Raw genomic sequence first — 71,552 nt, 5'->3', positions numbered from 1 at the left:
AATACTTAGATCTTGTTTAAGGCGTCTTAGTTCTAGGCTTTCTAGGCCCAGGATTGAAAGTCTAGTCTCGTAGGGTATTCTATTTCGAGTGGAGGAGTGAAGGGCTCTTCTCCTCTTCTTTCATCTTGAAGAGAATTGCCCCATGCCACTCAGATTCAGTACACCTTCCCGGATTCCTAGTTCCTGCAATTATGAAGGGAAATTTTACATAACTTCATCCTGTGAACCACTTGTGCCTATTTTTGAACTGGGGAGCCTTATTCATGATTACTATCCATAGCCACTTCCCAGTGGGGTTATTGCAAGACACTATTCAACACTATTCAAGCTTCCGTAATTTCAGAATGCAGCAGAGCAGGTACTTATGGATATTCCTCGTTATGCCCATGTGACACCTGTATTCTGGATCTGCACTGACTTCCTGCAGATTTTCAGTTACAATTTAAGATGCTGGTTCTCACCTACGATAGGACAGGGGTATTAGTTGTATCATCTTCTCCCAAGAATACCATCCCATTCCACACGCTCCAACGGAGAAGCCATACTCCAGGTCTTTTTTTCTGAAGCATTAACATGGGATCCAAGAAACATGCTCCTAACCTCTTCAATGTATTTATTTATTTATTGGATGTGTATGCTGCCACTCTCCATGGACTCAATGCTCTCTACATGGGGCTACCTTTGAAAAGTGTTCGGAAACTTCAGATCGTGCAGAATGCAGCTACGAGAGCAATCATGGGCTTCCCCAAATATGCCCATGTTACACCAACACTCCGCAGTCTGCATTGGTTGCCGATCAGTTTCCGGTTACAATTCAAAGTGTTGGTTATGACCTATAAAGCCCTTCATGGCACCGGACCAGATTATCTCAAGGACTGCCTTCTGCTGCACGAATCCCAGCAACCAGTTAGATCCCACAGAGTTGGCCTTCTCCGGGTCCCGTCGACTAAACAATGTCGTTTGGCGGGACCCAGGGGAAGAGCCTTCTCTGTGGTGGCCCCGGCCCCTTGGAACCAACTCCCCCCAGAGATTAGAATTGCCCCCACCCTCCTCGCCTTTTATACACTTCTTAAAACCCACCTCTGCCGTCAGGCATGGGGGAACTGAGATGTTCTTTCCCCCTAGGCCTTTACAATTTACACATGGTATGTCTGTATGTATGTTTGGTTTTATAATAAGTATTTTTTTTAGTTATTTTACTATTGAATTGCATTGTTACATGCTGTTTTTATCATTGTTGTTAGCCGCCCCGAGTCTATGGATAAATAAATAAATAAAATAAATAAATAAATATAGTTTGCCTGACCCTGAAAACCTTTAGAAAGGCAGTTAAGATTGAGCTCTTTCCTTGGGAATGTGTACCAGAAAGAAGGAAGTTCTCTATTAGTGAGTTGTATTTTAGTCCTGATTGCTCTTTAGTTACTTTAGTTTGCTTCAGTAGTATGTCTAGTTTTTGTTTTTATTTTAATGGTTTTATATGCTGCAAGAGACGTATCATTTGTGTTGGGCAGTCATATAAATGTACTGAATAAATAAATGCAATCTACTTTTACAAAACAGAAATCAAATTGATGGTTAGTTAACTGAATTGCTCTCAAACCCTAGTAACTGTGTAGATAAGCACAATGCTTGCAGTGATGTCCTGTGTCTGGTAATAATCAATGAGCATGTCTAAGAACATTCCAAGAACATTTTAGATACCATCTAGTTACCTTATCTGCTATCTTCATCTACTACTGTTTAGGAGTTGCCAGCATAGTTAAGCTTTGTTTTTAAACTGTAATTTGTGCATGTTTAGAAAAGCTTAAGAGATATCTGTATTGTTACGTATACTTTATGTGCGGCTTTCCAAATGCTTTTTTAAAAAAACCCTGTATTAAATGCTCCGCAATAAATATGATTATAATGAAATAAGAAAGTATGTTATTTTTTCTAGAATTAAAAACAACAGAAGGCAAATAGTTAAAGACTATTTGTGTAAGATATGAATAACACATTATAAAATATATATTAACTTAGTACAGCTATATTTATGCAATATAAACTAGAAATTGTTAAGCATGATGATTCACATAAGTTAAACTTATAAAGATTAAAAAGAAAAAAGTTTATTATCAATATTAAATATTTCTAAAATGATAAACATCCAGGTTTGACCAAAAGTATTTGTATTTTTGCTTTTTTCTAAATAATTCTAACTTAGAACATAGAATAATAGAATCGGAAGGGACCTCGAAGGTCTTCTAGTCCAACCCCATTGAAGAAATGACCTCATCCATTCCAGGCACATTGTTGTCCAATCTTGTCTCAAAAACAAGGGGTGAAGCACCCACAACTTCTGGACACTGATTGTTTTTCCCCATCAGGAAATGTTTTCGTAATTCTGGATCTGTCTTTAATAACCTTTCAACTGTTAAGTCTTGTCCTACCCTCAGGTGCTTTGGAGAATAGGTTGATCCCCTCTTTTCTGTGACAGCCCTCAGATACTGGGAGATTGCTGTCATGTCACCCTCTAGTCTTTGTCTTAATTAAATGTAAGTAAATATAAATGAATACCTGTGTACCCTAGATCAGTGTTTCCCAACCTTGGCAACTTGAAGAAATTTGGACTTCAACTCCCAGAATTCCCCAGCCAGCATTTTCTGGCTGGGGAATTCTGGGAGTTGAAGTCCAAATTTCTTCAAGTTGCCAAGGTTGGGAAACACTGCCCTAGATGAGTTCAAATCACCAGGACTGGATGAATTACACCCCAAGGTTCTGAAGGAACTGCCAGCACCCCTTAACTACATCTTTCAAAGATCCTGAAGCACCGGGGAACTCCTAGAGGAATGGAAAAGAGCTGATATAATTGCCATTTTCAAAAAGAGGGGGAAATAGAACCAAGAAACTACAGGACTATCACCCTGACTTCAATAACAGGGAAGATTCTGGAAAAGATAATCAAACAACAAATTAACAAACCAAAACCAAACACCTAAACCAAACAAAGCAATAACAAAAACCAAACACAAATTTGTCAAAAACAGATCGTGGCAGACTAATATTACCTTCTTTGACAAAGTGATAAAATTAGTGGACCAGAGGAATGCTGTCAATATAATTTACTTGGACTTCAATAAGGCATTTGATAAAGTAGACAGTAACTGAATGCTAAATAAAGTAGAAAAATGTGGGTTAAATATTCAGCTGTACAACGTAATAACCAATAGGAGCGCACCATTTATCCCACGTGAACCATGCCCCAATCAAGATAGTCCTGATGGTTCCTGGGACACAACACCTCTCCCCACCAGGCTTTCGTAGATGTAATCCTTCAGAGGTCTTTTCGTGGCCGGGAGGAACAACATAGCTCAGTGGGCCCTAGCAACTCCAGCTGGTTCAAGGGTTCAGCGGGCATCAACCTAAACAAACCCGTGGTGCTGGGAAGAACTGAAGAATGGGCCACTGTCAGTTGAGAGGCCAGAAGAACAGGAGACGGGGAAAGAGAAGGCTGACTGCGGTAGCAGATGTTGTGATTTATTTATTTATTATATTTGTATGCCACCCCTCTCCGTAGACTTGGGGCGGCTAACAACAATAATAAAACAGCATACGACAAATCTAATATTTAAAATAATTAAAAAACCCTTATTAAAAACCAAACATACACACAAACATACCATGCATAAATTGTATAGGCCTAGGGGGAAGGGAATATCTCAATTCCCCCATGCCTGACAACAAAGGTGGGTTTTAAGGAGCTTACGAAAGGCGAGGAGGGTGGGGGAAATTCTGATCTCTGGGGGGAGCTGGTTCCAGAGCGTTGTGGCCACCACAGAGAAGGCTCTTCCCTTGGGTCCAAGCAGAATCCCTGAAGGGGCATGGTTTACGTACCAGGCTGGACCACCTCCACCCTCAGTATGCCCCGGATCAAGTCATTGACCCACTCAGAGAGATCATGCAGTTGTCTCTGGAACTTTTTTATTTATGCAAAAAATTATGGGGAGTGGAAACTCACCATGGGAATCTGGCCAGACCACTGAAATTCAGCCCCCCCCCCCCCAAAAAAAAGAGGAATTTTTTTTAAAAAAAAAAGATGGTGCCATGCGACAGACTGGCAAAGACAGCACCAGAGCTGTCAGAACCAAATTGCACAATCCACAGGGCCCTACCAGAACAGAACTACAGGGTGCACCAGCAGAAACCCACCACTGGTATTACCACTTCACGTGTTCTTCATTTTATCCCTGTGTTTATGCAGTCTGGCTTTTTTCACAGCTGCTGCACACAGATGGTTCATATTTAAATAGGCAGAATCTTGCAAGAGGTGGCTCGCATGGACATGATTTTGGTGATTTTTTTTGCTTCTGCGCATTCGCGGAAGAAATTTGCTGAAATTGCACACGCATGAGTGTCCCCTTGCAAGATTTCAGCTCTTTTTGCTTCCTGTGTATGCACGGAAGCAAAATTGCACAAGGGGAGACGTGCGAGCACACATCATCATGATGTGCGTGCAGCACACCAGAAGGCAGGCAAGAGCACCCCATGCCTGGTTAATACCACTTTATAAGGCACACTTGGAATACTGCATTCAGTTTTGGTCGCCACAATGTAAAAAAGTTGTTTAGACTCTAGAAAGAGTGCAGAGAAGAGAAACAAAGATGATTGGGGGACTGGAGACTAAACCAAATGAAGAACGATTTCAGGAACTGGGTATATCTAGTTTAATGAAAAGAAGGACTACAGGAGACATGATAGCAGTGTTCCAATGTCGCAGGGGCAAATAAGAAGTGAAGCTATTCTCCAAAGCACCTGGGGGTAGGAGAAGAAGAACTAAGAAATTTCCTGACAGAGCAATTAATCAGTGGAACAGTTTGCCTCCATAAGTTGTGAATGCTCCAACACTGGAAGTTTTAAAGATGTTGGATAACCATTTGTCTGAAGTGGTGTAGGGTTTTCTGCCTAACCTAAGCAGGGGGTTGGACTAGACGACCTTCAATGTCCCTTCCAACTCTGTTATTCTATTCTATTTGTGCCTAGTTCCCACAATTGTTCATTGAAAAGTTTAGTCTTCAGACCCCTTATTCTCTTTGTCACTCTTTTCTGCATATTTCTAGTATCTCAGCATCTTTTTTCCCACTTGGGGAAAAGGAATCCTCAATCTGAGTACAGTATTGCATTGGCAGTTCTGTGTTAGCAAAAACTTCAGAAGAGAAGGATTTAGGGGTAGTGATTTCTGACAGTCTCAAAATGGGTGAGCAGTGTGGTCAGGCGGTAGGAAAGGCAAGTAGGATGCTTGGCTGCATAGCTAGAGGTATAACAAGCAGGAAGAGGGAGATTATGATCCCCTTATACAGAGCGCTGGTGAGACCACATTTGGAATACTGTGTTCAGTTCTGGAGACCTCACCTACAAAAAGATATTGAAAAAATTGAACGGGTCCAAAGACGGGCTACAAGAATGGTGGAAGGTCTTAAGCATAAAACGTATCAGGAAAGACTTAATGAACTCAATCTGTATACAGTAGTCTGAAAGACAGAAGGAAAAGGGGGGACATGATCGAAACATTTAAATATGTCAAGGGGTTAAATAGGGTACAGGAGGGAAGTGTTTTTAATAGGAAAGTGAACACAAGAACAAGGGGACACAATCTGAAGTTAGTTGGGGGAAAGATCAAAGGCAACATGAGAAAATATTATTTTACTGAAAGAGTAGTAGATCCTTGGAACAAATTTCCAGCAGACGTGGTTGGTAAATCCACAGTAACCGAATTTAAACATGCCTGGGATAAACATATATCCATTGTAAGATAAAATACAGGAAATAGTATAAGGGCAGACTAGATGGACCATGAGGTCTTTTTCTGCCATCAGTCTTCTATGTTTCTATATTTTTGTATGGTGACCAGATGAAGAATTCCAAATGGGGTCTAGGACACCTTGATGCAGCCACCTTACCATGGAAGTTTGCTGTAATGCAATTGAACACAGGACAACTCAAAGAGATAACTCTGCCCTAGACCCATTTCTTTAATATTAATTAGAGCAACCACCCACCTCTTCCTCCTTTCATAATTTCATTAAAATCATAGCACATGATCCTGGTCACTAGGAGACTTCATGCCACTTGGGAAAACTAGGCAGAACCTAGGAGAACTGGAGTTGGCTACACTGAAGTTGTCAACTGTGGTTGTATTGTCTGTGTAACTAAACCAGACCTGGATCCTTTTGGCCTGGTTTCCAAAGCTCTGCAAGGGAGGTGAAAGTTCTTGCCAGCACACTTCACCTCTTTGTCCAGCACTACCCTCTGTGAAAAGCAACTTAAATAGTTGTTGTTCTGGGCTGGATGCTTCAATGGGAAGAGCCCTGTGGCAATGTCTGTCTGGAGCAAGTTGCCTTGTTACTGTCCCTGCTTGCTCCTCCCCCAAACCAGGCCTGGGTTCCTCCTGGTTCGGACCAGATTGCCTGAACCGTTAGTGACCTGCTATAGATGTAACATTGGCACCCCAGATCTGGTACTGTTCGTGTTGGTCCATGTGTGCCTCCATCTTTTTTCTTCGTTTTCACTTTATTTTCCTGTGTTTGGAAAGCTTCTCCTCATTCTCTGCTTTGAAAAAAGCCCTCCCGCCTACCCCCGGGGTTAAAACTGGCCTTTATTTCTTTGCCCGAAGCACAGCTGTGTTTCGGGCTGAATCCATCTTCTGAGCATGCGTGGAAGTGAAATTGCATGAGGCAAAATGTTGTGATGCTAATCAGTGATGAAGTGGAACCCACCCATGCTCCCAATCCAGCTGCCACACTTCATCATAACATGCTGAAGAAGAAGTACTACTTCTACCCAAGTTCAGGAGCGATTGGGTTAATCTGAGTTATCGCATCTTCACAAGAAAATGAAATAAAATTTTATCTTTCAACTCAAATGAGCCAATATTAAAGCCAAGGGAAGAATTGGAATCAGGTGGTTGTTTGCCCTTGGTTTACCTATCAACAATTGAAAGAAAGGTTTAAACTGGATTAAAAAAACTGGATTTGACTTTGTTAAAAATGAATAGGAAATTTCATTATGTGGCAATGATGAAAATATTATTGCTCAGATCTATAAAATGTTATTGAAATTGAATTTGGAAAATGAACATGTAAAACATTGTATGATTCAATGGGCAAGGGACTTTGCTTGAACAATGGGAAAATATGTGGATGAAGGGTTTAAAACTCACATTCAATTATAATCTAAAAGACAAATTTTATAAGATGATATATTGTTGGTATTTAACACCAGATAAATTATCTGAGATGTAGAAAGGTATATCAAATGAATGTTGGAAGTATAAAAACAAAGAGGGGACTTTTGTTATCCTTGTAATATTTTCTTTGATATTGCAATTGGTGCCATTTAAAACAGTCATTTATTTTGAGTAATATTTTGAATGAAAGAACAAATGAATGTTGATCATTGAAGCTGATCCTAACCAAGATTGCTATAAATGTCTCAACCTTTCAAAATCTTTTGGGGTTTTTTGCCTATTATCTGCCACATGCTTATTAAGATATTTCACTAGATGGGTCATCTGCCAGTCAGATTCCTCCTGGAAGAAATTAATTTGTCCTTGAGTAAAATATCTTGCAATAATTTTACAAGCCATGGTAGCTCTCTGCTTATATTTCCTTTGGTTTCTTGCCATTATTATTTTGATATATTTCTTTTTTATCTCCACATGCTTAAGAAAATACTTCATTAAATGGGTTATCTGCCAATCAAACTGCAATTATTCAAGACAGCAAAGCTAGAGAAATGCAAGAAAAATGTCTAATTTCTATATTTATTTTTAAAATCATGTTTTCTTTCACTAATTGGTGCTCAAGACTGTATTCCTCTGCCTGTAACATTTATGATTTCTTATCAAGTAGGATATTATTTTTAGGCATGCCAATATCAATCAGAGAAAAAAGAAATCATCTGAATTCCTATATTGCCAGTGACTCTTCTGTAAGATCTGAGTAAACATAAGTTCCATTTAAGAAGCATTTTATTTTCCTCAAACTTTTATTTAAAAGTACTAAACAAAACTTGACAAAGATCTGTCACTGATATTACTTTGCCAGTGGGAGTAGAACTCTAGTGAAGACAACACTGGATTAGTCTGGCCCATTTAGGACTGAAAACCAGAGTGATCTTTAGTTCAGAAGCAAGGACTAATCCTTTAATCTGGAGTCCTGGGTGGTCTTCTTATAGCAGCTAGAGGATGTATATATATATATATATATTTGTACCGCCCCCAACATGCAGAATATGGAAAGAAGGCAAGTTCTGATTTTCAGACAATAAAATTTTGCATTGGAAAACAAAAACAAAACAAACAAAAACTGTTGCAAACAAATATGCCATCTCCATAAAGAGCATCAAGGGAAACCGTCATCATCATCTTCCGCCATTTCCTTGGCAAATTCTAGATCCTGCTGCTCACGCTCCCGGCGCTCCTGTGAAACAAAGGTCACAGTATGATCCAATGCCATTTATTTGCTACACAGCAAATCCAAATTTCGGTGCAATTTGTATTTAAGCTTTTAACAAGGTCCATTAGAAGATGCAACCTTTCAAAGTTGCTCATATGGCCGACATACTGCAGAGAGAATTGAATTTCAAATATATTTGAAATACAGTGATCCCCCGCTCGTTGCGAGGGTTCCGTTCCAGGACCCCCCGCAATGAGCGGGTTTTCGCGAAGTAGCGCTGCGGAAGTAAAAACACCATCTGCGCATGTGCAGATGGTGTTTTTAACTTCCGCAGCGCTAGCGAGGAGCCGAAGATTGGGGGGCGGCGCGGCCGCCGACATGGGGGGCTCGCTAGCACCCCCCGAACCCCCAACCCGGGTTTGGGGGGGTGCTAGCAAGCCCCCCATGTCGGCTGGGATGTTTTAAAACACCCCCGCGGCTTTCCAATGAGTCCCGAAGACAAACGCGGAAGTTTGCCGTTTGTCTTCGGGACTCATTGGAAAGCTCCGATCGTTTTAAAACAGTTGCGCCGTTCTCCGCTGACTCCTGGCGAACTTCCCCGCTTTAGGAGTCAGCGGAGAACAGCGCGCCTGCTTGGCTTCCCTCGCCGCTGCAGCCAACACGCGCTACGATCTTCCGGGCGAGCCAGGCTCAGTGACGGAAGGCAGCCGCTTGGCCCGGGATGCTGGGCCGAGAGGAGCCGGCCTTGATCCGCTGAGCCTGGCTGGGCCGGAAGATCGTAGCGCGCGTTGGCTGCAGCGGCGAGGGAAGTCAAGCCGGCAGCAATGTCTCCGCCGCTGCAGCCAACGCGCGCTGCGATCTTCAAGCCCGGCTCCTCTCGGCCCAGCATCCCGGGCCAAGATGCTGCCTTCCGTGACTGAGCCTGGCTCGCCCGGAAGATCGTAGCGCGCGTTGGCTGCAGCGGCGGAGACATTGCTGCCGGATTGACTTCCCTCGCCGCTGCAGCCAACGCGCGCTACGATCTTCCGGGCGAGCCAGGCTCAGTGACGGAAGGCAGCCGCTTGGCCCGGGATGCTGGGCCGAGAGGAGCCGGCCTTGATCCGCTGAGCCTGGCTGGGCCGGAAGATCGTAGCGCGCGTTGGCTGCAGCGGCGAGGGAAGTCAAGCCGGCAGCAATGTCTCCGCCGCTGCAGCCAACGCGCGCTACGATCTTCCGGGCGAGCCAGGCTCAGTCACGGAAGGCAGCTGCTTGGCCCGGGATGCTGGGCCGAGAGGAGCCGGGCTTGAAGATCGCAGCGCGCGTTGGCTGCGGTGGCGAGGGCTTGCGATGGAGGGTGGAGGAAGCGGCCATGGGAGGGCGAGTTGCCTCAGGGAGGAGGATCGGGCGGGACCAGGTGGGGGCTGGAATTTCTCCCCTGGGAAGAAGCGGCCAGGGCGAAGGGCGGGCGAGCGGGTGCTGGGGAGGGCTTCTCGCCCTCCCGCCAGCAAGACGGGGAGCGAACGGCGTGGGCGGGCGAAGGGCGGGCGAGCGGCAGCGAGGAGTTTGCGTGGGCGGTGGGGAAACTCCTTGATGCCAGCAAGAGGGGGAAGACCCAGGGAATCCGCCCAGCAGCTGATCTGCCGGGCACCATCTACGCATGCGTGCCCATAGAAAAAAAGGGCACGCATGCGTAGATGGTATTTTGACTTCCGGGTTCAAAATTCGCAAATTACCCTGTTCGCAATGGTTGGGGACGCAATAACCGGGGGATCACTGTATTTGACCAGAAATGGCTGATACATATACACACACACTTCTAAATAACTGTTTCTCAATCTTGGCCAACTGAAGATGTGTAGTCTTCAACTCCCAAAATTTGCCAGCCAGCCACGCAGGTTGAGAACTTCAGGGATCTTAAAATGATCAAGGATGGGAAATATTGATTTAGATCCATGATAGCAAACCTATGGCATGCATGCCAAGGAGGCTTGCAGAACACCCTCTGGGGGTATGCAACCTGTCGCCCAGCTCAATTCCATCATGCATGCACATGTGCCTCCTGCTAGCCAGCTATTTTTGAGTATTTGCCAGGTATGTGAGGGCTCCGGAGGTTTTCCTTGAGCTTCCAGGAGGGTCCATTTCAAGACTTCTGGAACTTTCAAGAAGTTCATTTTTTGTTATCTCCAGAGCTTGCAAAAGGGCAAAAATGGCCTCCTCTGGGAAACAGAGGCCCTTCGAAGGATGCATAGGGGAGCATGCTGGTTGTCCGTGCATGCGTGGGGGAAGAGGGAGTGTGGGGGTTGTTGTGCACACATTGCATTATGGGTGCCGGCACGCGTTTGCATGCTGCTGCATGCACACATGCTTTTGGCACACGACGAGAAAAAGGTTAGACATCACTACTCTAGATTATATCAGAATTAAACAGTAATCTTAAAAAAAGTTAGAAATCTCACAACTCAAGTTTAATATATTACAGCAAACCATTCTGTATTTAAATCTTACACAATTTCAGCAATTTTATGATAAGAAATCTAAGAAACCATTATGCAAAATCAATAGGACCTAGTTCATTAGGACTGCCAATCCTAATCTTATGCAAAACAATGCCCCAAATAAGGAGCTTTTCTGTGTGATTAACAGGAAACCTACCTCTGCAGACTCCAAATCCTTATTATAAGACTTGGGAGGGAATCTCATAGCCTAGAAATGGGGGACATGAAAAGAGCAAACATCAGTAAGGTACAGGTAAATTTCAAAAAGAAAGCTTACAGGAAGATTCCACATATTCCTCTTCAATAGCAGAGGCAAAGCCATAAAAGAACAATTCACAGAGAAAATGTTCTAAGACTTCCACTTGAAACAGGTGGTTAAATCTTACATATATCTCCTTACTTTGTCTTTAGTGACAGGAATTGAATTCCCTGCCATAATTTCTTCCCAGAATTTGAGAATTCCCTGCCTTCCCCACATCTGAAAAAAAAAATCCCTTAATACTTACATAGGTCTTTAGAGATCTTAAAGCACTTTAAGCATTGATGTTTGACAAACTACTGATAATATTAACTGGAGAATCAAATCTCCCTTCTTGTTCAGACATTATTAGACATTCAGAAGCCCCCTTGTGGAATTCTGATGCATATTTCATCTTTTATCTTATATAGCTTGCAGGCGGTTCCTTGACACCCTAAACTGCTTTTGCAGCAAAATAACCAAATTCTAAATGTTGTGGTTTTTTAAAAAAAATCTTTTGTGGTGTGGGGGCAGCCTGCTTCTGAGAGACTACCATCCCTGATGCTCCAAAAGTCCACCCCCAAATGTGTGAGAAAAATGTATGCTTCTCCTTTAGGTGATGCCATCACTGGATAACTAGGAGGCTGAAGTGTGTCCTTAAACACTGACCATCCTTGCCTTACCTTGACAGACATATTGTGAATGTCGAGGCAGAAAGAAATACGTTGGTGGAAGGCAAGTTGAGGCTCTCGGGTGGAATAAATGTCAGTCATCTCCTTTGACTGGACATATCCTTTCTCATGGTTAATGCTAGCTTCAATCACACCATCCCGAATAGCCTGGGAATCAAGGCATAATAATTGTTAGCAATAGCAACTTAGATGAGCAAGGCAAGGAATTATCAGAGAAAGCTTTTCACAGCTTGTTTGAGAAAATTTATGTGGTCTGCTAATGGAAAGGAAGAAATATTATTGAATTCTATGATATTAATGCCAAAAACATAATGCAATGCCAAGTATTAAAACTTAAAGCAATCAGCTGTGGATTTTGAATACTATTTTTTGGAATTTTCCAAATAACTAAAGCCAATTTCTCTTATCACAAAGATTGACTTTCAAGTACAATCCAATTGCTTAGGATGTCTGAAAGAAGGTTGTAAACTGTACAGTTCCTTACCTTGGCAACAATGAATTCAGCATCCTCTGGGCTATCTAATTGCAACTTCTGAGCTATATCAGCTAAGGAGATACGTGAATACGAAAGGCTGATCATGCGAACACCTGCATTAAGAGGTAAAAGAAAACCAATGTTTCTCTCTCCATGTATCTCTATCTCTATCTCCCCCAATAGTTAGATAGATATAGGAGCACAAATGTCAAAAAAGAAAAGACAAATGTTTTCTATTTAAAGGGGGCATTCATAAAAGCAGGAATTAGTTCAGTCCCAAGATCCTCTTCAGAAAGATAAGAAAGCAAAATGAGAAGATCATGTCATTAGCAGATGGATTTCCTAGGTAGAATTTTAACATCTATGTTAAGGAAAATGACAAGGAATTAGTGGTCTCTTACCTGTTTTAATCACATTATGTCTCAGCCGGATGATGAGGGTGTATGTTCCATCTGTTTGGAATTTATCACTAAACTGATCAAGAACCTGGTTGAACTTGGCCAGATTTCCTGTTCGAACAGCTGTCAAAAGAATACAAGAAAGGATTAAGTTGAAGAGCTGTATGAAACACGTGAAGGGTTTAGGAACCTGGATGTGTGTACACTTGTTCTTGATGTTCCTTTAGTCTGTGATTTAATACCTGACCTTTTATCTCAAGTTCACACACTGCATATAAGCAAAGTAATGAATATTTATAATTATGAGAAACCTCGAGAGAATAATCACATACATTTGATTGTAGCAGACAATCACAACAGTTTTTAAAATCGCAATTGGTTTGGCATAAACTTTAATAAACTTTAATAAATAAACATGGTGAGTAATAATCTAAATGGTTGCTAAGGGAATGGAAAATTGCAATTTAGGGGTTTAAAGTGTTAAGGGAAGGTTTGTGATACTGTTCATAGCCAAAAATAGTGTATTTACTTCCGCATCTCTACTTCACGCAAATTCGACTTTCGCGGGCGGTCTCGGAACGCATCCCCCGCAAAAAGTGAGGGAACACTGTATATAATACAATCAACACTTCATATATACTTCATCATTTTTTCCATAGTGTGTATAGAATCACTTACAGCAGCTGGAACAAGGCTTCCTCTCTTTTGGACTCTATTGCAGTCTGCTAATTTCCAATTGCCCGTAACAATGAAAAGCAAGTAATTTTAAGATCCAGAAACTAGACAAATGTACCATTAGTAACAATTGTGACTACTGGCCACTTAGCATGAATTTCTGTGATTCCGGAGGCATCTGAGCAAGTTTACCTACACCTGCTGTGAACTCCTCCACCAGGAACTCAAAAGTTTTATATTTTTCTGCTTACACTCCAATTTTTAAAAATGTACTCAACTAAAAGCCAAGAGCCCTAACATATTTTCAAAGAATTGTTAAATAAGACGTTCAATAATATTTACCCTGTGTCAAAAGGAAGTAGGGCATGAGAGATCTTTTCAGAGATGGCTGTCGAAACTGTAGTCTATCTGGAATCTCACCTAGTAGCAATTCCACCACAATCAGCAACTTATGAACCTAAATCAGGGATACAATAACACAGCAGTTGTCCAGTGATTAGCCACAGAATGCATGCATCCCCAAGCCCCAGCACCTATGGAGGAAAAAGCTCTCACTGTCTGTTTGAAGCCAACAGCTGTATGCTGAGGTGCTTTCCGCAGTGCATTTGTCATAGTCCTCCGAGCTTCAGAATATTCCAATTGGATGGCTTTGATACGGCCTGGAAGGGGAGGAAAAAACCTAGTGCTAAGAAAGATTAAGGCAAATGTTCCCAATAAGGCTACTTTGAGATGTTAATTTCTCTTCTTCCCTTTGTGATGTGAATTTGTATTGGATTACTAAACTAGAAAAAAGAAGTCAACAATATTTCCTCAAGGAAAAATATTCAATCAAATTTTTTGATTTGGTTTGGTTGGCCAGTGCAGCTGACAGCAGATTTGGACAGTGAGGAGACTAGTGTTGAGATTCGCCAGTGGCCTATGCAGCTGGTACCAGAGTCAGACAGCAAGGAGGCTGGAAAAGGCTTGGTGCCAGAGGCAGGGATTCAGCCACGGCCTTCAGAACCTCCAAAGGCTGCTAGGGAGTGAAGAAGGAGAGGAGCCTGTTCTCAATGCGCATGTGCGCAGAGCTGCCAAAAGGCAGGAATGGTCCCTGAGGAGCACTACTTGGGAGTAAGGCTTGTGGATAATTGGCACTCCCTCAGCCTATTTAAGTTATGAAAACAACTGAGGAATTTTCAGGAAGCAACTTCGTTCATTTCAAGACCTTGTTTTTGAAGTCAAACATCTGTTCTGCTCCTTTTTTAAACTGTCAAGTTGCCTGCAAATAGTTTCTGGGCGTTTTACCAAAAACATTAAGGTTTATGTGCATTATCTGCTATTATCTGAAAGACTCTATCAGACTTGTGTTCTTTTGCTTGGACTATTGCCAACTATTAAAAAAGACTAATTTAACAACCTTGAACAGAAAAGACTGGTCTATCTTTTATTTGGATAGATGCTGTATTGTGCTGTGTTTCTGTCAGGAAGCTGGATCAGAACAGCTTTGCTGTAATAATTCTAGGGAACATTTTAACACAATAAATTCTGCTTGAGTATAGCTTGAGGCAAATGAGGAGGCACTGTTATTATTATACATTTCAATAGCTGTACCTCTGAATTTTCATGCGAGATTATGGTGAAATCACACTGTCTCAAAGCATCCCATCAGCTTGCAAACACTTTTCTGCACAAAAACTGGAAACAGGTGCCTGAAACCGTGTGAAATTGTGCTGCCCAGTAGCTTCCAATCTTTGCACAAAAATTATTTGCAAGCAATATAATTTCGCTGCCCCAAAGCCTCCTGTCAATGTGCAAATTTTTCCAGGCCAAGACTGGAAGCCTTTGGGATAGACTCACCGAAGCTGCCCGCCACTTCTCAAGTGGTGGGCAGCTTCGGTGAATCAGAGAAGCCAAGCAGGGTGTGCTCATTCTACTCTCCCTCTGCCCTCACCGCTCTGCTTTGGAACACTGGGAACAAGCAAAGAAACTGCGGCAGAGAGGCTGGAGTGGAGACAGCTTGCTAGATCAGTGGAGATCTGGTACGGTAGGAGAGAAGCAATTCTGGAGAGCATGAGGTATCTCAGTGGATCGGTGGAGGCCATGGGTGATCTTAAGTAGGTGGCCTGTTCCATTACTAAGCCCCTGGTAGCCTTACGCACCATGAGGTATCATGCACTTAATAACCAATGCATTCAATTATCAAACGAATGGGCAAAAGCAGGGCATCTTCATGTTCATTTTACATGATTCACTCCAATGAATCAATTATGGCATCACATAATGGAGGACTCAAGACCACCTTATCTTGACAACGTTTCCTATTTTTATGTGCCAAAGAGATGTTTGGAATTTATTTTCTCATGTTTTTGTTTAATACTCATGTGTGTTCACTGGAGTTCAGAAGATTTTAATCCAACAACTGAACTGTTTTTTTTCCAGAAGAATAGACAAGTGCCTCTGTATAGCATATATAAAAAGCAACAAAGAAAAACTAAAAATTCTAATATATATATATAAGAAATTTTAGTTTTTCTTTGTTGCTTTTTATTCTTATTATTTCATTCAAGGCAAATTACTTACTTGGAAAAGATTTTTTAAAATAATTGAATCTGTTTAATTAAAGAAATTAACTCACAAGACACCATTATAGTAATTAGTCCAGAGAAACTACTGAGCAAATATAAATTCTTAGATTTTACAAAAAGAAATTGGAAAGTAAACACTCCAAAATCATTGTTCCCTTCACAGTTATGTACTCTTAAACCCAATATTGCTTGAAAGAAATCCAAAAGTAATATGGGTATCTCTATCAATAGCAGAAAAGTGTGGCACTTATAATCTATTAAACATCGTAACAATTATAGCTTTAAATAGTGTTTCTAATTCTTAGTTAAAAAAATAAGAGTGAGCATATATGGATGATGAAGGAGGGCATTCTATTCTTCAAGAAGAGAACAGAAAAATCTTAGTTTACGTAATTTGTTTTGTTTTTACTAATGATAAATTAATACCGTATTTTTCGCTCCATAAGACGCAGTTTTTTTCCTCCCAAAGTAGGATGAAAAATCAGCCACGTCTTATGGAGCGAAGATGCAGGCAGGGAGTGGGGGGGGAGGCGCTGGAGCAGAGGGGGGGGGCGGCGATATACTCATCTGGAGACCGCCGTCTCTGTCACCGCCTCTCCTCTTCCCAACCCCGAAGAGAGCCGCGCCTGGGCCGGGGGACGCCTCCACCGCGCAGGTTTAGGAGGCGGAGCAGCACCGGAGGAGCGTTGGCGGTTCCGAGCCTTTGGGAAGGCTACGGGAATCGTTTCAGGAGGCGGGGAGGTCTCGAAGCACCGTTCACCGTGTCTTCGCCTCCAAAAGTCGGCCGGGCTCCCGGGAGGCGGTGCGCAACTGTTTCCTCTTCGCTGCAGAGCCACACGGAGGCGAAGACACGGTGCCCGGCCACGCTCTGCCTCCCAGGAGCCCAGCCGATTTTTGGAGCCGTTTTGTTTTCAGCTGGGCTCCCGTGAGGCGGAGCGTGGCCGGGCACCGTGTCTTCGCCCCCGCGCGCTGCCTCTGCTCGGCCGAAAACAAAACGGCTCCAAAAGTCGGCCGGGCTCCCGGGAGGCGGTGCGCGACTGTTTCCTCTTCGCTGCAGAGCTGCCGGGCAGAGGCGAAGACAACGGCGCCCTCCACTCTCTCTCCCTCTCTCTCTCTCTGTTTTTCTCTCTGTTGCCGGCATGGTGAACGAGAGAGAAAGAGAGAGAGAAAGAAAGGAGGGGAGAAAGAATGAGAAAGAAAGCGAGAAAGTAAGCAAGAGAGAAAGACAGGGAAAGAAAGCAAGAGAAAGAGAAAGAGAGGGGGGAAGAAGGGGGAGGGAAAGACATAGAGGGAGGGAAGGAGGGAGAGAGAAAGAACAAAAAAGAGGGAGGAAGGAAGAGAGAAAGGAAGAGGGATGGAGAGAGAGGGAATGAAAGATGAAGGAAGGGAGAGAGAAAGGGGGAGGGAGAGATAGAAAGGAGGGAGAAGGGGGTAGTTAGGGAGAGGGAAAAGGAAGGGCTTGGAGAAAGGCAGGGGGAAAGAAAGATAGAAAGGAAAGAGGGAGGGAGAGATAGAAAGGAAAGAAGGAGGGAGAGATAGAAAGGAAAGAGGGAGGGAGAGATAGAAAGGAAAGTGGGAGGGAGGAAAGAGGGAGGAAGACATAGAAAGGATAGAATTATGGATGCAAGAACTTGCTCATGTGTGATAGCTACTTTTTGGCTCAAAATATTTTTGTTCTATTTTCCTCCTCTAAAATCTATGTGCGTCTTATCAGCAGGTGCGTCTTATAGAGCGAAAAATACGGTACATGTAAGTCATTCTGTTTTGCTTTCATGGCCCAAAACAACAAATAAGCACACTTGTAATTATAAATAAGCACAAAGTATGGTATTTGATATAAAAATGAGCAGCTATTTCCTCTTACCAGTATAGTAGAGGTACCTGGCCCACTCATTATTGTTTGCCTGCTCGGGGAACACTGATTTGGAGACCAACTTTTCTGCCTGATCATAAAGGTCATAATGAAGGTAGTTCCTGAGCAGCAAATTTAGCAGAGTAGCCTGCCCATCAGCATCATGCCGGAGTGTTGCTGTCCTTAAACGAGCATGAAGGAAACTTTAAAAGGAAAAGAAATGGAGAGAGGTTAAGACATCAAGAAAGTGCAAAGGAGTTGGAGGGAGGGAGAGATGATGGTAACATTCAGATGCTTCCAATTTTACCTCCTGACCACATCCAATTTATTCAAGAACTCATAGATACGAGCATGGTAATAGTAACATTTGGCCACCACTAGATCAAGGGCACGGCGATTTTGAGGGCTTATTTTTTGCATCAAATCATCTGAAACTTTCTGGGCCTGAAGAAAGAAAGTAATGTAAAAAGCATTTAAGTTCCAAAAAAAAAAAGAGGTTTACATAATATCATTAAGTATGGATCAACTCTTATACTTTCTACCAGGTGGTAATAAATAAATAAATAAATACATAAATCAAAAATAATAATAATGTATTCATTTGGACATGAGGATCTATGAACATATACAAGCAAAATTCACTCACATCAGCTTTGGGGGAAATGCAGTTTGCATGTTGAATGAAGAAATGTAGTAAAACCCAACAAGTAAGGGATGGGACTAGTATCAAAGACAATTCTGCAAAATTATTACTAGTTATTTGATTATAAACCTGATCCAGTTTTATGGCTTAAAATCTTCAAGAGATGTTATATCTCTGTAATGGATACACTTATCCCTTGCTAATACATTCACTCAGAGCCATACACTCTTCTATATATACCGTTGACTAAATATGCAAGTATTAGATAACACTTAATTCTCCTTTTTTAATTCCTGCTCTTTCTTCCACTCTCTAAGTCTGTCTTATCTCTGGCAGGCCTTGGTTTTCAATTAGGAAACAACACATATGGAATGTCAGTCCAATACCTCTTGATAACGTTTGCTATTCATCAAATAGATGACCAGGAGTAATTGAAGATATGTTTCTACTTCCGGCAAAAGAGGAGTGGAAGCTGCCTTCCCTGTACGTGGTCGGAACTGAAGCTCCACTTCTGTGTCCATAGGCTTTAGAGTAATAAAAAAGAAAGAGAGAGAGAAGGGGCGGGGGAAAGGAAAAAAATATATGACATTTTACTTCCTTTCTCATAAAAGCCAATTCACCTATGGCTTAAGATAATCTTTCCCACTTCCATAATTCAACATTTATATTATACTTAAATGTTTCAGTCTGGTGGAATGTGAGTAGCAGGAGGGAAATATCTGATGGGAAGGAGAACAAGATGGAGCCCTTCCTTGGATTTCAGAAAGTATTAGTTATTACAGGTAGTTGTCTTAAGTCTGACAAGATATTATTTCTTAGTGAACAACAGTAAAGAAACTATTCAGAAGTAACTTCACATGTTGTTAGTTTTTTGGGCCTGAAAATCAGAAAAAATACATGCCAATTCCCCTAAAATTCAATGGGAATACTCAGCCTATCTCCCACCTCAACCTCCTCTGAACTTGCCTCCTCCAGGAAGCTGATGAGGAAGTCCCGCACAGCACTGTTAGATGTAAAAAAGCCATTAATGGCTTTTTGGAGCACATTGGGGTTGAGGCGACGGGAAGTGGAGGGCAAAGCTCTGAGGGCACGCAGGACATAACGGGGTTCCTTCCCTAATACGGCTTTCTCAAGTTGCTTCACATGTTCTTTGATGTCTGCAATGGATAATAAACAAAGCTCAATAAAGATGACTTAACATTATAGTGTGGCATAGTAGGAAATGCCCACCACTGATTACAGCAAGTTACTTTTCATATAACAAAACTTACGCAAAGTGACTAAAATATAACAATGTTCTACTGTTTTATCATGTATTGTTTTGGATTCTAAGCAATAATTCTGCTGCTATTTTAAACTTACTAGCAAACTTACTCAAATTCCTATCAAAACTGTTTAGAATATGGAAAAATGTTTGCAGCAACTGTGAATTAAGCCATGGTGAATACTGGTTTCTGGGTTATAATGAAGATTTCAGTATCTTATAAACCAGTATTGTCAATCTCATTCTGTCAGTCCACACTTTAAGATGTGTGGACTGCCAGAACTTCCCAACCAGACTGCTGTAAGGCTTTACACTGGCAATTAGTTAATGTATTGCTACAGGTTAATTTGAAGACTTTTTACCTCCATTGTTAGATGAAAAATAATAAAATAAAAATGGGCAAAAGTCAACATTATTTTGAAGTGTGGGAGCTCCGTGAGTTATCTGTGGATGATGAAAACTGAATGCTGGCACTATTGCAGATTAATTTGATATGAAACAAATTTTCAGGAATTGGACCTTAACTGTGGAATATTTTTCCAGAGATATTTACCTAGTATCCATATTCTGGTATCAAAATAAAATATTTTCCACTTTTACAAAATTTTAATCATTACTTTAAAAAAAAATACAATTGCTTGTGCTTCTTGCATTTTTATCACTTTTGGCCTATTTTGATTTTATTATGTATCTATTTTTTAAATTTTCATTTTGTGAACCATCTACTAAAGTTTACTATCCCAATAAGAAAGTCATCTCCATTAAAATAGAATATGTTACTAAGCTGGTCAGTAACAAAGACTCCAACATTTATAAAGTTTCAGCAGGTTTACACAAATGTAAAAGCCATGTGAAGAAAACAGATGCAGATTTTCCTAAGGCAGATCTGGTAACCCCAGAAAAACCCAACGTCACTAGCTTTCAACTCGAGGAACTAAGTCAAGCAGTAACGCCTCCCGTGTCACCCAAAGCAAGTGGATTAAGCAAGCCATGAAGAATTATGGCTTATACTTATGAGTGCATTACATCCTTCCCAAATTAGGCTCCCTTCTCCAAACGCTTCTGTAAAAGGCTTCTAAAATTTATTTCCCCCCCAAAGAAACACTCCCACTTTATATTAACCCTGCTTTCCAAACCACAATTCCACCCCCAAAACCCGACCAACTGGAGCCCCAGCACCCCCACCAGCCCTAACCACGATGGAAATGGCGACCGGGAGGGGGACCGGGGGGGGCACATTCCAGGCCCCGCCCCTTTCCATTTCTCCGATCGCTGCCGCTCCACCTCGTTCACGGACGATGCTACTCTGCACACACACACCCCGCCGCTTTCCCTCCCCGTCTTCTCCACCTTCGAGTGTGATGGCGTCGAGCTCGCGCTGCGATTTCTCCGCCGAGGCAGGTTCGGCCGGAGGCGTCTCCTCCGACATTTCCACATCGGCTGCAGGAGGGGGCGGTTGCTGGGTCTCGGTGGGGGGTAACTTGGCCTTTTCGGCTCCGGCGCGGCGTCTCGATCCGCCTTCCTGCTTCATGGCTCTGTCTTCCACGCACCGGCGGCGGCGACCGTGACAGAGCAACAATCACGGGGGAGTGACGCAAGGCACGCCGGGAAAGCAGAAGCGAGTTCGACCAGCCGATCACCGAGGGGTGGGGGGCGGATCCAAAAAAGAACGCGGATGTATTTGCTTTCCCAGCATCCTCGGGGAAGGAGATCCGTTGTTTAAAAAAATAAGGGAGACGGCTTTTTTCGTCCACTTTCGCTCTCGGCGAAACAAGTGCGTGTTCGACCTGAGGCGTCAAGTGAGGGAGGGAAGCAGCGATAGCATTTTAAATAAGTCGATCAAGAGACTGTAGACTAAGACTGTCTACAGTCGATCTCTCCCCGTTTTTAATTGGTTTGTAAGGGGCATACATAAGCGCACCACTGTCCCTACCGTCCCTGTTCTACTGTTTTATTGCCCTCTTTTATTTTACTAATGTTTATTCAAACTACTATCCTATACATATCTGACAAATAAATAAAATAAATACATCTTCGTCCTTGCCAGACCTCCTTGGCAACTCGGCATTTCTACTATTCCTTCCTGCTCTTTTCCTCACAACGACAACCTTATAAGATGAGAAAGAAGTCACAAGCTGAGAGACTGAGGGAAAAATGTGGCATAAAGTCACCCAAACTTGAGGCGCAGTCTCCTGGTTTCTAGCCTGGTGGTGCCTTAGCCCAGTGATTTTCAACCTTTTTTGAGCTGCGGCACATTTTTTACATATACAAAATCATGGGGCACATTGAGCAGGGGGGGAGTGGGGGGGGGCTAAAAAAGTTTGGACAAAAAACTTCTCTCTCTCTCTCTCTCTACCTCCCTTTCGCTCTATTTCTCTCCCTCTTTCTCTCTTTCCCTTCCTTCCTCTCTCTCTCCATCTCTCTTTCTCTCTTCCTTCCTTCCTCTCTTTTTTGCTCTCTTTCTATCTCCCTCCTTCCCTGTCTTTCTTTCTCTCTCTCTCTCTCTCTTGCTTTCTTTCTTTCTCTCTTTCTCTCTCTCTTGCTTTCTTTCTCTCTCTCTCTTGCTTTCTTTCTCTCTCTTTCTCTTTCTCTCTCTCTTTCTCTCTCTCTTGCTTTCTTTCTCTCCCTTGCTGAGCTTCGTGGCACACCTGACCATGTCTCGCGGCACACTGGTTGAAAAACACTGCCTTAGCCCACTAGGTCTAAGACCTTCGACTTCAACTACGAAGTTGAAATCCACACACTTAAAAGTTGCTAGAGTTGATAAACATTCCCTTATAGAAAATTCTTAACACACCCCAATGCAACATCATTGCTCATCTCCTGACAACTGCATTTTCTAATGGAATATAAAGCGGAATTGCAGGCAGGGGATTGAAATCCATCCCGTTTAAGGGCTTTAAGCTTATTTGCAACCTTTTAAACGCTTTTGAATATACTGTCATTTTTGTGTCAAGATGAGATGCAATTTCTCTTCCTGCATTACTGCCTTGTCATGGCCTGCATAGGTCAATGAAGCTATGAGCTGTGCAGTGCAAGGCCACCCAAGATGGACAGGTCATAGCAGAAAGCTCTGATACAGCATGATCCATTGGAGAAGGAAATGGCAATCCACTCCAGTAACTTTACCATGAAAACCCCATGGGCAGTACCAAAATTCAAATACTTTGGCCACTTAGGTCGCGGATGGTTTCCTCGGCAGCCCGGACATGGATGGCTTTGCCTCAGTTGTCTCTGCTGTCTCGCTGGGTCAGCTCTGAGCAGGAAACATGACTCTTCCGAGCTGGTAGGGATGCTTGGATCCTCTGCGAAGTCTTGGCGGTCCGGCAGACTCTCAATTTTGGAAACAACTTCCAATTTGTCGTTTTGTTTTAATTCCACGGCTGCAGCTTCTGAGACTTCCGCGGTTTGTGCGGTCTTAATGACCTGTTGTAGGAATGGCTCCTCTTCAGTGAGGAGTTTGTTTCGCATGGACACGTTCCTCATTCCGTAAATCAAGGCGTCTATCAATCTTGCCTCAGGATTGTCAAATTTGCATTTCGACAATACTGTGCGAAGGCATGTAGCATATTGATTAATCAATTCCCCCTCGATTTGAGTCATCCGGGAGAATTGGTGCCTGAATACGATGGCTGGCTTGGTCGGTTTAAAGTGAGACGCCAATTTGCTAGTTAATATGTCCCATGAAACTGAGTTGGCCAGTAGCGGGTTGGTTAAGGTTTGAGCTAGGGCATAAATTTCTGAGCCGCAGTAGTTTAGGAAAATTGCTCTCTTTCGACCGCTGTCGGCGTTTTTCATACCTACTGCTTCAAGGAAGACCTCGAATTTCCCCATGTAGTCATCCCAGGAAGACTTCTCGGGGTCGAAATGGTCGGATGCTTTTCCTACAGGCAGGTTATCCATTCTGGAGTACGTAGGTAAGACCTCCTTCGTCGCCAATGAAAAATACTGACACTGGAGTCAGATTAAAGCAAGGTTTATTCACCACATAGCAGAAACAGAGTTGCTCTACGGAATGTATCCAGGCACGAACTGCAACAGTAATGGCTTCCTGGCTTTTTATACATTGTTTCTTCCTGCTCAAAATAACTGATGCGCATTTGAATTTCCCAGGCTATTTTAAACCAATCACCATTCAGCAGTCTTGTGACACAACTTTTTACATGAAGGTAATGAATATTCAACAGGGTGCCTCAGGGGTCGGTCCTCTCCCCCACTATTTAATATCTACATGAAATCACTGGGTGAGATATCCAAGGGCATGGGGTGAGATATCATCAGTATGCTGATGATACCCAGCTGTACATCTCCACCCCATGTCCAGTCAGTGAAGCAGTGGAAGTGAGGTGTCGGTGCCTGGAGGCTGTTAGGGTCTGGATGGGTGTCAACAGGCTCAAACTCAATCCTGACAAGACGGAGTGGCTGTGGGTTTTGCCTCCCAAGGACAATTCCACCTGTCCGTCCATTACCCTGGGGGGGCGGAATTACTGACCCCCTCGGAGAGGGTTCGCAACTTGGGCATTCTCCTTCGATCCACAGCTAACATTAGAGCACCATCTTTTGGCTGTGGTGAGGAAGGCATTTGCCCAGGTTCACCTGGTGCACCAGTTGCGGCCCTATTTGGACTGGGAGTCACTGCTCACAGTTACTCATGCCCTCATCTCCTCGAGGTTCGACTACTGTAATGCTCTCTACATGGGGCTACCTTTGAAAAGTGTTCGGAAACTTCAGATCATGCAGAATGCGGCTGCGAGAGCAATCATGGGCTTCCCTAGGTATGCCCATGTTACACCAACACTCCGCAGCCTGCATTGGTTGCCAATCAGTTTCTGGTCACAATTCAATGTGTTGGTTATGACCTATAAAGCCCTATATGGCATCGGACCAGAATACATTCAGGACCATCTTCTGCTGCACGAATCCCAGCGACTGGTTAGGCCCCACAGAGTTGGCCTTCTCCGGGGCTCGTTGACTAAGCAATGTCGTCTGGCGGGACCAAGGGGAAGAGTCTTCTTTCTGGTGGCCCTGGCCCTCTGGAATCAACTCTCCCTGGAGATTAGAACTGCCCCCACCCTCCTTGCCTTTTGCAAGCTCCTAAAAAATCCACCTATGTCGCCAGGCTTGGGGAAGTTGATATACCCCTTAGCTAATACGAGTTATGTATGGTTTTGTTTGGGTTGTGTGATAAACTTTTTTATGATAAGGGTTTTTATCTGCTTTTAATATTGGATTTGTATTTTGTGTACTGTATCTTCGGAGAGGAATGGCATACATATCTAATAAATTAAATTAAATTAAATTATTTCAGGTTGAATCTCTCCTTGGTCAGCTTCCAGGCATTGTTCCTTGTCCGGCCCTCTGGTGCCCTGGGAAATAGAATGACCCCCTCCTCTCTGTGGCAACCCCTCAAATACCTGTATATTGCTATGATGTCCCTTCTGGCCCTCCATTTCTCTAGGCTATACATATCCAGTTCCTGCAATCTCTCTTCATTAGTCTTTTCTGTACCTTCTCCTGAGTTTCAATGTCTCTTTTGAAGTGTGGTGACCAGAACAGAATGCAGTATTCTAGATGTGGTCTGACCAGGGTGTAGTAGAGTGGTATTAATACCTCCCTGGTCTTGGAGTGTATTCCCGTTGATGCAGCTTAGGATTGTGTTGGCTTTTTTAGCCGCTGCAGCACATTGCTGGCTCATGTTTAGTTGATTATCCACCAAGACTCCGAGATCTTTTTCACAGTCACAACTGCTAAATGGGGTTTCTCCCAGGCTGTATGTGTGTCTAGGGTTTTTTTTTTACCTAGGTGAAGGACTTTGCTCTTCTCGACATTGAACAGCATTTTGTTACTATGGCCCCACAGAGATAATTTATCTAGATATTTCTGTATTTTGAGCCTATCCTCTACGGTATTGGCTACCCCTGCCAGCTTGTTTGCCCCTTATCCTTAACAACTACATCTATTTCATTTACAGCTGCCTTTTCATAAACTTCAACAAACTGATTTATCCTCATTCATTTATCCTCACTGATATCCTCATAGTAAAGAGGTGATGTGATAAGGGCATGGGTGACTGTGCAATGAGCCTCCTGGTCTTGGTAGGGTCGCAGCTGGTGCACTAGGCAAACCTGTGCAAAGGTCCCTCTACCCACAGCTGAGAAATGTTGATCTAGTTTCAGCCGGGGATCTAGGAGGACACCCAAGTTGCGAACCCAATCTGAGGGGGCTATTTCTTTCTTCCCCCAGAACCAAGATGGACAGATGGTATGGTCCTTCAGGGGCAGAACCCACAGCCACTCAGTCTTGTCGGGGTGAAGTTTGAGCCTGCTAACTCCCATCCAAATGATTTAGAGCTTTGTGTGAATGCAGTTAGGGAAAATTGAATGTAAATAAATACCTAATATAAATAAATATTCTCTGTAGAAATGGAGAAGGTTCAAAGATAAGCAGAGACCATTGTACAAGAGGAAGAAGCCAACTTTATTCCAAGAGCGAATGTAATCCTCCAAATAATCCTTCTATTCTTCTTCCCATTCAGTTTTCTTATAGGAACTTTATCTCTATGCAACCTTTGCTATGTACATGCGCAGCTTACACGATGTGGTCATTCATACACACAGAACAATAAGCATTCATGATGTTACAAAATGTTACTGCAAATCTAGGGAAGTTTTAGCAGTAACCTTTGAGATGTCAACAAATACACTCCCAGGCCTTCAGGCCTAACTAGAACTCCATGTTTGAAAAGCCTGCAGTTCAAAACTCATGCTAACTTATGATAACAGCATAATGTGAACAAAGCATCCATATGTGGTTAGGAACACATCTTGGCTTGCCCAGCAATGCGACCTTAGACCTAGACAAGGAATATTACAATTCTCAGGCAAGCTTCCTTTCAAATAAGGCTGTCAGATTACAACTTTTATTTTGAGTATATTAGATTTCTGCATTTGTGCATTATTCTTTTCTATCTGCAAACATATTCCGGTTTACAAGAATGGCTTAAAAACTTTCCTTAGAGAGAAGAGCAAGTGCAAATAGAGCCACATATAGTGCAGGGAGGGTTGAAGAAACATCAGGGGCTACAGATACAGTAACAGTGCATCCACTTCGTTGTATAGATATTCCACTTATTTCTTCAATTAATGCTCCAGTTATAACCCATTCCTCTTCAGGTAACTGCTGGTCTGCTACAGTAAAATTCTGTTTTTCATAGCAGAAATATTCACCTATGATTCCTTCAACCTTTGGAAACAAGAAACAAATAAAATAGAGTTGATTACTTGATCAGTAATATACACATGTAGAAAATCAATCGAGGCCAATAGAAAATGCAGTGTGCATATGGCATTATATTAGTGGTAAAGTTGCAATGCTATAATCTTGTACTTGCACTGGTCTTATTGGAGGTGATGCAATTTTGCTTTGAGGGTCCTGAAAATATTCTAAGCATGAAACAACAGTAAAATGATCTATTTAATCTCAATATTTGAAACAATTTGCCTACACACTGATACAATGTATACTTAGTATCAGTTGCAGCCAAAGTACAGTGGTACCTCAAGATACGAACCCCTCGTCTTACGAACAACTCGAGATACGAACCCGGGGTTCAGAAAAAATTTGCCTCTTCTTACGAACTTTTTTCATGTTACGAACGCCAAACCCGAACTTCCGGGTTGGGTTCGGGAGGTTGCTGGGAAGCCCCCCAGCCCGGCTGTCACCTTTTAAAACAGCAGCTCCCTAGCAGTCTCCGAAAGCGGTTAGCTCTCCATGTGTCCTCAACCTTTCACGGAGGGTTTTCCACCTCTCCTCTTCCCAGTTTGCTCTCCATGTGTCCTCAACCTTTCACGGAGGGTTTTCCACCTCCATGAAAGGTTGAGGACACATGGAAATAAAACTGGGAAGAGGAGAGGTGGAAAACCCTCCGTGAAAGGTTGAGGACACATGGAGAGCAAACTGGGAAGAGGAGAGGTGGAAAACCCTCGTGAAAGGTTGGGGACACATGGAGAGCAAACTGGGAAGAGGAGAGGTGGAAAACCCTCCGTGAAAGGTTGAGGACACATGGAGAGCAAACTGGGAAGAGGAGAGGTGGAAAACCCTCCGTGAAAGGTTGAGGACACATGGAGAGCAAACTGGGAAGAGGAGAGGTGGAAAACCCTCCGTGAAAGGTTGGGGACACATGGAGAGCAAACTGGGAAGAGGAGAGGTGGAAAACCCTCCGTGAAAGGTTGAGGACACATGGAGAGCAAACTGGGAAGAGGAGAGGTGGAAAACCCTCCTTGAAAGGTTGATGACACATGGAGAGCAAACTGGGAAGAGGAGAGGTGGAAAACCCTCCGTGAAAGGTTGGGGACACATGGAGAGCAAACTGGGAAGAGGAGAGGTGGAAAACCCTCCGTGAAAGGTTGAGGACACATGGAGAGCAAACTGGGAAGAGGAGAGGTGGAAAACCCTCCATGAAAGGTTGGGGACACATGGAGAGCAAACTGGGAAGAGGAGAGGTTCGGGGGGGGGTGCTGGGAAGCCCCCCAGGCCGGCTGTCACCTTTTAAAACAGCTGCGCGGCTTCCCAGCAGTCACGGAAAGCCGTTTTTTTGCGGGGGGTTTTTGGGTTTCACGGATTAATTGACTTTACATTGTTTCCTATGGGAAACAATGTTTCGTCTTACGAACCTTTCGTCTTACGAACCTCCTCCTTGCACCAATTAAGTTCGTATCATGAGGTATTACTGTATATACAGCTAGTACATTTACAGCCGTTGGTTTAACAATCCTTAAGGTAAACAACAGCACTGGGAAAAAACGATTAAGACTTGAACTTTTCAACATTGCAACATTGCCATAGTAATATGATCATAGATCATGTGCTTGGCACCTGGCATGCATTTAACATGTTTGCAGTACATGTGATCATCATTTGTCATTTTCCCTGCTTGCCTCCATAAAGCTAAGTCTATGGAGGAAGCTGGATTAACTTAACAACTGCAGTGATTTACCCTAACATTCATGGCAAAAGTGATGATAAAATTGGTCATAAAACTGAGTCACAAAATTGATAATATTGAGTGTGATTCACTTGATAACTACGTTACATAATAAAGGAAACTCTGGTACCAATTGCCATCACAAGTTGACGACTACCTGGACTATATGCTTCAATGTTTTATGAGCATAGAAATACAACAGAAACCCAAAGTACACTTAGCATTGCTGTTGTTCTACAATAAACATGCAGAAGATATAGCCTTGTACATATAGCCTCTTAATTCAGCTAGAGCCAGGTGGTCGAACTGGTGGCCCGTGGACTGGATGCATCACACAAAGGCCACACCCACCCTGGCTCCGCAAAGACAAAAAACATTGTGATATGTCATGTGATGTCGTGCGACACGGTTGAGTTTCACACCCATGAGCTAGAGAAAACTCACATATAATATCTTAATGCCTTAGAAAAAAATGAATGTTAACTAAAACAAATTATTTTTGCTTCAGAAGTTCTCTTACCAGGTTCAGTTGCTGGGATATAATCTTTTTTTCCTTAGATTCCACTAGTAGCATTATCTGGACCTCTGTCAGCTCTGGGTTTTATAGAAAACAAATTGAGAACATAGTTTGTTCTAGAAAATGTTACATCAAAAATAATTGCCCAAATTTCTCTAGTAATAATTGTTTATTAGCAATTGGAAGAAATGGTTTAGATTAATTTGAAATTAATAACCCGTACATTATCTATAGCAGATTCTAAACTGGAATGCATAACCAGTATAAATAAATGAAACAGGATTAACCATACTAAATCACAGATCAGTTCTGATTCTTTGCAATTTACCTTTCAGTGGTCAGTGACATCAGTATCATATTAAGTTAGGATCCTATGGTATGTTTCTACCTTACTATTGTGTGTGAATTCAGCCATTGTGAATTCACAAAGTGAAAAATCATTTAATAAATTTTGATCAAGTTATCAATGAAGTTTATTGGCCTTAACCATGGTTTATTTTAATCATGGCCTATTGTATAAGCCATAGCTGTGTTCCTATAGTATGTAAAGCCATTATGAATGGGTGGATTCCAATGAGTGGATTCCAACCATGTCTAAAGTTGCAATCCCTGATATTCTCTGAATTTTTGTTGTTGTTCAATTTAATCCTAAATGCAGCTAACATTTATTTATAATAAAGATTACCCATTAAGAAACCTTTTGGGACAAGTCTTCATATTTCTTTAGGCTATGTATGAACAGTGTCTGCCCATCCTATGATGGGTCTATGTATACTCTTCATTTAGCACCTGCCTCTTTTAGCAAGTGCTAAACCTCTTGCTAAAAGTGGTTCACAATTGCAATGATGATAAAAAATAACTTTTTGATTAATCCTCACATTTACAATATTTGTAGGTCTACAAAGCAAAGAAAAGCTGAAGTGAGATTGTAAGCATAGTAGAGGTTTCACTGGCAAACAGCTTCACTTAATTAGTGAACTGAAATCTAGGTGTGCCTTATACAGTGATACCTCTACCTAAGTATGCCTCTACTTAAGAACTTTTCTAGATAAGAACTTGGTGTTCATGATTTTTTTGCCTCTTCTTAAGAACCATTTTCTACTTAAGAACCTGAGCCTGGAAAAATTTCCCAGGAAATTTAAGAGCGCCACGAAGGCTTGTCCAGTTTCCTGCCATCCCCCCTTTTATCCTGGCAACTTTGGGCTTTTCTGGGCTGCCAGAGGAGCCTTTCAGTGGTGCTTAAGGAGGCTTTGGCAGTCCAGAGAGAATGAAGCATTTTCCTTTCTCTGGGCACTTAAGTAGAGCTATCACTGTACTGGTTAAGGAAGTGATAGCCAAATAAGTCTTCCTCAGAGAGGAATTTTGTAAAGGTGTTTTTGTCTTCCAATTTTACTTGTTCTTAGGCTGAAAGTTAGTGAATTATTAATGACCATTGTAATTTGAGAGACTATTTTTACCATCAAGAGCCTGAAGAAAATAAAGGGTAGCCTCAGCAAGTTCAGTGACAATTGCTCCTTTGCCATCGTGCAAGTTGTCCATCAGATCCATAAACTCTGGTTCGTCCTTATTTAGTTTGACTTGTTCAGGGTCCTCAAGAACCTGTTCCAGCTAGAGGTTTGAGTTGGAGGAATAGGCAGGAAAATAATATATTACAGATGGATTTGGACATGCATATGATGGGTGACTGTAATGTGAGAATTGAATCTGAATACTGCTGTCCACTGGGAATTTAAATGCATTTTTAAAATATAAAGTAAAGCTTAAGAACCATAGAGGAAAATGCTTTTTAACATTTGTGGCAGGAAACTTAAGTCGTTCTTTTCAAAATCTTTTCTAGTTTTAGACGAAAAGGACATTGTGACTTTTGGTTATTGACAGATTGGCAGCCCCTCAATGTAACTTCCCCCTTTCTGCCTCCCAGATCCTCTTGAGCTTCCCCCAAATTTTGAGAGAAACAATAATGTATGTAGTTGATACCTGAGAGCTGGTAGTTGTTTAGGTCTCAGAACCTACAGTAAATACCGGTAATCCAAAAAATTAAGAAAAATCATATTACAAGGATAAATGACAGCCCTTCAAGATAAACAGATTAGGAAAGTCATGCATGCTAATATTACTTATTATAAAGTCATAGTAACAGGAAAAAGGGGCTGCTTTTTTTGCAAAAAATGTGGTGGACAAAGGGTCTGGGAAGCCTGCAGGAAGCTCCTGGGTGCTGGGGGATGGAAAAATGTCCCATTTTTGTGACAAAAGGGCAAAAAATGGCCCATTTTTCACAAAAGGGGGTATTTTTGGCATTCCCCAGCATCCAGGAGCTTCATGCAGGCTCCCCAGACCCTTTGCCCACCCCATTTTTGCAAGACAAATGGCCTGTTTTTCACAAAAACAGAGGTACTTTTGCCTTCCAATTACGCCATCTAGCATGACTGGAGGAGGAATTCTGGGAGTTGAAGTCCATTACTCTTAAAGCTGTCAAAACGGCGTGGCCAGAGGGTCTGGGAAGCCTGCAGAGGACTCTTGGGTGCTGGGGCATTTTTGCCATTCCCCAGCACCCAGGCGCTCCCTGCAAGCTTCACAGACTCTTTGCCCACCTATTTTTGTGAAAAACCGGGCAAAAACCCGGGCTTTTTTGGCTTCTAATTACCTTATCTAACATGACTGGAGGAGGAAGTCTGGGAGTTGACGTCCACTATTTATTTATTTATTTATTTATTCATTAGATTTATATGCCGTCCCTCTCCACAGACTCGGGGCAGCTCATAGCAATAATACGAATAATGTATCACAAATCTAATATTAAAAAGTCTCTAAAAGCAGACATACTGTACACACAAACATACCATGCATAAATTATATAGGCCAGGGGGAGATGTCTCAATTCCCCCATGCCTGATGACAGAGGAGGGTCTTAAGAAGTTTACGAAAGGCAAGGAGGGTGTGGGCAATCCTAATCTCTGGGGGGAGTTGGTTCCAGAGGGTCGGGGCCGCCACAGAGAAGGCTCTTCCCCTGGGCCCCGCCAGACACCATTGTTTAGTCGATGGGACCCGGAGAAGGCCAACTAGTCTTAAACCTGTCACATTCTGAAGACCCCTGGGTTAGGGGTTGGGGTGCATTCAAACTTGGCAAGTTTAAGACTTGTGAACCTCAACTCCCATTCCTGAGCTAGCATGACTGGAGGAGGAATTCTGGGACTTGAAGTTCCCAAGTCCTAAAGCTGTCAAGTTTGAAGTTTGTAAAAAGTGTACATGGTTGCAAAAAGTATATATGTTTATAAAAAGTATTCTGATATTTTATTAAATAATATATTACTAAAACATTTGGTTCAGAATACTTTTTTCCTTTTTTCCCACCTTTAAAATCTGGGTGCATCTTATATTCCAATACATTTTATACTCCGAAAAATATGGTATACTGTATAACGATATACTCGTCTATAGATCATATACAGCTGCCATAGTTACATAGACATTGTGTGTATGTGTGCTTTAATAACAGGTTTTTAAAAATGTTTTAAAATTATTAGATTTGTCTTGAATTGTTTTATTGTTGTTGTGAACCGCCCCGAGTCTACGGAGAGAGGCGTCATACAAATCTAATAAATAAATAGATAGATAGATGATAGATAGATAGATAAATAAAAACTATAAGAAAAAAAAGAAAATGAATCACAGTATTAATAACAGAAACTTCTTTACCTGGAGCTCCAGTTCTCCCAAAAGGTGACTTTTCTTCATTAGACCCACCAAACTAGTTAGAAATTTGCCACGCAGTTTTGAAGTCATTAAAGAAAATGGTGCATATTCTTTCTCAACTTCCTTTTGAAGGCTTTTCCTGTTGTCTTTCCAAACAGAAACAAAAGTGCTAAAAATCAGGGTGTGCTGTTCTTATACTGGCTTATATGGGTAAAATAGGAGGGAAATATTGGTGTATTCATATGGTATATTCATTGGCTTAAGTTGTAAATATAAAAAGGCAGGATAAAAAACACTACCCCCTAAAAATTTGGATATTATTTTAAATAAGCATGGTAATAAATATTGCCAGCATATAGTATTGCAGAGCCTTTTAAGTTCTATATTTTTTTTACAATGTGGTCTCTGAATGAATCGTGATTGTTGTTGCTGCTGCTGCTCTTATTACTATTGTTGTTATTGTTGTTGTTGTTGTTGTTGTTATTATTATTATTATTATTATTATTATTATTATGTCAATACAACACAGAAAACAATTCTGGATTTCGTATTTCATCACCAGTCAGGTGCTTCCCAAGCACCTAGGACTGCATGATGTAGCGGTGAATTAAAGTGGCCTTTTGCAATTGACAGATTTTGTCAATTCTGGTTTTCAAATGTCCACTGAGATCCTTTGGCACTGGGCCCAGCGTGCCAAGTACCACTGGGACCACTTTCACTGGCTTATGCCAGAGTCGTTGCAGCTCGATTTTTAGATCTTCGTATTTCACTAATTTCTCTAGCTGCTTCTCCTCAATTCTGCTGTCTCCTGGGATTGCGATGTCGATGATCCATTTTTTCTTTTTCTCCACAATCAGGGTGTCTGGTGTGTTATGCTTCAGAATTCGGTCAGTCTGAAGTTGGAAGCCCCACAGTAGTTTTGCTTGCTCATTTTCAACCACTTTTTCGGGCTTATGATCCCACCAGTTCTTTGACACTGGTAGATGGTAGTTCTGGCACAAGTTCCAGTGGATCATCTGTGCCACAGTATCGTGTCTATGCTTGTAGTCAGTCTGTGCAATTTTTTTGCAGCAGCTGAGTATGTGATCGATTGTTTCATCTGTTTCTTCACAGAGTCTGCACTTTGGATCATCTGTTGATTTTTCAATTCTGGCTTTGACAGCATTTGCTCTAATAGCCTGTTCTTGTGCCGCCAATATTAGTCTTTCTGTCTCCTTTTTGAGTGTTCCACTTGTAAGCCATGACCAGGTGTTTTCTTTATTCACTTTGCCTTCAATCTTCTCCAAGAACTGGCCATGTTCTGCCAACTGTCCATACGACATTGAGTTACAGTTTTTCTGTACTGTGCCACCAATATTAGTTCAGTTTGCTTCACCTTGAGCAGTTTCCTATTGTTGACCTCCATCAACACTGACTCTTTGCTCTACTTCACATAGTCAGCTAATGCATGCTTCTCTTCTTCCACTGTCTGCTTCACTTGCAAAAGTCTTCTGCCACCTATTTTCCTTGGTAAATACAGCCTATCAATGTCACTGTAGTGCATGATGGATCGTCATTAATTTTCTGGTTTTCCTGTCCAACTTGTCCAGCTCTGCTTGAGTCCAGTTCACTATGCCAGCTGTGTATCCAATGACAGGTATGGGCCACGTATTTATAGTCTTGATAGTGTTGCCACCATTCAGTTTGCTCTTCAAAATTTTTCTGGTCCTCTGGATGTACTCTTTGCTGATCACACTTTTCACATGACCATGCTTGATATTATCCAATTGCAAGATGCCCAAGTATCTGTAGGTTTCTGGCTGGTGGCACTTGATGGTTTGACCATTTGGCATTTCAATGCCCTCACTTTCAGTGATTTCCCCCTTTTTCAGTGCCACTGTGGCACATTTATCCAGGCCAAATTCCATGTTGATGTCATTGCTAAAGATTCGCACAGTGTTGGTTAGTGACTGTATCTCAGTTTCTGATTTTGTACATAAGAGAAAGAAGTGAAAAAGAGAGAACAAAAACCTTTTACCTGCACTTGGTTTTCCAAATAATAAATCTGAAATATAAAAGAATAATATCAATAGGATGAATACACAGAATGAGATGATAACAACATCAATCGCAGTTTAGCTGACCTTCCAAATCCAGTACAATAAAAATTTGAAAAAATCTATGCTTTCTTTCTTACCTACTTCTGTATGTAAAGAACTGTTGCCATCCTATATTTTAGATTTGAATGTGCCAACCGCAGCTTTTGAAAAAGTTCATATACTATCTTACAAATTTACAATGTTTCACTAACTTGTCCTAAAGCTAGGGACCTGGAACATGCCTTTCCCAAATTAAGGCAAATATAGGTGTCCCAGGACAATGTTGCAGGATCCAATCTGAGTCGGTCACTGGGACCAGGGAGCCCATCCTCAGGGACTTCTCTGCGTGTTTTGGGCTGTTGGGTGTGTGGTATTTATATGTTGTCTGTGGTGTGTAGCTTTTTAGATGTACATTGGGGAATTGATAGTTGGTTTTAAGTTGTTGGTTGTTGTTTCCTTGTAATACCAAGCCCCCGCAACCAAGCCCCCACATTGATAAGCTGGAGGTAAATCAGTACTCATGTTGATTTGCGAGGGCCCATTTTCTAGGCTCTAATCATTTCCCTAGTTGTTTTTGTGATTAATTGCTGAAAAGCTGAAAAATTGAATGTAGGTCCTTGATTATTGTACTCAAAGGTATTATTGATTATTGAGGTGACAATGAGTTCCCCAGGGAAGCGTACTAGGTCCTACTCTCTTCATTCTCTACATCAATGACCTCTGTGACCATATCGAAAGCAACTGTGTTCTTTTTGCTGACGATGTGAAACTTTTCAACACCAGACAACATACTCACTCTCCAAAAAGACCTGGACTTTGTCTCAGACTGGTCTAACACCTGGCAACTTCAAATATCAACCAACAAATGCTCTACCCTCCACATTGGCAAAAAGAATCCAAACCGCGCATACAAACTGAATAAACAATCTCTCACTGCCAACCCACACTCAGTAAAAGACCTTGGAATACTAATATCAAATGACCTAAGTGCTAAAGCCCACTGCAACAATATCGCCAAAAAAGCTTCTAGAGTTGTTAACCTGATCCTACGTAGCTACTGCTCAGGCAATCTCACACTACTCACAAGAGCCTACAAAACTTTTGCCAGACCCATCCTAGACTACTGCTCATCTGTCTGGAACCCATACCACATCTCAGACCTCAACACCCTTGAAAATATCCAAAGATATTTCACCAGAAGAGCCCTTCACTCCTCCACTCGAAACAGAATATCCTACGAAAATAGACTAACAATCCTGGGCCTAGAAAGCCTAGAACTACGGTGCGTAAAACACGATTTGAGTATTGCCCACAAGATCATATGCTGCAATGTCCTGCCGGTCAATGACTACTTCAGCTTCAAACGCAACAACACAAGAGCACGCAACAGATTCAAACTTAATACGAACCGCTCCAAACTTGACTGTAAAAAATATGATTTCCACGATCGAGTTATCGAAGCGTGGAACTCATTACCGGACTCAATTGTGTCAACCCCTAACCCCCAACATTTCTCCCTTAGACTCTCCACGATTGACCTCTCCAGGTTCCTAAGAGGCCAGTATGGGGCGTACATAGGTGCACTGGTGTGCCTTTCGTCCCTTGTCCAATTGTCTTTCCTTTCTCTCACTTATCATATATATTTTCTTTCTTTCATATATCCTCTCCTCTAAGTTCACTTTACCCTTATATATATTACTACATGTTTATTTTTCTTCCTATGTATTTGTGTATTGGATAAATAAATAAATAAATAAATAAATAAATAAATAAATAAATAAAATCTGCCCACTTCCTTGTGTTCTTGCAGTTTGGTAATTGGCTTTCTCCCTATTTGTCCCACACTGACACAGCATTCCATGCAGGGGATCCAGTAGATTATGTTGGAAGTATCACCCACTTGCAAGCGATCTTTATAGTGTTTAATTTGTCCACATAAACTTCTCCACATATTTCTTAGAGGTCAATGCCTTAGTAAAGACAGGATTAGACTTATTTAAATGGTTTATAAAAAACATATAATATAATGGCTAATTTAAGTTTAATACATTAAGCTTCCTTTTCTCTCCCAATGAGAATTTGAACGCCTGTACTTAAGGCGCGTGCTCCTCCTCGCCGCCTCAGAGTCCCTCTTTTTTTTTTTAAGCCTTAAAGTTTTGGATTTTTTTTTATTCCCCTCACTTCACCTTCTTCCTTTGGCAGCAAGTGTCCTCCTCCTCTTCTTCCTCCTCCTCCCACCCAAATTCCAAGCTTTTATTTCTTTCCTAATGGAAATAAATTATTTGCTTTTACATTGATTCCTATGGGAAAAATTGCTTCTACTTACAAACCTTTCTACTTAAGAACCTGGACACAGAACAAATTAAGTTCTTTAGAGATACCACTGTATGTATGTATGTATGTATGTATGTATGAATGTATATATAACATTTTCTTTATCCTCACTGGTTGTAAACTCAGGGATTCTTTTGCCTTGAAGGAGCGAGAGGGGGAGGATCGCCCCCTTCAGTATAGCTGCTCACTTTTAACAGTTTCCCCCCCTTACTCCCCCTTCTCCTGCTTGAGAAAGGAGGGGCAAGTGGGTAACCAGTTCATAAAGCCTTTCACTGTTTTGATTTGATTTCTTTTGAAGAACGTTTGATATTTAAAAAGTTTAATTAAACTTTTATATGTCTATATATGCATATATGTATGTATTGTATGTATGTATGATTTTAAAAAAGATATTGTTTACATTTGCAAATGTTTTAATTTATGAGAATTGCTTCCATTTGAAAGGAGTTTGAATCTGACTTATTTTACTAAAAACAAAGTATTGATTCCAAACTTTGACCCAAATATATTTCAGAGCATTAACTTAGAATACCTCTTTTTTTTGGGTCTGTGTGCAGGAGACATTTAAAAAAAGTTTAGGAACCAAGGTGCTCTCCTTTATGGCACATTTATTTGTTAGCAGTATAAATTGTTGCCCTTTCAGGAATTGTTACAGAAATGATTTATTAAATATTTTCAAGCCAGTTATAAAGCTACCTTTAAGGCTGATAACCGCATACAGGATGACCAGCAAACCTGGAAAACAGGGAAATCAGGGAATTAACAGAGAAATCGGAGGTTCGGGAAATATTTATTTATTTATTGGATTTCTATGCCACCCCTCTCTGAAATCTCGGGGTGGATGACAACATATAATAAACAGTAAATTACAATAAAATTAATCCACTTAAATTAAAATTATATAGCTATCTAAAATCCCCAATTCTATTAAAAATCAATTATACCCATTCATACAACAATAATTCGTTGGTCAGGGGCTAAGATCTAATCAGCCCAAGCCTGATGACATAAATGAGTATTAAGACTCTTACGGGAGGCAAGGAGAGTGAGAGCAGTACAAATATCTGGGGGAAACTGATTCCAGAGGGCTGGGGTCCCCCCCAGAGAAAGTTCTTCCCCTAGGTCCTGCCAAATGACATTGTCTAGTTGACAGAACCTGGAGAAGGCCAACTCTGTGGGTATAACTGGTCACTGGGATTCATGTGGCAGTAGGCAGTCCTGTAAGTAATCTGGTCCGAAGCCATGTAGGGCTTTATAGGTCGCAACCAATACTTTGAATTGAGTCCGGAAACCAATTGGAAGCCAATGCAGACCATGGAGTGTTGGAGAAACTTGGGCATGTAAAAACTCCCTGTCCATATAGGGCCGCAACTGGTGCACCAGGCGAACCTGGGCACCAGGCTACCCCCCTCGCCATAGCCAACAGATGATGTTCCAAGGTCAGCTGTGGATTGAGAAGGATGCTCAAGTTGCAGACCCTCTCTGAGGGGTTCAAAAGCTCACCCCCAGGTTAATGGATGGCAGATGAAAGTGTCGTTGAGAGGCAGAACCCACAGCCTCTCCATCTTGTCGTGGTTGAACTTGAGCCTGTTAGTACCCATCAAGACTCTAACAGCCTCCAGACACCACTGCTTCACTGAGTGGATATGTGGATATGTATAGCTGAGTATCATCAACATAGTGATGATAACTCACCCCGTGCCCTTAGATGATCTCACCCAGTGGTTTCATGTAGATATTAAACAGCAGGGGGGAGAGGACTGACCCCTGAGGAACCCCACAAGGGAGGGACCTAGGAGTTGACCTCTGACCCCCTGCTAATATTGACTGCAATTGACCAGAGAGATAGGAGAGAACCCCCATAAAACGGTGCCTCCTACTCCCATTCCTCTAGCCAGCACAGAAGAATATCATGGTCAAAGATATCAAAAGCTGCTGAGAGGTCAAGAAGCAACAAGATAGAGGATAAACCCTATCCCGGGCCTGTCAGAGATCATCTATCAACACAATCAAAGCAGTTTTTGGGCCATAGCCGGGCCTAAATCCTGACTGTTGGGGGACCAGATAATTGGCTTCATCCAAGGACCGATGGAGCTGGAGTGACACCACCTTCTTGACAACCTTCTGGGTGATAGTTCTTAAGTATGGCTGGTTCCAGGGAAGGCTTCTTGAGGAGGGGGTGCACAAGTGCCTCCTTGTAGGGATCCGGAAAGGATCCCCTCCTCAAGAAGCCCCTCCTCATGGGGCTTCCAAGATCTGCCCACGTTTCACCAACACTACGCGGCCTGCACTGGCTGCCGATCAGTCCTGTAAATAGTCTGGCCCTGAGCCATGAATGTTGGCCCCCATCCAGATCCTTACAGCTTCCAGGCACCGGCACGTCACATCCACTGCTTCACTTAATTAGCATGGGGTGGAGATGTCTAGATGGCACCCCACAGAGGAGAGGCTGAGGGGTGGATCTCTGCTCCCCCATGAACACCGACTGCGAATGACCAAAGTGGTGCCTCCAACTCCCAATCCCTCTAGTCCTCACAGAAGGAAACCATGGTCAAAGGCCACTGAGAGGTCAAGGAGCACCAGGATAGAGGAATGTCCCCTATCCCGGGCCCACCAGAGATCATCCATCAGCACGACCAAAGTGGTTTCTGTGCTGTGACTGGTCCTAAAACCGGACTGAAAGGAATCCAGATAATCAGCTTCACCAAAGACTGTTAGAGCTGGAGTGCCACCACCTTCTCAACAACCATACCCCGAAAGGGCAGGTTGGAGACTGGCCTATAGTTCTTCAATTTGGCTGGATCCAGGGATTGTTTCTTGAGGAGGGTTCACACAACCGCCTCCTTCAGAAACTGTGAGAATGACCCCTCACTCAAGGAAGCATTAATCAACACCTGGATCGAGCTGTGTGTCACCTCCTGACTGGCCAAAACCAGCCAGGAGGGGCATGGGTCCAATCAACAGGTGGAGGAACACACAGCTCCCATGGGTTTGTCCACTTCCTCAGGGGTTACCAGATCAAACTCTTCCCAAATAACAGGACTAAGACCTGACCTTGTTGCCTCAGTCTGAATTGCCCAATTGAAGTCCAGATCATTCTGAATCTAAGCGACTTTATCTGCAAGAAACTGAACAAATTCCTCAGCCCACCCCTGTAAGGGCTACGCCACTGCCTCCTTATTCAGGAGAGAGCGGGTTACCCTAAACAGGGTGGCTGGGTGAGAATCTGTAGATGCAATAAGGGTGGTAATGCACACTGACTTTGCCACCTCTATCGCCACAAGGTAAGTTCTAATATAGGCTCTTACCCATGTTTGGTGAGACTCAGAGTTACTGACCCTCCATGCTTCCTCTAGGCATGTATTCTGGCATTTCATCTGCTGGAGTTCCTCAGTGAACCAAGGAGATCTCCAGCCAGGGTCTACTACCTCGGAGAGGCCGCAAAGGTGCCATCCAGTCCAGAGCCTCCAATGTGGCCTTATTCCATGCCCTCACCAGAGATTCATCCAGATTATGGACAAACGAGTTGGGAATTTCCCCAAGCTGCCTCTGAAACCCATCCTAATTGGTTCTGCCTCCCTGCGGTGGTAGTCACTGTACAGCTTGCATTGCCCAGAACATTAGGGAAAATCCACCCAGTGTTCCACTGCAGCTTACTATAACTGGTGACAAATCTGAATTAAGGCCACAAACCCTACCACCATCTCTCCCCCTTGTAATAGAAACATAAAAACATAGAAGTCTGACGGCAGAAAAAGACCTCATGGTCCATCTAGTCTGCCCTTATACTATTTTCTATATTTTATCTTAGGATGGATATATGTTTATCCCAGGCATATTTAAATTCAGTTACTGTGGATTTATCAACCACGTCTGCTGGAAGTTTGTTCCAAGGATCTACTACTCTTTCAGTAAAATAATATTTTCTCATGTTGCTTTTGATCTTTCCCCCAACTAACTTCAGATTGTGTCCCCTTGTTCTTGTGTTCACTTTCTTATTAAAAACACTTCCCTCCTGGACCTTATTTAACCCTTTAACATTTTTAAATGTTTCGATCATGTCCCCCCTTTTCCTTCTGTCCTCCAGACTATACAGATTGAGTTCATTAAGTCTTTCCTGATACATTTTATGCTTAAGATCTTCCACCATTCTTGTAGCCCATCTTTGGACTCCTTCAATTTGTCAATATCTTTTTGTAGGTGAGGTCTCCAGAACTGAACATTGTATTCCAAATGTGGTCTCACCAGCACTCTATATAGTGGGATCATAATCTCCCTCTTCCTGCTTGTTATACCTCTAGCTATGCAGCCAAGCATCCTACTTGCTTTCCCTACCGCCTGACTGCACTGTTCACCCATTTTGAGACTGTCAGAAATCACTATCCCTAAATCCTTTTCTTCTGAAGTTTTTGCTAACACAGAATTGCCAATGCAATACTCAGATTGAGGATTCCTTTTCCCCAATTTACCTATGGGATGGACAGGTCGATGTGTCTTGGACCCTAAAATAATGAAATTAATGGTGCACACACCCTTACAAAGAAGGAAAAAGGCAAGCTGCATGTCCAGGGCACCTAACACCACATGTGATCAATGCATTAGTAGGGTATCTTATGGAAATAGAAAATTGAACATTTTTCTACATACCAATAATCTTCCTTCCCGAACAATAAACCAGGAAAGCTCCTATATATGAAAACAAACAATATGATATATATAAAAATGAGAAAAATAAAACATGGTGTTCCAATCCCCAGGACCCACAGAGTTTAACATCACCATATGCTGGAAAAGGGGACAAAGAAGAAGATGAATGGTTAAAATATATTAACAGCACAAAGACATTACAAATTAATGCCTGCTCAGAAGTACAATTAGAACATGATGCTTGCATGGTTTGGGGGGCACATCCACAAGGAATACCATGCATCCAAAGTTGGGAAACCACTTATGAGCATAATTATAAATATTTGTGCAAAAGTAATACCAACTGGGAGATGGGGAATCCCAATATATGGGCACCTTGTGGGAGCCAGACTGATTGTAGTGGATGGAAGTGTGTTTGTCTTTATACTGGTTGAGGACATTCTGGGACTGAGTGTCCTGACCACTCTAAGGTGTGTGGCTGCACCGCCGCGCACCCAACAGGAAACTCCGGCGCAGCATTTTTCAAAGCCGCGTAGCCGGAATGTGTAGGGTGGGGAGGAAGGTAACTGCGGACCTTGCAGGGGTTGCTGAGGGATTAGAGCTTCAAGATGAATGGGAGAACTTATTTCAGCGACAGCGAGAGATCAGAGTAAAGAGAGACAAATGGGAGACTCAAAGAATGAGCTGAAAGTGCTGAACAAGTGGAGCCCCGGCATAGTTGTATAGGAACTGTAACCTGATCTCCAAATTCCCTCCAATTTGCTGTCCCGCTGATTTTTTTTCTTTGTGACTTTGGGAGAGCGCTGGAGGAAAGAGAGGAGGGAAGTGACGTCAAGCGGCTATAGAGAGACTCAACAATGCAGAGTATAGGTCTCTTTGAGCACAGAGTCTGGTTTACTGTCAAACATTTCGTCCAATGTTTATTCCCCTCAGGGAAACTAATGAAACAAGATCAAATCTCTGTTCTGTTCTATTCATTCTTCATTCTATTCTATTATTCTATATACTCTATTCTTATCTCCTATTCTATTTTGTTCTGTTCTGTTCTGCTCTGCTCTATTCTAATCTCTATGCCAATCTCCGTTCTGTTCTATTCATTCTTAATTCTATTTTATTATTCTGTTCTGTTCTATTCTATTCTATTCTATTCTAAATTCTATTCTGTTCTGTTCTGCTCTAATCTCTACTCCAATCTCTGTTCTGTTCTATTTTATTATTCTGTTCTGTTCTGCTCTACTCTAATCTAATCTCTATGCCAATCTCTGTTCTATTCTATTCATTCTTCATTCTATTATATTGTTCTATATATTCTACTCTGCTCTACAGTGATCCCTCGATTTTCGCGATCTCGATCTTCGCGAAACGCTATATCGTGATTTTTCCCATCGATGACGTCACTCCCTTCCTTTCTCATCTTTCTTTCTCTCTCTCTTTCTCTATCTTGCTTCTTCCTCTCTCACACTCTCTTCCTCCCTCTCTCATCTCTTTCTTTCCTTCTCTCTCTTTCTCTATCTCTCCCCCTCCACCATCTACGCATGCGCGGCCATAGAAAAAAGGGCGCGCATGCGCAGATGGTGTTTTTACTTCCGCAACCCTACATCACGAAAAAATCGATTATCGCGAGGGGTCTTGGAACGGAACCCTCGCGATAATAGAGGGATCACTGTATTCTTATCTCCATTCCATTCCATTGCAGTCTATTCTATTCTATCTTACCCTACCCTACTCTATTCCAATCTATCCCAATCCATTCAATTTATTCTAATAGTATGAATTTTGGCATTAATCATTTGTTCTACATAATTAATATGAATATATTTACTTTTTTTGAGAGTGTGGTTTCTTCTTCTACAAGATAAATATCATCTTGTAGAAGAAAGATTTTGCAATTAATGATTGAGTAACCCTGAATTGTTATTTAGTGATTGAGATAGTAATTATTTTAACTTATGGAATATGTTTTAAATGGAAAAACTGAATATTTATCATATGGACGTTTGATTTAAACAATTGTTTAAAAATAATATACGAAATACTGTACCAATTATGAAGAAAATTATAATTAAATTGTAATGAAGATGAAGATAACAGGTTTGATTAGATGCCTAATGATATTTTAGACGATTTTGGTTAAGATAAAAGAAGGAATTAAAAAAAAGATATTGAGGAAGAGATTTAGGAAGGGGAGGAACTAGTAGGCCCAAAAATGGAACGGTGCAAGAAATAAAAACCATTCTGTGCACATAATATACTAGTTGGGAGCAAATATATCTTATAAATCTATTATTTCCACTCATAATTTAGTTTAGTTAACAAATAAGTTATAAACAAGCTTAACATGGTTTTTTCTCTTGCATATCGGCTGATCAAAGTTTGCCTATTTGTAGTCTTCTGTTCTTTAAATTATTGATCATGCTAATTTCAGTTGGAATCTTTGTATGCTAGTGATGTCAATAATTAGGCAACCAGACTAACAGAATAACATAGTGGAAAGGGACCTTATTCTGCTGCAGCACCAAGCCCCAAATAATTATGCAACAAGTGAAAAAAGTCAGGTGCTCAGGCCCCCTTTAGCATTATATAAAACAACTATGGGGCTACAGTGATCCCTCCATTATCGCGAGGGTTCCGTTCCAGGACCCCTCACGATAATCGATTTTTCGCGATGTAGGGTTCCGGAAGTAAAAACACCATCTGCGCATGCGCGATTTTTTTTTTTAATGGCCGCGCATGCGCAGATGGTGGAGGTGGGGAGCGACGAAAGTGCAGAAGCCGACAGATTGCTTTGGATGTCGGCTGCCCCCGCCCCCCCCAGCACCCGCTCGCCCGCCGTTCGCCGCTCGCCCGCCGCTCGCCCGCCCTTCGCCCGGCCACCCGCCGTTCGCTCGCTGCTCGCCCGGCCACCCGGGTTCGGGGGGGAGCTAGGAAGCCCCCCATGCCGGCGGCGACCTTTTAAAACAGCCGCGCGGCTTCCCAACTGAGTCCCGAAGCCAAACGCGGAAGTGGTTTTTTTTTTAATTAATATTTTTTTAAAAATCGCGATATAGCGTTTCGCGAAGATCGAGATCACGAAACTCGAGGGATCACTGTATATGTTTTTTATGTCAGTTCACCCTGGTATATTGAAGGAACGTCACAATTCCTTTTTGCCTTTAGGCCCAACCCAGGGTCATTTCAAGGCAGTTAATTTATTCATAACTGACTAACTATATTTTTGTATGTATCACATAGTTTTTTTGCTGAATTTTTAAAATTAAGGGAGACTAGGATGGCACCATTTTGGCCTTATTCTACACTCCCTTAATTTTAAAGACATTAAAAACATATAGCTCCTCCCTGGTACAGAGCTGAAAGGGATCAGATCTGGTGGCCTAGAGGTTAATTTTCTGCCTCACAGAAAAGCTGCCAGATCAAATCCCAGTGAGGGTGTGGCTAGCTGATGAGCCCAGAACAAGGCCGAAATAGCGCTATCCTAGTCTCCCTTAATTTTTAAAAAAATCAGCAAAAACATGTGATACATACACATATATATGAAAAAACATATAGCCCCTCCCTGGTACAAAGCTGAAGGGATCCGATCTGGTGGCCTAGAGGTTAATTCTCTGTCTTACAAGGCAGAATTCAGCAAAAACATGTGATACATACAGAACATAGTTTGTTGGCTATGAATAAATTAATTGCCTTGAAATGGCCCTGGGTTGGGCCTAGAGGCAAAAAGGAACTGCGACGTTCCTTCAATATACCAGGGTGATCCAACAGAAAAAACATATAGTCCCTCCCTGGTACAAAGCTGAAGAGATCAGATCTGGTGGCCTAGAGATTAATTCTCTGCCTTACAAGGCAGAAGCCCCAGGATCAAATCCCAGTAAAGGTATGGCTAGCTGATGAGGCCAGAACAAGGCCGAAATAGTGCTATCCTAGTTTCCCTTAATTTTAAAAATTCAGCAAAAACATGTGATATATATATATATATATATATATGTATATATGTTTGCAGTTTTTTCTTTTTGTTCTGTTTTCTGTTATCCATGTATGGTTTTCTTTTTTGTATATAGCATAAGCAACAGCTTTTTAGAAAAATTTCAATAATTTTGTGTGACCTTGGAGGGACATGAGCCGCCACTTAGTGCAATCCTGGGGAGGAGAAATAGGAAGCATCCCTGAATGGACCTGCCGTTTTGGCAAGGCTTTGCTGGACCTCTGCGGCGGAAGGGAAGCAGCAGTGGCAGCCAAGACAAAGGGTGCTGTTGTTCCTCTCCAGACTGTAAAAAGCAACCTTAGTCACAAAGAAGTAGCAGTCTGATGAAGATAGGATACATACCCAATCCGAAACCTCCCATCCCCACTGCGCAGTAGCGTTGTTCTTCTTCACTCGGTGTTCCCCCTTCACGCAAAGAAAAAAAAAAGCCTGATCTGATCTGGAGCTGAATGTCATTGAAAGCAATGCTGTCAGCCTGGAGCATTTCATTAACTGGGCAATGAATTGAACCCCCTCCCCTAAAACAGATGTGATGTGGATTTTTAAGAGAAATTTAAGGCAGCTCTGCCTAGCAATCCCTGGATTAATGATAACAAGGATATTCTAACCATGAGAGAAAGGTTGGTGTGGAAGGGGCCCAAGTGGTCAGTATCTTAGTTTTGATAAATTCATTCTTACCAGGGAAATTTAAGCATTTGTGAGTTTCAAGTTAATCCATTTTTTTAAAAAAAAATAGTTTTAACTTGTCAGTTAAGGGTATTCTCTATTATGATAGATTTAGTCAGCCATATACTTTTGTTTTGTTTGTACAGTATTTAATGTTTTGCCTTTCTAATAAGTTTTTTTTAATATTTAAACATTTGCTTTTAAAATGTTTTAAACTGTATTTTATATTATTTGGCCTGATTCCTCCATCTCGAGCCTCCCTTAACAGCATCTTGCAGGTAGCAGTGCTGAATATGAAATGCCAGCAAAACCCACCACTTGCTCTCAAAGTGGCCTAGAGCAGGGGTCAGCAATCTTAAACACTCAAAGAGCCATTTGGACTCATTTTCCAAGGAAAACAAAACTCAGAGAGCCACAAAACCAGGGTTGGAGTGGCTAACCCAACATCATCCACTCCCAACCAGTCATATGACTCCCCCTTTACATTCTTATCCCTTCCTTCCATCCTCCCTCCCGATTTTAAAGTGTTTGTGGTGGGTGGAGTCTAGGGCTCATATAGGGTATTAAGAAAGAGAGAGAGACAAGAAACAAAGAAAGAGAAAGAGAGAGAGAGAGAGAGAGAGAAAGAAGAATTGAAGGAATTGAGAGGGACAAGAAAAAGAGAAAGAAAGAAAAAGGAAAGAGGGAAGGGAGAAAGAAAGAGAGAGAGGAGTAAGAAAAAAGGATTAGTAGTAAATAAATAGACAGGGAAATTGTATTTTGTTGAGGCCTTTGAGGCAAGGAGAGGCCAGGAACCCTAATCCTAACCCTTGATCACATGATACCCTAGCTATTCCCACAGAGTGACATGACTATGAAGCCACGCCCACCCATCACATGATCATGAAGCCATGCCTATAAAATAAGCCATGCACACATAACCGGCAGTAAAAAAAATGAGCACCCACCCCTGCTTCATCTAGATAATGTTGTCTACTCTAGAAGCAGTAACTGAATGAAGAATTCAGGTATATCATAATATATTCATTAAAATAGCAATAAAATAAAATAAAATGACTGAAGTTCACTTACCAAAAGTTCCTGTTTCATCAGTAGAGTAATAAGAAATACCTAAAGTAAAAATTTAAAAAACTCAATTGTTTACATTATGCTAGTTAACAATACTGTATGCAAATTTTGGGAAGAAGAATTTATTTAAGTTTTCAAAGAAACCTAACCCTAAGAAAATGGAAAACTTTCATTATGTATTCAAATCTCCCTGCCGAAACATTTTTGAAAAGAGGGACAGATAACCCCAGGATCCTATTTTATTTATTTATTTATTTATATTTATTTATTTATTCATTAGTCCAATACATAAATACATAGGAAGAAAAATAGACATGTAGTAATATAAATAAGGATAAAAGTGAACTTATAGGAGAGGATATATGAAAGGAAGAAAATATATATGAAAAGCGAGAGAAAGGAAGACAATTGGACAGGGGACGAAAGGCACACCGGTGCACTTATGTACGCCCCTTACTGGCCTCTTAGGAACCTGGAGAGGTCAATCGTGGATAGTCTAAGGGAGAAATGTTGGGGGTTGGGGTTGAGACAATTGAGTCCGGTAATGAGTTCCACACTTCGATAACTCGATTGTTTAAATCATATTTTTTACAGTCAAGTTTGGAGCGGTTCGTATTAAGTTTGAATTTGTTGCGTGCTCTTGTGTTGTTGCTGTTGAAGCTGAAGTAGTCATTGACTGGTAGGACGTTGCAGCATATGATCTTGTGGGCAATACTCAAGTCGTGTTTTAGGCGCTGCAGTTCTAGGCTATCTAGGCCCAGGATTGTTAGTCTATTTTCGTAGGATATTCTGTTTCAAGTGGAGGAGTGAAGGGCTCTTCTGGTGAAATATCTTTGGATATTTTCAAGGGTGTTGATGTCTGAGATGTGGTATGGGTTCCAGACAGATGAGCAGTAGTCCAGGATGTGTCTGGCAAAAGTTTTGTAGGCTCTTGTGAGTAGTGTGAGATTGCCTGAGCAGAATCTGCGTAGGATCAGGTTAACAACTCTAGAAGCTTTTTTGGCGATATTGTTGCAGTGGGCTTTAGCACTTAGGTAATTCGATATTAGTATTCCAAGGTCTTTTACTGAGTGTGGGTTGGCTGTGAGAGATTGTTTATTCAGTTCATATATGCGGTTTGGATTCTTTTTGCCAATGTGGAGGGTAGAGCATTTGTTGGTTGATATTTGAAGTTGCCAGGTGTTAGACCAGTCTGAGACAAAGTCCAGGTCTTTTTGGAGAGTGAGTGAGTTGTCAGTGGTGTTGAAAAGTTTCACATCATCGGCAAAAAGAACACAGTTGCTTTTGATATGGTCACAGAGGTCGTTGATGTAGAGAATGAAGAGAGTAGGACCTAGTACACTTCCCTGGGGAATGCCGCTTATGACAGGGACGGGGGTGGAAATGGCGCATCCAATTTTGACAATTTGTTGCCTGTTTGACAGGAATGCAGTAATCCAGTTGTGGAGGAGTCCTGAGATGCCATAGGATTTGAGTTTTAGGAGTAGTTTGTTGTGGACCACTGAGTTGAAGGCTTTGCAAAAGTCTATATAAATTGCATCAATGGATTTATCTTGGTCGAGGTGGGTAGTCCAGATGTTTTTGCAGTGAAGTAGTTGCAGGTTGCAGGATAATTTCTTTCTGAATCCATATTGTTTGTTTGAGAGTAGGTTATTAGATTCTAAGTGAAGAGTGATTGATCGATTTATAATTGATTCCATGATTTTACAAGGGATGCAACAGAGAGATATTGGTCTGTAGTTGTCTACTAATGAAGGGTCTCCTTTTTTGAAAATGGGGATAACTACTGCTTTTGACCACAGCTTGGGGAGTGTGCTGGTCCTGAAGGATTTTTGGAAGATAATGCTTATGGGTTCAGCAAGAGCAGAAGAAAGTTTCCTTAGGAAGTATGCATAGAGACCATCTGGTCCGGCAGATAGGGAAGGTTTGAGTTCACGGATTGCTTTTTCTACACGGTCTACAGTGAAGACAATTTGGGTTAGGTTTTTTAGTGGGTTTGAGGTGCGGTTTGCAAAGATGGGGGAAGAGCCATTGCTCTTAACAAAAACAGAGCCAAAAAAAGACTTGAAGAGGTTGGCTTTGGATGGGTCATCATGGTATTCTTTGTTATTGGGTCCTACGAGTGGTGGAATAGGTCTGGAGTCATTGAGTTTGTTGTTGACGAAGTTATAGAAAGCTCGGTTAGACTTGGTGCGAAGGAGGCTTTCCTCTTGTTTGCTGTGATAGTTGAGGCATTCTGCTTTTATTCGTTGGCATATGCTTTTGTAGCGGACTTTGAAGTTGGCTACTGGGCTTTTTTTTGTTTCTATGCCAGAGGGATCTTTTTTTGGTTTGCAGTTTCTTTATCGAGACAGGTATGTTATTTTTTCATTTACCTCTGGAAGAAGTGAGTGGCACATGTAGTTCTATAAGCATTTTGATTTGGAGTAAGAACATATTGTAGAGATCATTAGTGGTGATGCAGTTAGAGAACAAGGGTTGCCAGTTAAGGATTGGGAGATTGGCATCTATGAGATCATAGTTGGCTTTCCTAAAGTTGTACTTAGGTGAGTGTTTAGATGATGTAGGTTGACGTTGAAGTTGATTGTGTTGTGGTCGCTGTTGGAGAAGGGTTCTTTTGTGTGTAGTCCATAGATTTTGTGTCTCCAAATCCTAATATGCAGTCTCATTGTAGCTGGTGAATGGGGATCCTGGAAGGCATGAAGAAGAATGCTAATGGACTTTCAGTGGTGATGTCAGGGAGGTGCAGAGAGGACAGATGAGCTCTAGGGGGAGTTGGTTCCAGAGGGCCGGGGCCGCCACAGAGAATGCTCTTCCCCTGGGTCCCGCCAAATGACATTGTTTAGTTGACAGGACCTGGAGAAGGTCCACTCTGTGGGACCTAATTGGTCACTGGGATTCGTGCGGCAGAAGGCGGTCCCAGAGATAACCTGGCCTGGTGCCATGAAGGGCTTTATAGGTCATAACCAACACCCTAAATTGTGACCGGAAACTGATCGGCAACCAATGCAGACTGCGGAGTGTTGGTGTGACATGGGCATATTTAGGGAAGCCCATGATTGCTCTCGCAGACATACTTTGTTCTCATTCATTCCAGAATTCAGGAATGAAATGATGAAGTTATAGGAAGAAAAATTTCAATTCAATTATATAAACAAAACTGTAACAGTAAAAGGAATTGAAAATTGGAGTGGAGAGATTTGGGAGTAGGGGACATAGGAAACTATGCTGCATTGAACAGAAGGTTGAATTCAAACATATGAATATTTGCCTTTCTTGAAAACATGGATGAACATAAGAGCTGCACTTTATTAGATCAAATATCTATCCAGCTCACTTCTACCTGTCCTCACTAGATCTTTCAAATTTTCAGCTTGGCTGGAAAAGTAACATTTTAAGAAAACTAGTCATTGCCACATGCCTGAGATTGAAAAAAAGCCTCTTACCTATGGTTTCTTTTTCTATAATTAGTTTGTTAGCTTTGAATGCCAAGATGCATCCCTCTGGGATAGTAATCGTTTTTTTCCTATCTCTGGCACCCTAAAACACAAAATAAAATCTTGGATGAACTTAATGGGATAAAACAACTTGCATGAGATGCATTTTTTCCCCTTCAAGTTTATAATTCACTATATGGATCAGACCTTCAGGCTCAGTTTAACGTAGGCTTTATGAAGGATGCTGCTTTCCACTTTGTTAGATTTTCCAAACATTGCCATTTCCACAGTTTCTGCTGATGCAGTGACCATGTATAAGTTCCTCTGAAGCTTCTTTGATTGTTTAATAAATGGATGTTCATTGTTGATTTTTCTAAAAAAGAACACATGCAATTCAATCTATAACCTTTGGGGAGCAAAACCCACAATACAATAAATATAGGTTCCATTGCAATAAGTAATCCTATACAGTCAATTTATTTTCCATTTCCTGTGTACATTTCTGGGCAATGTTCTTTACCATATATGGTTAATGCTTAGAAAGAATTAAATCTTGTTGCAGTTGAAGATGCACAGCTGTCTAAAGGCTTTAAATTATATTATATTTTGGACCCAATGACATAGCCCTGTGAATAAATCTGTAACACTAGGAAGGGTGGAAAGAAAGAGAAGAAGAGGACCAGCAACAATAAGGAAGCTAGAATTGTAGGGTGGTAGATGCACCACAGAAAGGCCTAAAAGATTAGGTTGGATACAGATTCTCTGGTATATAAGCTATGCGACTGTTAAAATTAAAACTAATCGAGGTCAATTAATCATAGACTTTATGTAAAGTACTGTATTAGAAGAATGTAGAACTTGAGGACAATGTTAAATGTGGCTGGAGTCTTTTTTCATTTGCTTGTTTATGTTACTTACTTTTCTTTCATCAAAGAATCAAGGTCTTGGGGTGGAACCTGTATCTTTTTTATCTTTACAGACCTTTCATAAGAAATTCTGACAGCACTAGTTATTTCAGTGTCAGTAATTCCACCAATATCCCCCTTCAGTGTTCCATCTACAGTGACTTCAACAGTGAATGGCTCTGAATTGTTGCAAACTAGAGAACAAATATTGACAAAAATCACGATGTCAGAAAAAATACTACAGAAACACATAGATATGAGCAGCAGGCTACTATTTTAATGAGAGAAAGGCAATCCTGGCAGCAAAGGATCCTGTTGATATCGAATCAAGCATTTTCTAATCTAAATCAGCATTATCTAATTAATTATAGTTCATACTAAGAGTTCCAGAAAGTGGGAAATACTTCTACTTGCCACTTGGTATATTTTCAGGTTAAACCTCTTGATGTCTCTTGAAAAATGCCTTTGAAAGATGAAGATGTGCTCTAGAACCTGTTTTATCTTTGTCTGTGAATAATAGATAGCTCTTTCACAATAGCTAATATGTTCCTCTATGCTTAAGATACTACAAATCTACCTTGACAAATAACTTCTGGGATAAATGGAGTGTTTTGCAACTTCTGATGACAGATATCAAGGGCTATGTTTCCTCTTGTGATACTTGTCACCAAGTCAAGATTGTTTCTAGAAAGATTGCTAGTGTTACCCTCACTATGTTTCAACTCTGCCGCACGAATCCCAGTGACTGGTTAGGTCCCACAGAGTTGGCCTTCTCCGGATCCCATTGACTAAACAATGTCATCTGGCGGGACCCAGGGGAAGAGTCTTCTCTGTGGTGGCCCCAACCCTCTGGAATCAACTCCCCCCGGAGATTATGATTGCCCCCACCCTCCTTGCTATTTGCAAACTCTTAAAATCCACCTCTGCCATCAAATTAAGCACTTTCAGGATTTTTGAAACCTCAGACCCAAAAGATTCACTATTGCTGATCTAGAGTGTTACTTATGAAGAGTGCCTTTGATCAGTTTTAATTGATTTGCTAGCAGTGTTTATATGTGTAAAAATTAGCTGTTGGGTACTTTCTCCAAGACTGAAAGCATCAGTTTTCGTCTTTAAATGACCTTCAGTGGAGGGAAAATGAGTCCAAAACTGGCAGTCTCAACAATATCTGTGATATTATCGCACTAGCCTTATAGTAGTAGGAAATGAGCCTTATAAAATTGCTTGCTGGGTCTTGTTTCAGGCAGCATAAATTGATTTTGGATAATCGGTTTTTTTCAACTTTGCTATTTACCCCAGTTTTCATAAAGATGAGATCAAGGATCCTGATCAGTCCCTGAATATTCATTTTCATATCCTTCCGCCTCTGGAAATCTCAGAAAGCTTTGTTCACACATTTTGAACACATAACATACAGCTGATACAAAAGTTAGTGTTACAAATGATGTACTCTCCATTTTTTTGTACTTTTCTCAAAATGCAACAGACAGATAATCCCATGAATAAAAATATATGGATGAGATAGACTTTCGAAGATTACCTAGACTTGAAGAGTCATTTCCTGATAACAGCACATGATCAAACTGGTATCCGGTTTTGTAAAAAGGACAGCTCTGCCACCACGATGTCTTCCTTTTCTTTTGTAGCAGGCAAAGGGGCCTAAAATGGTCATTGTCTATCAAGCTGGGTACCGGAACCCAATCTCCTTGTGAGTCTATCGTTTTTGCCAATGATTTAGTTGCGTTATAAAATGCCATACCTGAAGAAGTAGTTTTGTCCAAGATAAAGGAATGAGGAAAGAAACAAAATCACAAATGAGTTCATACATCATACTAAACCCTGGTTTAACAATGGAAAAACCCAAATGTTCTGACCAACCCAAACACATTATGATTAGTTAATATTGTATTCATTTGCTGAATTACAATTTGGATAATTTTTTTCTCACGTTACCTTGTCACTTCCTAAACTTAAAACCTATATTGCTATTTGTTTGTTTTGTAAAACTTTGAAGTAATCTGATACAATATTACAGTAGCTTTTCCCAAATGTGGGTAGTGAGTTGTTATTTGGAGAACTTATAGGTCAATGATGGCGAACCTAGGGCGGAGCCATATCTGTTGGCACACAAGCCATTGCCCTAGCTCAGCTTCAACATGCAAGTGCATGCCAGCCAGTTTATTTTGGCTCACACAGAGGCTATGGGAGGGCATTTTCGGCTTACAGAGGGCCACTGGAGGAATGGGGGAGGGCATTTTTGCCCTCTACAGGCTCCAGGGAAGCCTCTAGGGCCCTGGTTCCCAACATGGGGCCTACGTCCTGTTGTGGTTAGCTCTGGCCCAGCTCCTGCCCCAAGGACTGTGGATGTGGGGGAGACATCCACACGCTGCAGGCCTGTTTTGCTCCGGGTGGAATCTGCTGATGAAGGCTCCTCTGACCAAGAAGACATGAGTGACAGGGAGGAGGAGAGTGGGGCAGACAGCTCAGAAGGAGATCAATTATCTAGCTCCTCCTTGGATTTGGAACAAGAGTTAATGATACAGCCACATATGCGGAGAGCGATGCATAGGCAGCAACAACTGAGAGATTATTATCAAAGAAAATGAGGCCACCTGTGGTAGGATGGGGCTGTGGTAATTAGTGAGGCTGCTATAAATAGCAGCCTGTGGGTTTGGCCATTGTGGAGGATTATCTGATTGTTGTGTTTCGTGCCTGCTTTGCTGACTTTGACCTTTGTGTGTTGAAGGAAGAGAAAGGAAAGAAAAGAGAGAAAGAGAGAGAGAAAAGAGAGAGAAGGAAGAGAAAGAGAGAAAGAAAGAAAGAAAGAAAGGAGGGAGAGAGAAAGAAAGAGAGAGGGAGGGAGGAAGAGAGAGAGAAAGAGAGAAAAAGAGGAAGGAAGGAATGGAGAGAAAGAAAGAGAGAAAGAGGGAGGGAAAGAGAAAGAGAGAGAAAAGGGAGGGAGGAAGGGAGAGGGGAGAAAGAGTGAGAGGGAGGGAAGGAGGGAGAGAGAAAGAGAAAGAAAGAGAAAGAGAGAGGGAGGGAGGGAGTAAGAGAGAGAGAGAGAGAGAGAGAGAGAGAGAGAGAGAGAGCAAAATCTAGTTTGAAACTACCTCAACTATTTAAGAGGCATATTGATACTTAGCAGAGTTGTCATCTGATTATGTGCTATCCAGGCTTTTTGTGGAGGATTTACAAAGCCGTGTACGTAACCAAATTAAATTGGTCATGTTTAATGTTTCTATGTAGGATAATGACAAATTCCCTTCTAATTTTATTGTAAATGTACTGTATATATGTCATATTTGCAGTTTTAAAAAAACAGCAACTTATTTCTGTACAAATGTTTAAAAGTATGGCTTTTTAAAAGTTGGATATTGTATTTTTTTAAAGTCTCATTGAAGATACTTTTAATTGCTGCTAAATGATATTACTTTTGCAAAACCCAAAAACAAAACAACTTCCTTAAGGTGCAAGTCAGCTGAAAGTCCTAGAGCAGTGGTGGCAAACCTATGGTACGAGTGCCACAGGTGGCACATGTAGCCATATCAGCTGGCACATGAGCTGTTGCCCTAGCTCATCTCCAATGTGCATGTGTTTGCCAGCCAGCTGATTTTTGGCTTGCACAGAGATTCCAGGAGGGCGTTTTGGGCTTCCAGAGAGCTTTCAGGAGATGGTGGAAGGCGTTCCTATCCTCCCCCAGCTCCAGGGAAACCTTTGGAGCCTGGGGGGATGAAATATGAGTCTACTGGACCCACCACAAGTTGGAAAACAGGCTGTTTCTGGCCTCCAGAGGGCCTTCTGGGGCTGGGGGAAGCTGTTTTCACACTACCCAGGCATTGCATTATGGGTGTGGACATTTGCACATGCGTGATAGTGCAAGCCCACATTTTTTTGGCACGAGAGGAAAAAAAGGTTCGTCATCACTCTCCTAGAGAGACTGAAAGTAGACAATTCATTAACAGTCAAGGCATGTCAAACCGATCTGTGTTGGAACTGTACAGAATTTCCTGAACTGGAGCACGTGGATACTAGATGTAGAAGTTGTTTATAGTTCTTCTGGGTTTCTGGAAGTACTGTCTACAAGGTGGGAAGATGTTTCTCTAAAGAGATGTCTCTTGTAGCTTGTACAGATATTTTAAAATGTGAAACATTTTCTAACTGCCTTGTGTAATAATAACAACAGAGTTGGGAGGGACCTTGGAGGTCTTCTAGTCCAACCCCCTTCTTAGTCAGGAAACCCTACACTATTTCAGACAAATGGGTACCCAACATCTTCTTTAAAACTTTCGGTGTTGGAACATTCACAACTTCTGGGGACAGGCTGTTCCACGGATTCATTCATTGTTCTAGCTGTCAGGAATTTTCTCCTTAGTTCGAAGTTACTTCTCTCCTTGTTTAGTTTCCACACATTTCTTCTTCTCTTACCCTCAGGTGACTTTAGGGAATACCTTGGCTTGTCTCAGGTAATTTAGGTAACTAATTTATTTATTTATTTCATAGACCATATTTTTAACCAAGGAACTCAATACCAACACCCCGTCAATGGTGTCCCAGTTTATCAATGTGAAAATCTGGTCACCTTACCTTAGTTTATCTCTTCATTAGGCTGGTAGATCTAGCTCCCTTAATTATTCATCATACAGTTTAGCCTCCAGACCTCTTACAATCTTTGTTGCTCTTCTCTACACTTTTTCTAAGGTTTCAGCTCCTTTCTTTATTTCTTTTTCTTTCTCTCTCTCTCTCTTTATTTATTTATTTATTTCCTACCTTACTTACTTCCTTGCTTGTCTGTGTCTGTCTATCTGTCAGTCTGTCTGTCTTATGGTAGTCAGAACTAGATACATCATTCTAAGTGCGGTCTCATTAGTCAATGTCTCACTTTTACTATCACTATTCTATCATTTCTCATGATATTTCACAATGATGACAGTGATTCTGCTGGTTCATACCCAAGTGGTGGTCCACTAAGACACCTACATCCTTTTCACAGTTATTACTGTTGAGTCAGATACCTCTAATTCTATACCTTTGCATTTGATTTTTCCTGTCTACGTTCAGGACTAACTCCTGCGACACAGCTGGAACCAATCGTACCAGATGTGTATTATTGCAACGATGTGGAGAGAGGGGATCTGCTGCTTGGATAACAGTCTATCCTCTATACCAGTGTTTCCCAACCGGTGTGCCATGGCACACCGGTGTGCCGCGAGACATGGTCAGGTGTGCCGCGAAGAAAGCCGCTCAGCTTCTGGTCTCGAAACTTTTTGCAAAGAGCAAAAAGTTGTGAGAACGGAAGCTGAGCTTCCTTCTTAGCGCCTTCCAAGTTTTCCGGCAACTGCAGCGCCCCGCCCGGCTGGAGCTTCCCTGGCGGCTGCAGCAGGTGAGCTTTGGGGCTGGTGGGAGGATAGCGGCAGCGGAAGGGCGGCGCGCAGCGGGAGGGTGATCGCGGCGGCAGTGACATCCGCAGCGGGTAGTAGCCCCCCTCCCCCCCTCTCTCTTTCTCTCAGCAGTCACAGCGGGTAGTAGCCGTGGGGCAGTGGCAGAGTGGTCAGCTGTGAGGCGGAGCTCTGGAACAGAGGCACTGACCGCGGCGGCTGGATAGCATTTACGGCGTCTAGCAACACGTCTAGCCACCACTGTCAGTGCCTCCGTTCCGGAGCTCCGCCTCACAGCTGACGACCTTGCCGCCGCCGAGAGAAAGAGAGAGGGAGAGAGGGGGGAGAGAAAGAGATAGCAAGAGAGGGAGAGAGAGGGAGAGAGAGGGGGGAGAGGGGGGGAGAGAAAGAGAGAGAAAGAGAGGGAGAGGGAGAAATAGAGAAGGAGAGAGGGGGGAGAAAAAGATAGCAAGAGAGGGAGAGAGAGAAAGAGAGAGGGAGAGAATGGGGAGAGAGAGATAGCGGGAGAGGGAGAAAGAGAGAGGGAAAGAGGGGGAGAGAAAGAGACAGCAAGAGAGACAGAGAAAGACAGAGAAAGAGAGACATAGCAAGAGAGACAGAGAAAGAGAGAGAGAGAGAGAAAGAGACAGCAAGAGGCAGAGAGAGAGAGACATAGCAAGAGAGACAGAGAGAGAGAAAGAGAGACATAGCAAGAGAGATAGCAAGAGAGAGAGAAAGAGAGACAGAGAGAGAGAGAAAGAAAGAGATAGCAAGAGAGGCAGAGAGAGCAAGGGAGAGAGAAAGACAGAGGGAGGGAAGAAGGGAGAGAGAAAGAGAGCAAAAAAGAGAGGAAGAAAGAAAGAGGGATGGAGAGAAAGAAGGGAAGGAAAGAAGAGAGAGAAAGAGGGAGGGAGAAATAGAGTGAAATGGAGGAAGAGAATTTTTTTGTCCAAACTTTTCTTTAGCGCCCCCCCCCCCCCTTCAGTGTTCCCCAGGATTTTGAAAATATGAATAATGTGCCACGGCTCAAAAAAGGTTGGGAAACACTGCTCTATACAACCTACCCAGGCCTCATACTCTGGAGAAGACATTCCAGCTTTTCATGGAGCAATGAAACAATACGAAAGCAGCAGTCACTGGATATAAATCTTGATTGGCATAGAGTATGATACCAGGGGCCACTTTTGACAGTAGGAGAGGTCAATATGCCTCATTGGCATAATGACAAGCAGACTGATAACTTTGCACTGTGCAATAACCATAAGAAAACTTTCATCTTAAAGTTGGGCAGTTGGAATGTTTGGACAATGACCCCTGTTTTCTCTGACAATCAGCAAGAAATAGAACATGTATGCAAGACTGCTGCTATCAATATGGAGCTGAACAGACTGCAAATGGAATTGTTGCCCTTCAAGTGACAAGGCTCTTGAAGGGCAGATTCAGGGTATATTAAGGAGAGAAACTTCTCATTCTTCTGGCAAGAAAAACCATCTAATGAGACTAGAGAATACGGGGTGGGCTTTGCTGCTCTCAAGAAAGTCCCTGATAAAGAATCACTGTTTATTCTTGGAGATTTTAATGCCAGAGTTGGAGCCAATTATAGTTCTTGGCCTGTTTTGGTCACTTTGGCGCTGGGAAGATGAATGAAAATGGCCAGAGCCTGCTGGAGTTTTGCTGCTACTACAGTTTATGTGTTAGCAATACATTCTTCAAAACAAAGCCTCAACACAGAGTCTCTTGAAGGCATCCAAGATCGAGGCATTGGCACCAGCTCGAATTGATACTGACTAGGCATTCTAATCTTCCCAGCGTTAGAATTACACGTAGCTATCAGGATGCTGACTGCGGTACAGACCACTCCTCAGTATGCAGCAGAATAAAACTGCAAACAAAGAGATTGCATCACTCAAAGAAGGAAGGAAGATCACAAATTGACATCAGGAAGACATGCAACCAGTTCAAAGTGCACATGCATTAGAGGAAATGCTTTCAGGCCTGGTTTTGTTAATTTGGTTTATTGTGACACACACACACATACACAGTGGTACCTCTACTTATGAACTTAATTCGTTCTGTGACCAGGTTCTTAAGTAGAAAAGTTTGTAACTAAAAGCAATTATTCCCATAGGAATCAATGTAAAAGCAAATAATGTGTACAAACCCATTAGGAAAGAAATAAAAGCTCAGAATTTGGGTGGGAGGAGGAGGAAATGCTTTCAGGCCTGGGTTTGTTAATTTGGTTTATTGCGACAAACACACACACACACACACACACACATACAAACACATTGGTACCTCTACTTACGAACTTAATTCGTTCCGTGACCAGGTTCTTAAGTAGAAAAGTTTGTAAGTAAAAGCAATTTTTCCCATAGAAATCAATGTAAAAGCAAATAATGTGTACAAACCCATTAGGAAAGAAATAAAAGCTCAGAATTTGGGTGGGAGGAGGAGGAAATGCTTTCAGGCCTGGGTTTGTTAATTTGGTTTATTGCGACAAACACACACACACACACACACACACATACAAACACATTGGTACCTCTACTTACGAACTTAATTCGTTCCGTGACCAGGTTCTTAAGTAGAAAAGTTTGTAAGTAAAAGCAATTTTTCCCATAGAAATCAATGTAAAAGCAAATAATGTGTACAAACCCATTAGGAAAGAAATAAAAGCTCAGAATTTGGGTGGGAGGAGGAGGAAACGCTTGGAGGACTGGGTTTGTTAATTTGGTTTATTGCAACATATGTGACATATTATTTGGATTTTTTCCCCTTGATAAAATTTAAAAATTAGTAGATGTGATTTGCTCTTTTTTCTTGTTTTTTCTTTCTGTTAAAGAGCAACTATTATAAAAGTAGAGTTAAGAAACATACATGAAAATTGATATCAAGTATACATGGAGAAGATTGAAGCACAATGGCCTAAACGATTAGATGTGATTAGAATGGAAACAGCCTAAAAAGTGTATCCGGTAATAGCTTTTCAATGTCATATAAGAAATTTGAGTAACTATTTTTGTCTAGATGTCAAATATAAAGGAGGCAGCATTGGATGGATTATGAATACCAAACTTTAAAAAATGATTTATTGCAATGTAATTCAAGATTGATAGCTACTCTTCCTCTAAATATCTCTAAACTATAATGGGAATGTTCACAATAGCAGTTGAATAAAATGTCTTTCAAAATAAAAATCTTACTTGAAAGCCACTGGGGATTCCCTGTGATACACACATACACAGTGGTACCTCTACTTAAGAACTTAATACATTCCGTGACTAGGTTCTTAAGTAGAAAAGTTTGTAACTAAAAGCAATTTTCCCCATAGGAATCAATGTAAAAGCAAATAATGTGTACAAACCCATTAGGAAAGAAATAAAAGCTCAGAATTTGGGTGGCAGGAGGAGGAGGAATAAGAAGAGGAGGAGGACAGCCGCTACCCAGAGTGAAGGGAGCATTTCTTTTCTCTGGGCGCTGGCAGAGGTTTATTCCCTGTCCAAGTGCCCAGAGAAAGGGAAATGCCTCATTTGTTCTGGACTGCCAAAGCCTCCTTAAACACACAGAAAGGCCTGAAATGGCCGGGTTTAAAGGGGGAATGGCAGGAAACTGGCCGGGCCTTCATGCCGCTCTCAAATTTCTTGGGAATTTTTTCCAGGTTCGGGTTCTTAAGTAGAAAATGGTTCTTAAGAAGAGACAAAAAAATCTTGAACACCCGTTTCTTATCTAGAAAAGTTCTTAAGTAGAGGCGTTCATAAGTAGAGGTACCACTGTACCTTTACTTGAAGTATATAGTTGATGCAATCTGCTTCATTCTCCTTTTGAGTTTTCTCATTGAATCATGCTATAAAGCAGTTTCTCAACCATTATAAAAAGTATGTTAAGGTACAGATGAAAAAAATAAGTAGATGGTTGCTTCAGATTTAATAAACGATTGCTTTGGCCTGAATTGGAAATATCAGAACCTTCAGTGGATTTAGGGATTAGATCAAAACAACAGCAACATGTGTTTAATTTTAGGTTTCCTGGCTGGGGAAAGTGGATTTCTGTATCAAGATAATCCACCATAGCTGACTCTTTAAAAAAGAAGCAAAAGACGAAGCATCCAGTATTGTACAGTTTCCCAACTTTTGTTTGTTTCCCAAACCTTTTCCTTCATTGCCCAAAATCTCCTGCAAAATGTCCCTGTTGTGATTGTGTAGTGGGTTTGTGTGTCTTTACCCAAAGTAAAATCATTTTGTCGGATGTGCAGCAATTTACCCAGATTTAGGAAACAATGTATAAACGACGATGATATCCGCCTTACAAACACCGGTTAGTATCTTTAGTTCTACATTTTATTTCGTGTAATCATTTTCGGGTTGAGTTAGTCTAAAAACTAGGAGCGATACATAACACTGTACAGTATTTACAATTTCTGCAGTAAAAGGAACACCCGCTTCATTCCAGTCCCTGGGAAGTTTGCTTAATTGAAACTGAAAGAATAATACTGTATTAAACAATCCCTCGCCCAACAATAAAAAGTTTTAAAATAAAAAGGCTTAATTTTTCTTACCTTGGACTATGCTTTAAACAGCGCTCCTTACAGCTGTGAAATAATTTTTAACGCGATTCAATACAGTATTTGATTTGTAGGGATGAGAAGCTGAATCCGTAGGAGAATTAGGGAATGTTCTCTAAATCCTGCTTGCGGAACGCCTTTATTTTGCTTTCACTTTCTTTTTTAAAGAAGCCTATAATTAAATCTGATATATTGTTTTTTTCCTGTTGTTAGAAAAATATTGCAGTGTTCTAATCTTACGTGGAAGTAAGGTCCGCTGCAATTAACATGCTTATTTTGCACTGTGTGGTAAAGAGACCGGGGAGGCTAACGATAGGAGCTCAGGAGGGGCGGAAATAGTCAGAGAAGGGGTTGTTCCTTCCATCGCTAATGATTCTTAAATTGAGAAAGTCCCTGTGTGGACAAGGGAAAATATTACCACGATCGACGGGACTTTCCCTAAGTCAGGATGATTCAGCTGCAGGAGGTATGCATTATTTTCGTGGATTTGTTTCAATGTGGCAGGAAGAGCGGTAAATAATAGCACAGTGAACGATTTCCAAATCCCCCATCCCGCCCTGTTCAAAAGATCCAAAGGAACACATTTACAGGAATGTTCAAATGCTCGGAAATTCTGTAAGTTGGAAATGTACACATCCGTTAAGACTGAAAAATACGACTAGAAGGTGTCTATTTCTTACTTATCACTGTTTTGCTCTCATCTCGAAACCCTTTTTATCTGAAGCCTTAAATTTATTGGGTGACCTCAGTCTGGGTGGCTCTCACGTTTGTGCATTCTCTATCTCAAACACCAAAAGTTCAGCGAACTCCAAGTTTTCAGCAAGTTCTATTCCTGATAAAATGATAGGAACTTATGTCTAAATGTTAATAATATGGGGAAACACCGCATTTTCAAGAATACTTTGCAAGTAAAAGAAACTTCTAAGTCTTTCATTTTATGTATTAGTAGAATAGAATAGAACAGAGCAGAATTTATTGGCCAAGTGTGATTGGACACACAAGGAATTTGTCTTAGTGCATATGCTCTCAGTGTACATAAAAGAAAAGATAAGTTCATCAAGAATCATAAAGTACAACACTTAATGATAGTCCCGGTGCATATAAACAATCAAATCCTATTAGGAAGGAGTCAATATAAATTGTAAGAATCCAAGCAACAAAGTTACAGTTATGCAGTTATTTGTGGGAGGAGAGGGGTGGTGGGAATCATGAGAAGATTAATAGTAGTGCAGACTTAGGAAATAGTTTGACAGAGTTGAGGGAATTATTTGTTTATCTGAATGATGGTGCTCAGGAAAAAACTGTTCTTGCATCTAATTCTTCTGGTGTGCAGTGCTCTACAGCAGTGATTTTCAACCTTTTTTGAGCCGTGGCACATTTTTTACATTTACGAAACCCTGAGGCACATTGAGCAGGGGGGGCGGGGGCTAAAAAAAGTTTGGACAAAAAAATTATCTCTCTCTCTCTTCCTCCCTTTCACTCTATTTCTCTCTCCCTCTTTCTCTCACTTCCTTCCTCTTTCTTTCTCTCTCTCCATCCCTCTTTCTTTCTCTTCCTTCCCTCCTCTCTTTTTTGCTCTCTTTCTCTCTCCCTCCCTACATCCCTTTTTGTCTTTCTCTCTCTCTCTCCTTCCCTCCCTCTCTCTCTCTCTCTTGCTTTCTTTCTCTCTCTTGCTCTCCTGCTTTCTTTCTCTTGTTCTCTTTCTTTCTTTCTTTCTCTCTTGTTCTCTTTCTCTCTCTCTTTCTTTCTCTTGCTTTCTTTCTCTCTCTGAGCTTCGCGGCACACCTGACCATGTCTCACGGCACACTAGTGTGCCACGGCACACTGGTTGAAAAACACTGCTCTATAGCATTGTTTTGAAAGTAAGAGTTGAAGCAGTTTGTGTCTGGGATGTGAGATGTCCGTAAATATTTTCAAAGCCCAATTTTTGACTTGTGCAGTATACAGGTCCTCAATGGAAGGAAGGTTGGTAGCAATTGTTTGTTATAAAGGTGCAGACGACAGACCCATTTATTTATTTATTTATTTAATTTTGTCCAATACACAACAATACACAATGAAGGTTATAGAGGTTATACTCGAGTAAAATATATTAGAAAAAGAATAGAAGTGAAAATTTGGGAATAGAATATATCAAATAGAAAATAGAAGGATAATATGAGAGTAGTATAAGAAGATTAGAATAGAAGAATAGTAGATATGATATATGAGATATAGGAGAGACAATAGGTCAGGGGACAGGAGGCACACTAGTGCACTTATGCACACCCCTTACTGACCTCTTACGAATCTGGAGAGGTTAACTGTGGATAATCTGAGGGTAAAATGTTGTGGGTTAGGGGAAGATACTACAGAGTCTGGTAATAAATTCCATGCTTCGACAATTCAATTACTAAAGTTGTATTTTTTACAGTCCAATTTGGAGCGGTTAATATTAAGCTTGTATCTGTTGTGTGCTCTTGTGTTGCTGTGGTTGAAGCTGAAGTAGTCGTTGACAGGCAGGACGTTGCCACATATGATCTTGTGAGCAATATTTAGATCATGTTTAAGGCATCTTAGTTCTAAGCTTTCTAGGCCCAGGATTGAAAGTCTAGTCTCGTAGGGTATTCTATTTCGAGTGGAGGAATGAAGGGCTCTTCTGGTGAAGTATCTTTGGAGATTTTCAAGGGTGTTAATGTCTGAGATGCGATATGGGTTCCAAACAGATGAGCTGTATTCGAGGATGGGTCTGGCGAAAGTTTTGTAAGCTCTGGTAAGTAGTGTGAGATTGCTAGAGCAGAAGCTATGTAGGATTAGATTAACAACTCTTGAAGCTTTTTTAGTGATGTGGTTGCAGTGGGCTTTGGCACTTAAGTCTTTTGTTATTAGTATTCCGAGGTCTTTGACTGAGTGGGGGTTATCTGTGATAATTTGTTTGTTCAGTTTGTTCCTCTGTAGAACTGTGTCAGCAGCTCCTTGGGCAGTTTGAGCTTTCTGAGTTGGCACTGAAAGAACATGCTTTGTTGTGCTTTTTTCATGACGTTTTTGATGTTAGGTCTTCATTTTAGATCTTGCAATATGGTCAAATCTAGAAATTTGAAGGTCTTTATGCTGATTCTGTTTTGTCTAGTATTGTAAGAGGTGGAAGTAAGTCTAAAACCATTTCTATGGTTCTGAGTGCATTCAGTTCCAGACTCCACAAGGTTAGTTGTGGAAACTTCCATCTGTATGTGGATTAATCATTGTCTCGAATGAGTCCAATAACTGCTGTGTCATCTGCAAACTTCAGTAATTTAACAAGTGGATCGTTAGAGGTGCGGTCATTGATTTATATAGAAAGAAGTGGGAGGCCACCTGTTGTACAGTTATCTGATGTGATTCTGCTTAGCTTCACCTGCTATTTCCTGTTGTTAGGAAGTTTATGATCCACTTACCAGTGTGTTTGGGTACTGCTAGCTGGTTTGGAATGTCTGGAAGGCTGGTATTGAATGCTGAACTAAAATTTACAAAGAGGATCCTTGACTAGATCTTTGGAGATTTATGAGGTAGGATGTAGTGCCAAGCCATATTTATTTTATTTATTTATTTATTTAATTTATTAATTAGATTTGTATGCCACCCCTCTCCGTAGACTCGGGGCGGCTAACAACAGCAAAAAGACAATATGAACAAATCTAATACTAAAAGTAATGTAACCCCCCCCCCCCAGTTTAAGAAATCAATCATACATACAGACATACCATGCATAAATTTTATAAGCCTAGGGGGAAGGGAATATCTCAATTCCCCCATGCCTGACAACAGAGGTGGGTTTTAAGGAGCTTATGAAAGGCAAGGAGGGTGGGGGCAACTCTGATCTCTGGGGGGAGTTGGTTCCAGAGGGTTGGGGCTGCCACAGAGAAGGCTCTTCCCCTGGGTCCCGCCAAATGACATTGTTTAGTTGACGGGACCCGGGGAAGGCCAACTCTGTGGGACCTAACTGGTCGCTGGGATTCGTGCGGCAGAAGGCGGTCCCGGAGATATTCTGGTCCGATGCCATGAAGGGCTTTATAGGTCATTATTAACTGTTGATCTGTTTGCTCAGTATGCAAATTGCAGGGGGTCCAACAGTGGATCTGTGGGGGCAGCACTAGGTTTTCATAACTAGAGATGTTAGAGCAACTAGTCTGTAATTGTTCAGTTCTTTGATAGTGAGCTTCTTTGGCACTGGGATGACAGTAGAGTGTTTGAAGCAAAGAGGAACATAGCAAATCTCTAGCAATTTATCTGGTTAAGATGGAGGCCAATTGGGCAGCACAGACTTTTAACCAATAAGTGTTATCTTGTCTGGGCATGGAGCTTTTCCTGGCTTTTGTCAGTGAAACAGGTCTTGTACTTCCTTTTCTTTTATTACTAGGGATTGTGAACGCGATGGTATAACATCAATTGTAGGAGGCTTGGCTGTTGTTGGTGTGTCTGGGAGAAGGGGGTTGTGGAGATTAGTTGTAGTTTCCTTCCAAACCTGCATTAAGACACTGCCAGTTGTGGATTTCTTTCAGCCTGGGAAGGTGGTTTGTCATAACCAGTGATATTTTTAAAAGTTCTCCACATGTTTGCTGGTACATTTGTTGAGAACTGATTCTTTAGCTTTTCAGAGTAGTTCCTTTTTGCTGCTCTCATCTCACTTGTCAATACATTTCTGGTCTGTTTGTACAGCATTTTATCATCTTTTCTATAGGTTTCCTCTTTGCAATGACCTAGTTGCTTAAAGTTACCTGCGAAACAAAGTTTGTTGTTGCTGTATATTAACAAGTTCCTGGTCGGTACACAAAGGTATTAACAGAAGCTGACATATGATGTTATAGTAGTTGTGAGTTCATCCAGGTCTGCAGAGGTGTCTTCAAAAATATCCCAATCAGTGCAGTCAAAGCAATTCTGTAGCTTTAAATTTGCCTCCTCAGTCCAAGACTTCATTGATTTAATTATTGGTTTTGTGGTTTTAAGTCTTTGCCTGTAAGCAGGTACAAGGTGAATCATACCATGACCAGAGTGTCTCACAGCTACTCGTGGTAAAGACCGATAAGCATATTTTAATGTTGTGTAGCAATGGTCTAAAATATTCTTCCCTCTAGTGGAACAATTGACAGGATTGCAAGCTCTTTCCTTAAGTTTGTCTTGTTTAAATTTTCCAAAATAATGGCCAGTGAATTGTGGTTTTGGCTTCAGCCTCCATAAACTGATCAGCTAGAGTTCTTAATGTCTTATTTACACAGTCTTGTGGATATAGGTATGACAGAATTAGTAGAAATGAAGTAACTCTTGGGGAGAATAGGAAGGAAAGCAGCTTGTTGGGGAGAGGATGGTGGCCTGTGTTGCCCACTTGCCAGAGACGGGGGAGCATCCCCTGCAGGATTTCTTTCCACTGGTGGCTCCCGGCCGGGATTGAGGGATGCCCCCGCCCCTGCACAGGATCCAGCCCGGCGGCTATTGGCTGGTGCATCAGTGGCAGAGGCATCCTGGTCAGTCCCTGCCGTGAGTCGCCAGCAGGAAGAAATCCTGCAGAAAGGGAAGCAGCTCATCAGGGAGATGACGGTTGCCTGCATCGCCCGCCTGCCAGAGACTGGGGAGTATTGTCTCCCTGATGAGCTGCTTTCCTTCATGCAGGATTTCTTCCTTCTGGTGGCTCCTGGGCGGGACTAACTGGGACACCTCTGCTGCCAGCTGAAGCTACGTAGGATTAAGTTTACAACTCTTGAAGCCTTCTTGGCTATGTTGTTGCAGTGGGCTTTGGCACTTAAATCTTTTGTTATTAGTATACCATATTACCTCCAGAACCGCCTGCTACCGCACGAATCCCAGCGACCGATAAGGTCCCACAGATTTGGCCTTCTCTGGGTCCCATCGACTAAACAATGTCGTTTGGTGGGCCCCAGGGGAAGAGCCTTCTCTGTGACAGCCCTGGCCCTCTGGAATCATCTCCGCCCAGAAATTAGAACTGCCCCCAACCTCCCTGTCTTTCGTAAACTACTCAAGACTCACTTATGCCGCCAGGCATGGGGGAGTTAAGATACTGTATTCCTTCCCCCTAGGCCATTACAAGTTATGCATGGTATGTTTGTGTGTATGTCTGGTTTTATAATAAGGATTTTTAGTTGTTTTATTAATTGGATTGTTACATGCTGTTTTTATCATTGTTGTTAGCCGCCCCGAGTCTATGGAGAGGGGTGGCATACAAATCCAATAAATAAATAAATACCGAGGTCTTTAACAGTGGAGATTATCTGTGTATTTGGAGTTCAGATTCTTGTGACTGCTCCTCTTCTAAGTGGCATAGTGAGGACTAAGGGGCAGAAAAGACCAGCCCACACCCTTCCAGAGCCTCTCTAAAGGGGGAGTTTGACCGCTGCAGATGTAGATCTCCTGCATCTTCTAAATCTTCTGCGGATGCAAATAAGGATGGAGAGAGGAGGCAAAAAGCTGTATACAGTCAGTTTGCCAAAGCTGCCAGATTGGCTGAAATTCCAGAATCTGAGGAATTAGGTCACCCACTCTGGCTTTGTCTCCCCACTCACTTGGGGAGGGACACCTGTTCTACCTCCAGGGGGCCCAAGTAGAACAGGAGGTCATTGCTTCTCTCCCGCCTTATAGGGAGGAACATTTTTGCCTCTGGCCCTTGTATCCCAACCTGTTCCTGTTCCTGTTGTTCCCTCTGCTATTTCAGGGGCAACCATTACTCCAACTGCTGCAGGACTCCGTGCTAGGGAGGGCCAAGGACCTGTTGTATCTCAGTATTTGGGCCAAATTATAGCACAAGCCAATTCTCAAAGCCTAGTCAATTTCCTGCTTCAAGCCCTCTGGTTTTGCAGCCACCCCGTGGAGGTTTTTATTTTATTTTATGTACCTGCTTGATAGTTATGCTTCCATTGACAAATGCTAGAGTGGAAAATGTTTTTATTGTGACTACTTAAAGCCACAAAAAGTTACCATTATTTTAAAAAGAAAAAAAGAGAAAGTAATTTTAGTTAGTGGCTGTAATACTGATGTGGGTCTGAAGGAATGTTTATACGTGGGGGGAAAGTATTTTCTGTGGTCAGGTGGTTCATGCTATAGGAGGAGCTATTTTACAGTTTATTTTAATTTTATCATAGTTCTTTTATATTTGCCAGTAACAGTTGTGAAGTCCTCTTTTCTTAACATGAGTTGAGGAGAAGGTGCCTGGGACATAGATTGTGACATAACTAACATACAACCAATTACACCAATGTAATAAGATTTAGAAATACTAGAAGTATTTCTATGACTGTATGCCTGACCCATCGAAATAGCAAAGAACTGGAGAAATTGCAATCTATATAGACTTTTGCAAAGCCTTTGACTCAGTAGTTCATGACAAACTTCTTCTGAAACTAAAATCCTATGGCATCTCTGGATCTCTGCATGATTGGATTTCAGTGTTCCTGTCCAACAGACAACAAGTGGTCAAAATAGGTAATGCCATATCTAATCCTGCTCCAGTTAACAGTGGTGTCCCACAAGGCAGTGTTTTAGAACCTACTCTCTTTATACTCTACATAAACGATCTCTGTGACAACATGACAAGCAATTGTGTTCTCTTTGCTGATGATGTTAAACTATTTAATACTACTGACAGGGCTGCCGATAGGCCAGTATTACTGGTACTGGCGTCAGGGGCCCGGCCAAATTGAAAAATGAGGGGGTCCTGGTTTTGGCCTGCCACCGTGTGCCGGCCCCCTGGCACCCACAGCAGTCATTGTGCCCAGCACCATTCCCTGTAGGCTGCGCACGCCTGCGCCAGCACACCCCAAATCCCCCCGGCGCACCCTTTTCCAAGGGCGTGCACAAAGCCGCGGCCGCCCCCCGCCCTCCCGCGCCTCTAGCCCCCTCTCGACCCTGGCTACTTGCCGCTGCCTCCCGCCCGCCCCGCCTCTTTCTCCTCCGCTTCCCACCTTGGAGCGCGGCTCCTCTCGCAGCGGGAATGCCCACCCTGCGCTCTTGCAGTCCCTTCGACGAGAGCGCTTTTGTCCCGGGCTCCCAGCAAAAAGGCTGCAGGAGAGGCGGGGCAGGCATTCTCACAGCGGGGGTGATTTTCAATGTCGGGCATGCGGGCTGGCGCACGCTCTCCCCATCCCCCTGCCAGCCCTCCCGGAACAAAGTAAGAAAAACCTTCGCCGGCTGGCAGGGGGATTGCGTCAGCCCATGCACCCGACATTGAAAATCACTTTTGCCAGCCTCCAGAGAATGAGATAGAGTGAGAGCGACAGAGCAAGATAGAGAGAAAGTGAGAAAGAGAGAGAGAGAAAGAGGGGGGAGAGAAAGAGATAGCAAGAGAGAGAGAACAAGGGAGAGAAAAAGTGAGAGAAAGAAAACAAGAGAGAAAGAATGAGAGAGAGAAAGCAAGAGAGAGAGAGAGAAAGAAAATAAGAGAGGGAAAGTGAGAAAAAGAAAGAGAGCAAGAGGGGGAGAGATAGAGAAAGAGGGGAGAGATAGTGAGAGAGAAAGAAAGAGAGAGAGAGAGAGAGATGAGAGAGGAAGGGAGTGTGAGAGAGGAAGAAAGAAAGATAGAGAAAGAGAGAGAGAGAAAGAAAGAGATGAGATAGGAAGGAAGAGAGTGAGAGAGGAAGAAAGCGAGAGAAAGAGAGAGAGAAAGAAAGAAAGAGATGAGAGAGGAAGAGAGTTAGAGAGAGGAAGAAAGCAAGATAGAGAAAGAGAAAGAAAGAAAGAAAGAAAGAGAGAGATGAGAGAGGAAGGAAGAGAGTGAGAGAGAGGAAGGAAGAGAGAGAGAGAGAAATGATAGAAAAAAGGGGAGAAAAAAAGAGAAATGAGAAAATGATTGAGGCAGAGAATGACAGGAAAGAGAGAGAAACAGAGAGAGAAGTGACTCTTGATTTAAAGCATATGGTAAAAGCACTTAAATAATAACAGAAAAAAAACCCAGCCCTCACCTGTTTTTATTCATAGTTTTGCTGGTTGTTTTAGTTTTAATAGTAATGGATTTTGGTTTTTTAAAATTATTAATTTCTTTTAATAAAAAAGAAGGGATTATTTATTTATTTATTTATTTATTTATTTATTTATTTATTTATTTATTTATTTATTTATTTATTTATATATATGCCGCCCAGTCCCAAGTTTTTCCTTATTTCCAGATTGCATTTGTTCTTGGTGAGATTCCGCCCATTGCTTCTTGTACTACCTTCAGGTGGCATGGAGAATAATTATATGCCATCTGCTCTGTGGCAGCCCTTTAAGGATTGAGAAACTACTATTATATTCCCCCTCAGTTTTCTATTTGTTCAGCTAAACATACCCGTTCTCTTAGCCCTTGTTCATAGGATTTAGCCTCTAGGCCAGGGGTGTCAAACTCAATTTCATTGAGGGCCACATCAGGGCTGTGTTTGACCTCAGAGGGCCGGGGGAGGGCTTGCCCAGGGTGTGTGGGCATGGTGGGCATGCCACGGGATTTGGGGGGCAGTAGTTTTAAAATGGCGGGGGGGGGGGCAGACGCTTAGGCTGTATGGGGCCCCAAAATTCCTGATGGCGGCCCTGACTACTGACAATACTTCTACCCTTCAAAAGGACCTTGACCATGTAGCTGAATGGTCTACCAACTGGCAACTTCAAAT

At 42.0% G+C, this 71,552-nt stretch overlaps 2 protein-coding genes across 2 annotated transcripts; both read right to left on the bottom strand.

Moving 5' to 3' along the window:
* Positions 1-8,003: 8,003 nt before the first annotated feature.
* Positions 8,004-21,348, bottom strand: LOC139155455 (26S proteasome non-ATPase regulatory subunit 3-like). The gene is made up of 12 exons (XM_070730590.1): positions 21,058-21,348; positions 19,410-19,600; positions 18,830-18,967; positions 18,108-18,244; positions 17,813-18,003; positions 13,940-14,043; positions 13,727-13,841; positions 12,713-12,832; positions 12,321-12,424; positions 11,828-11,983; positions 11,064-11,114; positions 8,004-8,456 (listed from the first exon to the last, which is right to left on the bottom strand). Exons 1-12 carry the CDS (start codon positions 21,236-21,238, stop codon positions 8,379-8,381), a joined length of 1,566 nt encoding a protein of 521 aa, XP_070586691.1. The 5' UTR covers positions 21,239-21,348; the 3' UTR covers positions 8,004-8,378.
* Positions 21,349-26,160: 4,812 nt separating this feature from the next.
* LOC139155450 (gasdermin-A-like) lies at positions 26,161-62,240 on the bottom strand. The gene is made up of 14 exons (XM_070730587.1): positions 61,945-62,240; positions 53,555-53,773; positions 52,028-52,208; positions 51,317-51,482; positions 51,119-51,212; positions 47,676-47,714; positions 46,281-46,343; positions 41,960-41,998; positions 38,009-38,047; positions 34,918-34,944; positions 32,904-33,046; positions 30,665-30,815; positions 29,211-29,284; positions 26,161-26,949 (listed from the first exon to the last, which is right to left on the bottom strand). The coding sequence occupies exons 2-14, from the start codon at positions 53,769-53,771 to the stop codon at positions 26,707-26,709; spliced, it is 1,476 nt and encodes a 491-aa protein (XP_070586688.1). The 5' UTR covers positions 53,772-53,773; positions 61,945-62,240; the 3' UTR covers positions 26,161-26,706.
* Positions 62,241-71,552: the final 9,312 nt, after the last annotated feature.

The sequence above is a fragment of the Erythrolamprus reginae genome, unplaced genomic scaffold (assembly GCF_031021105.1).
Source record: "Erythrolamprus reginae isolate rEryReg1 unplaced genomic scaffold, rEryReg1.hap1 H_2, whole genome shotgun sequence".
Classification (NCBI taxonomy): Eukaryota; Metazoa; Chordata; class Lepidosauria; order Squamata; family Dipsadidae; genus Erythrolamprus; species Erythrolamprus reginae.
Note: the sequence above shows the minus strand (reverse complement) of the source record. Positions and strands in the feature narration are given on the sequence as shown.

Excerpts from the sequence above, each read along its gene's own strand:
- LOC139155455 (XM_070730590.1), bottom strand. The coding sequence starts at position 21,238 with ATGAAGCAGGAAGGCGGATCGAGACGCCGCGCCGGAGCCGAAAAGGCC. Across the intron at positions 18,968-19,409 it reads TCATCAGCTTCCTGGAGGAG|CCTATGGACACAGAAGTGGA; the intron begins GCAAGTTCAGAG and ends ATTACTCTAAAG. Across the intron at positions 8,457-11,063 it reads AGGATTTGGAGTCTGCAGAG|GAGCGCCGGGAGCGTGAGCA; the intron begins GTAGGTTTCCTG and ends TTTGTTTCACAG.
- LOC139155450 (XM_070730587.1), bottom strand. The coding sequence starts at position 53,771 with ATGGCATTTTATAACGCAACTAAATCATTGGCAAAAACGATAGACTCA. Across the intron at positions 47,715-51,118 it reads TATAGAAAAAGAAACCATAG|GTATTTCTTATTACTCTACT; the intron begins GTAAGAGGCTTT and ends TTTTTACTTTAG. Across the intron at positions 38,048-41,959 it reads TTCGGGAAGGAAGATTATTG|GTTTGCTGGTCATCCTGTAT; the intron begins GTATGTAGAAAA and ends CCTGTTTTCCAG.